At 39.7% G+C, this 60,948-nt stretch overlaps 2 protein-coding genes across 3 annotated transcripts; one reads left to right on the plus strand and one right to left on the minus strand.

Moving 5' to 3' along the window:
* The first annotated feature begins 7,466 nt into the window (after nucleotides 1-7,466).
* KCNV2 (potassium voltage-gated channel modifier subfamily V member 2) lies at nucleotides 7,467-18,166 on the plus strand. The gene is made up of 2 exons (XM_074856179.1): nucleotides 7,467-9,083; nucleotides 13,498-18,166. The coding sequence occupies exons 1-2, from the start codon at nucleotides 7,644-7,646 to the stop codon at nucleotides 13,771-13,773; spliced, it is 1,716 nt and encodes a 571-aa protein (XP_074712280.1). The 5' UTR covers nucleotides 7,467-7,643; the 3' UTR covers nucleotides 13,774-18,166.
* A 7,972-nt stretch (nucleotides 18,167-26,138) lies between these two features.
* Nucleotides 26,139-52,445, minus strand: PUM3 (pumilio RNA binding family member 3). 2 transcript variants are annotated; one of them, XM_074856873.1, is made up of 18 exons: nucleotides 52,363-52,445; nucleotides 51,722-51,828; nucleotides 49,650-49,826; nucleotides 47,758-47,893; nucleotides 46,940-47,015; nucleotides 46,051-46,144; nucleotides 45,766-45,832; nucleotides 45,040-45,214; nucleotides 43,183-43,286; nucleotides 42,614-42,692; nucleotides 40,943-41,041; nucleotides 39,788-39,841; nucleotides 38,138-38,218; nucleotides 35,107-35,249; nucleotides 34,117-34,339; nucleotides 32,973-33,060; nucleotides 30,948-31,038; nucleotides 26,139-26,391 (listed from the first exon to the last, which is right to left on the minus strand). In XM_074856873.1, exons 2-18 carry the CDS (start codon nucleotides 51,816-51,818, stop codon nucleotides 26,262-26,264), a joined length of 1,914 nt encoding a protein of 637 aa, XP_074712974.1. In that variant the 5' UTR covers nucleotides 51,819-51,828; nucleotides 52,363-52,445; the 3' UTR covers nucleotides 26,139-26,261. The 2 variants fall into 2 exon arrangements, with proteins under 2 accessions (XP_074712974.1, XP_074712973.1); XM_074856872.1 differs by lacking the exon at nucleotides 52,363-52,445 and adding an exon at nucleotides 52,234-52,310.
* Nucleotides 52,446-60,948: the final 8,503 nt, after the last annotated feature.

Below are 60,948 nucleotides of genomic sequence, written 5' to 3' on the forward strand. Positions count from 1 at the left end.
CATATACCTTAGTAACATTGGCTGTGTGTGCACCCTCAGGCTCATGTGCCTTCAGATCATAAAAAGTACATCCAAGACTGTTTGGAGAGTGTCTTTGCAATATGATTTCATCCTATTTAGTGTCTATGCTATCCTGTTTTCTATATTAGCTCTGACCTGTCCACTGTGGGGCTACCCAGCTCTTGCATGTGTTGGGAGATACCTGGTATGCAGAGAGGCAATTCCTGGTTTCTTTTCCTAAGTTTAAGCGTGCTTTATGCCCCTATGTCCTGTCACGGGCAGCCTCTGATTATGGTATCTCTCTCCTCATTGTGTTGGTGTCTGTATATGTGTGTGAGGTGACCCATTGCTTGCACAGATACTCATGATGCTCTCTTATTGCTGTCCATGCCTATGCAAAGGCTGGCTTGCTGCTTGCTGTGATTCCAGAGAAAAGCTAGTTTGCATGTGCATGTCTTCTTCTGAAGACCCTTCTCTTTCTTCTTTCATGTAGTGGCTGCTGTATAGCAATTGTCTGAAGCAGATCCAAATTAAGACAAAACAATCCAGAATCCTGGGTCTTGGTCCCTTTTCACCTCCCAGGGACTGTATGGGCTAAACTCCTTGGATTACACATAGAGTCAAAACACAGGGAAAACGGGCTTGCTTTCTCTGTCTGATTCTCCACATGTCTCCTATGCTTCACTTCATCTCTTGTTACAGCATGGCTTCTTCAAAATGGTGAATCAATATTTGTTGGCTTTTCCTCTCCCAGTTCATTGCAAGATCTCAGCCAAACCATACCCCTCAAACAACAAATGGTTGGGCTCAAGATTTTATGGAACAGGCATCAATCCATTACAGTATCATTTATTGTTTGCTGCCCAGAGATTTGGGCTCTTCCTAGCCCCTGCTAGTTACAATACTTCCCTATTTATCAAAAGAACTGTTTTATTCTGGTATTCTATAACACATCTGTATACTCCTTGCAGTCTTCTGATGTTTTCAGATGTGCAGTTTAGGGCAGAATTCCAAGAGTTTTCAGCTTTGTAGCCAGAATCATACCTTGAACATGACTAGTGCCTGGTAAGAGCTGGCACATACACAGATGCCAATGCACTTCACATGACGTAGGTTTAAGAGCTGGGATAAGATGCTCTGGACTTTGTCTGAATAGCCCCTGCTGTGTTCTTTGGGGGTAATTCGGTCTGTATATGCTTTTAGGTGACATCATGACAGGGATAAATATGCAAAAATGCAAAAACATCTAGGGACCAGCTACAGTAAACATTGTGGGTTTATCTGTTTAAAAAGGTGCAATTTACAACAATCAGTAGAAGTTCACTGGGAGAGGGAAGAGATAACATGGAGTGGCAGAGGTGGAAAGAGGTACTGACAAGGACATGCTGACACACAGTCAGCAAGGGTAGCTCATGTAGCTTGTCCTAGGTCCCTGGGCTCAGGTACATTGCTGCAGCCATCGGGTACACCCTTTGGACATACATCACTGCTGTTGCCCTGGTTGACACAGCCTAGCTGCTCAGGTACCAAGCTGCCAACTTAACCCCAGTCAGGTTTTGCAGCCTGTCCCTCTGCCTCTTGCCTACATCTGGAGTTGTTTCTCTCTGTGTTCTCTTTCCTTGTAGGTGCAGGCAAAACTGATGCATGGAGGCAGGGGATTGCACAGGCACATGAGCTCCACCACAACATGTGAATAGAAAGAGACATGAGTGGCTGAGTGATGCTGATTAGTCCACCCTTCAGCCATCCTCTCCTCCTACTGCTTGCCCTTTCTAAGCATCCTCTGGGTAGCTGCAGCAGCGGGATTTGCAGGTGGAAAAAAAAAAAAAAAACAAAACAGAAATAGAGAAAGCAACAAGCAGGGAAACATTTGTTCAGAAGCAGCATGGCACTCTGAGGGCTGAGAAAATCTGCCAGGGTGGTAGGTTACAAAGATGCCTGAAATCACAGAGCAGGAAGGATCCTCTTGATCACTGATGTTTGCATTTGAGTCTAACTGAGCTGGGTGAAGATGAAAGGTACAGTGAAGGTTGCTTCAGCTCTGAGCAGATCTGGTATTTTGGCAAAGCTCTAACTCTGGGGTGTTTGGGTTTGGGTTTTTTTTTTTTTCATTTTCTTTTTTTTTGATGGTCACTCTTTATAAAGAATTGATATGTACAGAGGCAGACAGAAGAGAATCCTAATTTTCCTACTCCCTGAGTCACCCCTCACAGTTTTAGCAGACACTGCAGCCAGTCAGTCTACCTTCAGCCCTATTATGCCTTTTGAGTGCCCTAATATGATAATCAGGTTATTAGTAATTATTATGTTATTAATGATCACCATTAGCAGTATTTTCCACATTGTCAACATAGGTTGAGAGGTCACTGGAAGTTAATGAAAGAGCCTGGCTGTATCCTTGAAACAAACCCCCATGTAATTTTTCGGTGCAATTCCCTATGGATCGCTAGGCATGTTATTTCAGGTCTCCAAGATGTTAAAACAGTTTAAGCCCCACTTTTTAGCACAATGGCAGAATTACTGAGCAAAGTTCTAGGGTCGTTTTTCAAGTAGGTCAGAATAGATGATCTTACAGGCCTTTCTTGACCTTAAAAAACTACTAATCTATGAACAGTTCCTCTAGTGAGGTGGGAACTAATCCCCTGAGGCCTTACAGAGCCATACAAATTCTTTAAGGTAGTTTTAATTAAAAAGCTCTCATTTTTTTAACCAAAACAAAACAAGCAAACTCAACTCTGAGGCTGATTTGCTCAGTGAAAAAGCATTGCAGTTATATGGTCCCCTATCCTGGGAAAAGGCAGCGCTCCTTAAGATGAAGACTTGCAAAGACTCATCTTCTCATAACCCTCTTCCATTTTAACTACAGTTTTCTCTTGTGAAAATACGGTTCTCGGGAAGCCGGTATCCAGAGCACTGTCTGATTGACTGGACAGCATTCTCCACTGTTACTGACTGCCAGGTTTTCATGTTTCTTATTCTACCCATAGAATCATAGAATATCTCAAGTTAGAAGGAGCCCATAAAGATCATCGAGTCCAACTCTCTGCTCTCTCAGGACTACCTAAAACTAAACTATATGACTAAGAGCATTGTGCAGATGATCCTTGAACTCTGACAGGCTTGCTGCCGTGACGACTTCCCTGGGGAACCTGTTTCAGTGACCAATCACCCTCTCAGTGAAGAACCTTTTCCTGATGTCCACTCTGAACTCCACCTGATGCAGCTTCATTCCATTTCCTTGTGTCCTATTGCTGGCCACCAGAGAGAGGAGAGCAACACCTCTCCCTCCACTGCCCCCCTTGAGGAACTTGTAGACTAAGATGAAGTCACCCCTCAGCCTTCTCCAAGCTGAGCAAACCAAGTGACCTCATCCACTCCTTATAAGTCTTGCCTTTGAGGTCTTTCACCATCTTGGTTACCCTCCTCTGGACACACTCTAACAGTTTGATGTCCTTCTTATATTGAGGCACCCACAACTGAATGCAGTACTTGAGGCTGGGCCTCACCAGTGCAGTGTAGAGGGGGACAGTCACCTCCCTTGACCAGCTGGCTATGCTGTGCTTAGTGCACCCCAGGACACCGTTGGCCCTTTTGGCTGCCAGGGCACACTGCTGACTCATATTCAACTTGCCATCAACCTAAAGCCCAGATCTGTTTCCATGGGGCTGCTCTCCAGCCTCTTGTCCCCAAGTTTGTACATACAACCAGGATTAATCCATCCCAGGAAAATCCTGAACTTGCTTTTGTTAAATTTCACATGGTTGGTGACTGCCCAGATTTCTGGTCTATTCAGATTTCTCTGTAAGGCTTCTCTACCCTTGAGGGATTCCACAGCTCTCCCTAGTTTCGCATCATCAGCAAACTTACTTAACATACATTTGATTCCTGTGTCCAGATCATTTATAAAAACATTAAAGAGCACTGACCCTAGAATCGAGTCCTGGAAAACCTCACTGGTGATTGGCCTCCAGGCTCATGTAACCCCATTTACTAAAATTCTTTGAGCTTGACCCATCAGCCAGTTGCTCACCCAATATATTATGGACTTGTCTAGCTGTGTGCTGGACATTTTGTCCAGAAAGATACTGTGGGAGACAGTATCAAAAGCTTTGCTAAAATAAAAAATCCCCACATCTACTTGCTTTCTTCAGTCAACTAGATGGGTGACCTTGTCATAAAAGGAAATTAATTTGGTTAAGCAGGACTTTCCCCTCATGAACCCATGCTGGCTGTGACCAGTGACTGCATGGTGTCTCAAGTGTTTTTCAGTAACTCCCAGAATAACCTTCTCCATAATTTTAACAGGCACTGAAATGAGACTGACAGGTCTGTAATTACCAGGGCCTTCCTTCTTCCCCTTCTTGAAAATTGGGACATTTGCCAGCTTCCAGTCAACTGGGACCTCTCCAGACTTCCAAGACCATTGAAAAATAATGGAAAGAGTTCCCACAATAGCATCAGCTAGCTCTTTCAGCACCCTGAGATGAATCCCATCAGGCTCCATAGACTTACGTGCATTCATCTGGAACAGCAAGCCTTGAACAAGTTCAGGGTCAACTGGCAGTTTATCACTCCCCAGTGATGATCTTCCAACACAGGGCTCCAGGGGTCCCTGGGCCCATCATCAATGTTGAAAACAGAGTCAAAGAAGGCATTAAACTTCTCTGCTTTTTCTATGTACCCATTTGTGAGGTGACCGACCTCATCAAGTAATGGACCAATGTTATCTCTGATCCTCCTTTTGCTGTTAACGAATTTTAAAAAGCCCTTTTTATTGTCCTTCACAGTGCTAGCCATCTTGAACTCTAACCGAGCTTTGGCCACACGAATTTTCTCCATACAGCAGTGAAAAACATCTCTGTTGTCCTCTCATGTCACCTGTCCTTGCTTCCAATATCCATACATTTTCATTTTCTGCCTGAGTTCTAGAAGAAGTCCCTGCTCAGCCAATATGGCCTTCTGCCCCACTTGCTTGACTTCTGACACTTTGGAATTGCCTGCTCCTGTACTCTTAAGAGATGGCTCTTAAAAGTGAGCATTCATGGACCCCAATACCTTCAAAAGCAGATTCCGAGGGGACCTTACTAACTAGCTCCTTCAGCAGCCTGAAATCTGCTCTTACCCATACAAGATGTTATGCAATTCTTATTAAAGACATTTATGAAGATAAGCAGCACACTTAATAAGGTAGCTAAGGAAAAAAAAAAAGACAGCGGGGAAAGTATTTTCTGGTCATTTCATTTTCTTATCTATCTAGGTTGAGAGTCTAGCAGCACAGAACCAATTCTCACAATGAAGAACATAAATAAAGCAATTTTATTTTACCTGTTTTGTCAGTTAGAGGCAAGTTTGAGCAGAGTATACCCGGTGCCTAAGAGTTATGTTCCCGAGAATATCTAGGTCAAAGAGATTAGTTTGAGCAGAAGTGAAGCTAACGATCTTTCTTGCTTTGCTTAGTAGTGATGTCCAAGACCTTAGTCCAGGTGCATGAGGTGCTGGCATCTGACAGTCATGAACTTCACCCTGTAGAAGCTCTTGTTACTGCAGTATGGTATGAGAAATGATCTTCTGAGTAGTGAGCAATATGCCTTACTGGATATTCCTCAAAAGTGAGACCAGGGAGCCTGACATAAAGCAAAATGAAATGCTACAGTGGAGGCTGACAAGAGGAATATGGTTATAGTCTAGCCTGAATCTTGATTAAGAAACATTCAAGAATTTTTAGTAAAATGATGGCATTGCAGACTTTTTTTATTATGTCTGAATTAGTTTGCTTAGAAGAAAGAAACAGCCTTGGACATTAATTTGCATTAAGGTTGCTAACAAAGGACTCACCATGGCATGGTTTGATGTTCAAAGTAAACTTCAAAGCAGATTGATATCTGTAGTAAGGCACGGATAATCCTTATTAATAGGGGCCTTGCCTTTTTTGCATCAAGAAAGAGAATGGGCAGTGGAGACAAATTCATGAAGCAAACCACTTTCAAGCACAGCTAGATACCTATTGCCAATAATCCAGGCCTGGTCACAGTGTGACCTGAAGAAACTTTGAGCTATTCAATGTGACACACCCATTAGGATGCAGCCTGAGAAAAAAAATATTGCAAAATGCTCAGCTATGATGTCTTCCTGTTTGTCAAGACCTAGTAAATATAAAAGCTGGGGATAGGGAAAAAAGGAAAAAGAAGGGTTATTCTCATAACAATGGCAATCGCTTCACATGGGACACCACCAAAACAAAAGTATTGGGGTCTGCAGATGCAAGACCATGAGATTAATGATAGAAGAACATTTCCTTTGTTGAGGACAAAAAAGGAAAAATACTGCTGCAGAGGATCTGGGATACACTGCCCGAACAGCTTGTCTGAAGGGGTAGGGAGCTGCAAGTGGAAGGCATGCTACAGGATTGCAGATGTAAAGTCCTCCAGACCAGCAAAAGCGTTGCCAAAGCTAGCACTTTTCTAGTGCCTTGTTCCTTCCTGCACCAGCCTGGATACAGGTGGAATAACAAGCTGGTGTTAAGAAGCTGTAACTCAGGGACTAAGAGCATGCCAAAGGAGCCATCCCTTTATTGTGTGTATCCTCTGCTTTACAGGAGCTCTAGCTCAGATGAAGTGTTCCCAGTGACAAAGGGAAGTAAGCCGGCTTTCAGGATGCTCATTGTTACTGGAGATGCTTGCACCACCTCAACCAAAGCTGAGGATGAAACCTCCATCAAAACAAAGAGAAAACATCTCTCCTGTCCTGCTAGGTGCCTTGTGTGGCTTTATGCTATTAAACATGCCCTGCAAGAGAAACAAGAGTGGCTTTATTCTGTTTCTCAGCAGTTAATGAAGAGTTTGAAGCTAAGTAGCATGCTGGAAACCCCTTCACAGCCCTGCCCTTCACTTCCACTGTGTCCAGAGAAGCATGAGACCTGTGCTTCTAGAGCACAGCCAAAGCTTCAGGCACAGACTGCTACTTTCCTCAGCCGTTAACCAGATAGAGGTATTCTAATTGGGAATAAAAAGGTACAATTTTTATTTGCTCGAACATTTTAAGAGCTCCTGTAGTGAATTCCTACCAATTATCTGTGTATAAATTATTCATTATTTTCACTAATGAAAACCAAGACATGCTATACTCACGTAGATGAAAAAAATCTGTAATGTTCTCTCTCTCTCCCCCTCTCTTTCGTCCCCTCTGCCCCTCATACATTTTCATTTTGAGATTATTCTTAATCCATGTATCTTTGAATTAGGAAAATGTAGATTTTTTTATTAGCAATAAAAATTTTTTTCCCCTACAGATTTTTTCATAGATTTATGGATCCATAATCATTCACGTCACAGCCTGAGGAACCTGAGGCTGGAACAGGATAATAGCCCCTAAATCCCCTTCTCTAAGCACTCAGATCTTCCCTGTCAGCAAGATTAAAACAGTCAACCAGCAGTCTTCATGTGTCTATATCCCACACGGAGCTTTCACAACCACAGGAGTGGTGACTGGCAGGGAGAAAAATGCAGAATCGCTATTGTGCATGATACTACTGAGATAAAGAGAGAAGAAAACAGGATTGTCAGACTTTGTAGTGTTGGAAAGGACTGCTGTTAATTCCTTGATTAGGTGAATGCAAAGAGGGGAGAGGAGTAAGGAAAAATAGTATGTTGCAGTTTAACATGCAGCGACAGTTTCCTTTCCTAAAACATAAAGACAAAGAGACAGAAACACCAAATGTCCTCCAGCAGCCTGACAAGGGGAAGGATAATGAAGGCATGCATGTAGACAAACAGAGTGACTTTTCTGCTACCGCTCCATTGAACTCCCAGCCTCTACTGCTCCTGGGACCTGAGGGGAATTACAACTATTATGTGGACGATGAAGATGAGGAAGAGGAAGAGAAAGAACAAGGAAAATGGCCAAGTGGAGACCCATTTGAGGGAGAAAACAAGCCCTCATCATCCATTCCTTGCTCCCCTGCCTTTTCCTCTGGAGCCCCGACCACAGCTTCCACTTCATCCGTGCTGAACATCAACGTCGGCGGCCAAAGCTACCGCCTCACCTACCAGGCAGTGGCCATCTATCCCAAGACCCGCCTGGGCCGCCTGGCTACCTCCACTGACCGTCGCTGCCAGCTGGGCCTGTGTGATGACTACACTGCCCAGGTAGATGAGTATTTCTTTGACAGGGACCCGGCTGTCTTCCAGCTGGTGTACAACTTCTATGCCTCAGGGGTGCTGCGTGTGCGGGACGAGCTGTGCCCCCGTAGCTTCTTGGAGGAGTTGAGCTACTGGGGTGTGCGGCTTAAATACACCCCTCGCTGTTGCCGCATCTGCTTTGAGGAGCGCCGTGACGAGCTGAGCGAGCAGCTGAAGGTCCAGCGTGAGCTGCGCTCCCAGGCAGAGGCTCAGGAAAATGAGCAGCTCTTCCACCACATGCGCTACTATGGTCCCCAGCGCTGGCGCCTCTGGAACCTTATGGAGAAGCCCTTCTCCTCTGTCACTGCCAAGGTGATGGCAGTTGCCTCCAGCTTCTTTGTGCTCATCTCCGTGGTGGCCCTGGCACTCAACACAGTGGAGGAGATGCAGCAGGTAGACCGGAAGAGTGGGGAGAGCCGACCTGTCTTGGAGCACCTTGAGACCCTGTGCATCGCATTCTTCACACTGGAGTACCTGCTGCGCTTGGTCTCTACCCCAGATCTGCGCCGCTTTGCCAGCAGCGTCCTCAATGCAGTAGACCTCATTGCCATCCTGCCCCTCTACCTGCAGCTGCTGCTCGAATGCTTTGCTGATGACGACCAGCCCCGAGGTCGGGGCTCTCAGCACGAACATGATATCGAGAAGGTGGGACGAGTGGGCAAGGTGGGACAAGTGCTTCGCATCATGCGCCTCATGCGCATCTTCCGCATACTCAAGCTGGCCCGCCATTCCACTGGGCTGCGTGCCTTCGGCTTTACGTTGCGCCAATGCTACCAGCAGGTGGGCTGCCTTTTGCTCTTCATTGCCATGGGCATCTTCGCCTTCTCTGCCATGGTCTACACAGTGGAGCACGATGTCTCCAGTACCAACTTCACCAGCATCCCCCATGCTTGGTGGTGGGCTGCCGTAAGTAAACACATCTCACCTTACTGAGTAGCCAGAGACCCTCCCTCCCCTCCCCTTCCTTACTAGAATTGCTGACAGTCTTGAAAATAGCAGGCTCAGATCAGTGAACATCTGCTCTGAATCCTGAGCTTACAGGACATATGCACTCACTCATGCACACACACACACACTCTCATTCACCTCTGTTGTAAGCTTGAATCAAGGCTTAATCAGGCAGTGCTGAAATTTCCATCCAATCAAATGCAGATAGTACTTGCACTTTTAAAGAAGAAGTGGGCAAAAAGACAGGAAGGAAAAATATTTCCCCATCTAATCCCATTATCAATGTTGCCAAAAAAAAAAAAAAAAACAAACAGTCAAAAACCCCACAGCTTTCATCAGACTAGCTGGTTGCAGGTGGACACAGGATTTTCATTTTTGTTCTTTTTGCAGATCTACTGTGACTCATCATACAACTGCAAGATGATAAAACATAGTTTATTAACTATAGTCTGGTCACTAAAACCTGCAAAGCTGAAGCTGTCCCAGAGCTCTGGCCATTAAAAATGAATTAGGACGAACAGTTGTTTTACACAAGAGATTGTGTAAAATCACAAAAAAATGTGCCTCTTAGGTGGCACATCTAAGGCACCATGTTTGCACACACACACAAAACATTGGCAGTTATTTATACTGTGACAGACTTGCAGAGGAATAAATACAAAAAGTAGAATGGCTCAAGGGGTTGATAAGGGGATAAACTGCCTTCTACATCTAGGTCACTGGTTTGAATCCCACATCAGTCAGTACTGAGAGCTGGTTCATGTCACCTTGAATCTTTTTTTGCAACCTCTGCCAGAAAGAGTGTGATTTTAGTCCCATCCCAAGCACTTGGAGTGAGGGTAACTGGCTGAGTTTCAGCTGACAAGCCTCAGAAATGAATAGAATGACCTAGTTTCTAGAGACTGCCACTGGATTAGTGCTCTAAGGCATTTGGGCTTGTCTCCTTGAGAGGTCTGAACTATCACTGACCTGTACTATACTGTGTTATGTGGAGGGAGGTTTTTGAGGCAGCGTTTTCCAGGATGTTGTGTTCATATCTTTGAGGGGCATGAAGATTTAGCTGGGAATACAATGTTGCGAGAGTTTAAAGTCCTCCACCTTGCTTAAATGCCTTCTGGCTCAGGCAATGTCCTGATAGAAATATCACATCAACCCAAACTCAGAATTCACATCTAAAGGGTTCGGGAAGCCATTCAACTCCAGACTTGAATTATATTAACACATGAGGTTGGACATACATTCACTTACAGGGTGCTAACCAATACTTCTCAAACTGTTGTGAGATCAAACTTATAGTTATATCCTTCAAGGTGAGCTGTGAAGACAAAAGAAACTCTTCTGGGTTTATCAAGACTAACATCAATGGAGAGGGAGGTGCAAGCTATAAGTAAATGCTTAACAGGTAATCTTCATGTGCAAGTATGGCAGTTTCAGAGTTATCATTTTTACAGCAATGTTTTGGCAGGGAGGAGGGTGATTTTATCAAGGGCTTTGGGGAGAGGGGGAAGTTGATCCCTGCCTGTGCTGCTGCCTGCAGCATTTCAGAGCCAGAAAACAACAGCTCTGTTATGCTGCAGAAGTTGTATGTATCTATAGCAGCTTGGACCAAATCAGAGGGTAGCTAGATGTTGCAGATGTTGAGAGAAGGGAAAGGGCCCATACCTTGGCTGCCCATAACTCTAAGGCTTGTTCTAATCTGGCATCAAGTACATTCCGTTTTGCAGCAGCTGATGCTGGCCTCCATAATCCGTTTTTATGGTAAGGCCCTGGGAACACTTCTGACTCCTGGTCCTGGCTATAGGGTTGGCTATGTCCCAGTAGCTTCCCTAAGGAAGGAAGCCCATGCAAATGGACTGGAAAGGAATCGGGAGATCTCACGCTGGTTGATCAGCATAGGCACTGAATGCACCCAGCTGCATATGGGGCCCACAGGACAGCAACCCCAACACATCCAAGGTTATTTCTCCTGGACAGCAGCCCTGGAAGCCCATGGCCTGCACTTCTAGTTCAGTGACAGCTGATGAGATGTGGTGTTTTCCCACACATACGTTTGTAGTGATTCAGTGCACGGCAGAAAAACAGGCCCTACAGACACACATAGACATTTATGTATGTACCTCCACATATCCTCTAAGCTGGGACATGGGAAGGAGGAAAAAATCAACGAATAAAGGAAAGGGTCCTGTAACATGACCTTCACAGGTAATCTTTAAGTGGTATACACAGATTATGAAAAAATTCAGGCTTCATACATTACTAGAATAAGGACATTACCCTTATATTCTGTTTTCTGAATGTGCAGGATATATGCAAAATCTTTAGAGCTCATTTTTGCAAGCTGGTGATACCATAATCATTTAGATACTGCTAAGAAACCTATATGACTATGAGTACATGAAAAAGGCCTATTTCGTTGAGCAAGTGTCTCCAAAAGAGAAGCTGTAGCATACATATTGCTATTCCAAGGCACAAAACTCTTTTAAAAGTCTATTCACTCTTTAAGAGTGAAAATTAAGATATCTGAATCACTCAGATTTCCTTAAAATCCAACAGCATTCACAGTCTCACACACACAGAAGTATCGCTCCCAAACTGTAACAGGCAATGTAAAAGACTATGCCAGTGGAACAGAACCTTATCACAGGATAATGGTTTTGTCCTGGCTGGTAGAGATAAACATCTTGCCTTCATCTCAGTATTTATTTTTAGAGATATTTATCCTGTATTATCATTCAAATCCAGTGACTTAATTTCCACTAAACCAAGTGGCTAATCCTTTTTATTCCACAGGAAACACCAGGTGCATCCTACAAACGTGCTTATGCAGTGCTGTCTCATGTACCCTAATGCTTTCTTCATTTGAAATAACATTTTATTTAGCATGTTAGGGGATGGCAGGTTGCACCCTGTGACCTTCCAAAGACTTATTTCTGTGCTAAAGCCACAAGGGCATTACATTGAAAGTCCTACTGCCTGTGGTTTATTTCTGACAAAGTTTTAGATTACTATTTCATAGATACACACAGTGTGTTGAGATACCGTGAAAAAAATTAAATAAAATTAATTGGCTGAAAAAGACCCCTTGCACAGACTAGGAAGTGCCAGAAGGCAGAAGCCTGCAAGTTTTACCTGCCAGAGAAAAATAAGTTATATTTACTAAATACAAAAATTATAAAAAATCAAGATGTGTGCAGTGCAAGCATATAAATTAGGACTTATGCTGACTGTTTGGGAGTACAACATTCATATGTAACATCCCCACAAGCAAACATACATGAATTTTTGAAACTAAATTTTACAAAAAAAATGTTGCAGTACTTGATATAATACCAGGTCCACATAAAACACAGTTCCTTAATACATTCATAGGCTAAAAAGAAGAAGTGCTGATGGCTGAGAATAAAAACGTCTGTGAAACTATGTAGACAGTGGTGGCAAAATATACCTATTCATATAAAGCGAATATACTAAATACTATCACTCCCACAAAAAAAAATCCAGAACAGTTTAACCAACCCCCGAACTCTTCTTCAAAGGGTATTCAGCAAAAATTTCCCACCTGTGTACCTGTCAGCTAAAACAAACAGGAATATTCCCTACTGAAGGCACACATAGACCTTACTTTTGTAATCTCTGACATACAGCTGAGCAAGAAGATCAAACAATTTAGCACTATAAATATAGATGTTGTGAGCATAGACTGTGAGCAAAAACTTTCAGGCAACAGAGAAAGATCTATGTTTTTCCCAGAGCTCCTTGTAGGTATGTAACCATTAAAGGGGATTTTATCTAGAAACTTCAAAGCCCTGGGTCACTTCCTCCTATAGTGCAACATTATAAAAATATATTTCACAATTAGCTGAAGCTTTTCATGTGTTTTTCATTAGTTCCTAAAATATATATGGTAAACAAAGGTAGTACTCAAAATGCAGCCCACAGAATAAGTCCCAAAATACTGGGCTTTATAAGCACACTGGATTTAGACATAGGGCATCTGTTCCAAGTGACACGATGAGGGAGCCGGGCTACAGTTAGCGCTGGATTTGTGTGGTCAGGGATTCATTTCTATCCGCTCACTGCAGCCTGCTGGACAGGCTGGTGTGAAAATTGTTTGGAAATTTCTTCTGAAGGACAAAGCTTTTAAAAACTCTCCTGAATGGTGACAAACTGCACTGTTGTCTTTCTTTACTGCATGAGAGGAATTTTTTTTTAATTAGGGATTTTTGCATAAAATGGAGGGTACAGAAAAAAAGGCATCAGATATATGATGCCAAGTGCAAAAACACCACCTTTAAAATTGTCCCTGATCCCTGAACATATCTGTTTGCATGTTTCTTCTCAGCTAATAAGCTGAATGTTGGTTTGCCTATAGGTCAGCATCTCTACAGTGGGATACGGAGACATGTATCCAGAAACTCACCTTGGCCGCCTGTTTGCTTTTCTTTGCATTGCGTTTGGAATAATTCTGAATGGCATGCCCATCTCCATTCTCTACAACAAATTCTCAGACTATTACAGCAAGCTGAAGGCCTATGAGTACACAGCTCTCAAGAAAGAAAGGGGGAAGGTGGACTTCACACGGAGGGCCATGAAGAAAATATCTGAATGCTGTGGAGAAGGTGCAACCCACCCTTTGTCACAGCACTGATACAGTTTGTGCTTTGGATCTTGGGAGGGAACAGAGAAGCTGAAGGAGAAAGAAGAAAAACAGATCAGCCAAGCTAACTGAAGATAAAGTGAAAAGGCCAAAAGTAACAAAAGTAGATGGTGAAATCAGTTTTGAAGGGGTTGTTTTGAAAAGAAAAAAGGTTCAGATTACAGCAACAGATTTTGGGGGGGGCTTTGGTAGGCTGTGAGCAGCACTTTTATGTGCTCATCAACTATCTTGAATGACATTCTTCAGATTAACCACCCAGAAATTCTGAATTAGACCCACATGAAGATGTAACGCCCTGCTACTGATTAGACCCACAATAAAGACCCATCATAATCAAACTAAAAGAAAACAAATTGCTGCCATTAAGGGTCAGCCACCACACTGTTGTCAAGGCAGTCTCAAAAATTAAACAAATAGAATGCCCAATATACTGACTGCATTGCTGAAATTGGTTTTGCACCAGCTTTCAAAACCAGGAAAACAGCCTAAAGTGGTTACCTGCATTTATACTGCTTAAGATTTCATCTGTTATTTCCACTGTCAGATAGCTATGCTTCATTGTTTCAATTTATTTTTCAAATGCAGTCCTGCACATGATTCCCATTTTCGTACCTAGGCAAGCAACACACTGCTTTTAGTATTCCTCACCACCACCACCTCCACATTAATCTTTCACTATGCCAAGAACTAGTGAAGAAGTCTGGAGTCTAAGTTGATAAATGTCATTGATCAATTTTGAAAACATTTCCAAACCAAAACCTTCTTTAGATATAGGATTAAGTGATAAACTAAATTTATTTCACAGGATTTAATGTATCTACTTATTGAATTGTTAGAATAATAGGCCTGTCACGGGACATAAGTGTTAAAGCAGCATTTTAAAAAATTATCAAATGAAACATGTAATGGATAATACCTCATAAAGACTTTTCATACAAAGGATCTTATCAACACTTATCTGTAACCAATTTTAAATTTAATTTAGCATCAAGATACTTTGGTACATACAGTCATTAAGGACACAATTCTGACACCTTAGCTCACCCCCAGTAGTACCTTGCTTCCTAAGATTACCAAGCCTTTTTGCACAGCTGGATGCAATTTTTCATGCATCAGAAACTCACCCCAAAACCTATGAAACAAATAACAACCACAACAACGGCAATTAAATGAAATCAGAGTTTCATGAATTAGTTCACAGCATATCAGAAGTATTCTTTTCAGGTAAGAGCAGTCATACCAGTTTAGAAATAGTAACCTGAAAAACAGATCTGAAAAAATAGTTACTTTATCGGTACCTAGATACAAAAACATTTTAAAAAAAGAAACAATAGTAACAGTCACTGATAGGGCCCATGGCTGTTATTTAGCAGCACTCTCACTGCAAACCAGCCTAATAGTAGAGGTGCATTTTAAAATTCTTGAACTCTCACGTTGTGTCTGTGTTACTCTGCTGAATACAAATGGCCGCATTCAAATCTCAGAGCCACACTTGAGACAATGATGTGAAGCTCACTCTTGGGACAGCTGAGGGTGAAAAAGTTCATTAATTTTGCCACATCCATGCAAATTGTGTCAAGCGTAGGGACATTTCTCCTTTCAATGGTGAGAAGGTAATTAGTAACCAAGTTGCTCTTCTCATTCTCTACCTCCAGACAAACGTATCATAGGCCCATCTGTCATTTTGTTCTTTAGGAATGACAGTCAGCACATTGTGTGCTGATCAGCTCTGTTAAAAGCTCAACCATGTCTTTAAGGCACAGCTGAGTCCTGGGAGATGAATGTGATAGATGTTTACTGTTCTGGACTGCACACAATGCAGCAGACACAATCCTGGCACTCACTGAGAAGAATAGCTGCTTTACTTTGGCTCTAGGGATGGCACAAATTTGCATGGTCCTTCTGCACAGCAACAGGATGAGGACCTTCCTGAAACCACAGGAAGCTTCTCTCTTAGAGCTCCATTACAGTTCAGTGAGGTGGCAGGTTACAAGCATGCAAAAACACAACTGGGCTTTCTTTTCAACATGCAGCTTGGGTTAGATCCATTAAAAGGACATCAATATTGGTGATTAGCCAATTTTCCAAGATATGGGAGACCCTAAATTAATTTCCTTGTCTGAGGGAATCAGTACTTGCACTTACCATGCAGATGTGATGCAGATGCCCAGGCTTGCATGGCAAGCTCAGCAGCTTCTTACCACCTAGAGAAATCCAGAGCCTGAGCACTTACTCTGCTGAGGCTGGACTTCCTCATAGTCTCAGACTTGGTACAAACCACCAGCCTCATTTTCCACCTCACTTGCCTCACCTCACCATCATTCAAGTAGATGTTCTTCAAGACATATAAGGGAATAGGCTTTCCACATAAAACATGGGCAGGAGAAAAAGGACTGTTTTCTGTTAATCAAGAGTCAGAATCGAATGTCCTCAGTGAGTGCTTTCTTATCTGTCCAACAAGATTTTAATACACAAGCCCCGTACTACTTCTCTAACAGCTTGGTGTGGGCGTCTCCCACCCCTCTAGCTGAAGCTGCTCCACTTTGCATCCACTGGGTGATAGTAAAAGTAAGACTGTACAGCTTGATGTTTGCAGCACTTGGCTGGGTGGAAAGGTGTGGGTCACAGGCCCTGCTTCAATAAAGAGCTGTGAAAGTACCCTGACCAAGCACTAAAATTCTCCCACTCACTCACTGTCCTCTGGTTCAAGAAATCTTTGGTTGAAGGATTTAGTCCGGAAGGACTCCAGAATCAGTTCCTGCACACTGCAGCCAGCCAAAAGTAAAACTCTTACTCAGACTACCCGACAAGCTACTGGCCATGGGTCAAAACACTTCTTGACATGGAGAAGATCAGTTTTTGTGCCCTCAGGAGAAGATGACATTAAAAGCAGTACCACCAAGTCCCATCTGGGTGCTCTGAACACCAAGGCCATCACACCTTGGGCAGCTCAGCTTACCTAGTGACTGCCTCACTCACTTCTCAATGCACTTTGCCCCCTCATCCCTCTGCCACCCCATCCCACCATCTCACTGATGGCAGCTTTGGCACTTTTTTGATTCCTCTATGCACTGACTCAGCACACAAATGTGACAGTCTGGGGGAGCAGGTTTAGATCCTTGATTGATTCATGACCTAGCTCAGTTTAGAGAGCTCTGACTAATGTTAGAGCCAACACAAGACATATGGTAGAATTGTGCAATCTGGAGGACAGACCTCTGGCAATTGCCACATGAATATTAAGTGGAAGAATACACAAAGTTTCTGTTTTTCTGTTTTGTAGTATCTGGCTCACATTCCCTGTTGCATCCAGCAGGTGAATGGGTTCTTAGTGGAGTAGGGCATTTTCCAGCAAACTGGAAGTTAGTGTTTAGGTTTTTTTTTTTTTTTTCAATTAAAGACCCATCATTTGCTTCTCTGGAATACATTATGCAGCTTTCTGCCTTGTGTCTTAACTAATCTTATTTTAGGGGTGAGAAGCATAGGTCTGTGCATTTCAATAGGAAAGTGTATGCCTAAAGTTGAGGCACCACTATACAGCCAGACACTGTCCTACATGCCCAAAGCTCTGCCAGTACCAGCATGTTCTGTGGATGGCTACTAGCAAGGTCCTCCCACAAGGTCCTCTCCCCCTGCAAGAGCCTGTCTGAGTCTCATACCATACAAAGAGGACCTCTACCCATCTCAGAGGAAGGAAAGAGTTCATATTCCCACAGAGCACACTTCTGACAACCTGCAGAAGGCTGGCCAAAACTGTATCAGCTGGTTTTGAAATAGGATGCAGCACTATTGACATTTCTTTGTTGACACAATGGTTCCTTCTGAGAAGGACTCTCAGTTGATTTATTTTGCCACATCCACTAAGACTTTTGGTGGTATCATCACTGTCCCTCGTTTACTCAAATGAAACAGTCAAATCGTACACATGATGAGATCTAAAAACAATGCGAGAGACATGATTGTCTTAGTTACTTGAATGCCATAGGGCTTCAACAATCAAAAGATTTCAGAATAACCACATCAAGGGAAAATATGCTTAAACACAAAGAAGATGGGCAATACTAATAAAGTTAAAGTAGATAGGGTTTGTTTCATGAGATGTAATTTTGGCACAGCTAAGGGTTTGGGGAAACAGGGTAAAGGATTCCAAACCACTGAGAAATTAGAAACCTCTCCAAATGTGGCCATGCTAAAGTCTTCTGTTTTAACTAATTGCAGATATCAATGAGCCCCAGAGCGAGAAGGAAAAAATGTTCTATCATTATGTTTCACTACAGATTTAGCAAACATGGTGTCTCTGGTACACAAAGAAACAGTCTGTTTATCTGGATGGCCTGGCTTCATTTTAGGACAACTAAGTGTTGCTTCTTCTATTCATTTTAGGCCTGGGAATTACTTTAGAAAAATGGGGGGGGGGGGGGGGGGGGGGGGAAGAAAAAAATAAAAGAAGAAAATAAAAAAGAAGGAAAAAAGGAAAAATAAAGGAAAAAACAAAAAGAAAACCAAGGGTGGGGGTGGTAGAAATCTAGAGTCTCCCTACATGAAACAGTGGAAAGAATTCCAATTAGAATATACTTTTGCACAAATCCTTGTCTTAGAAGAATGTAACATTTTTAATGCAATTCAGCAGCTGTTTGCTTTTCTCATTCAGAAAGATAGCACTTAAAGGGGTAGCTACAGTAAGTCACAGATTAATAGGCATCTGGTGCTATTCCCATGCTTCTAAGGCAAATAGTAATATTCAGTCTTTAAATATGTGTAATTTTAAAGATTATAAACTAGGCATACATCAAAGTTTTTGGAGAAAAATAATGGCTATCAATAAACCTAGGAAGGAGAAATTGCCACGTGGCTTAAAAAACAGCTTCAACTGTTTAGAACATTATGGTTTTATGTTATGTAAAAATATTTGATTCATGTATATCTGATATTTACAAAACCTTTATTAATGTCTTTATTCAGTAGTAGAGAAATTACATGGCATTTGACTGTAATCCAGCTCTTTATCTTGGATTAAAAAAGGGAAAGGTCAGAGGTACTAGCTTTTTATGTACTTAGGTAATTTAATGGAAATTTGCTGAGAAAAATTAAAGCATTCTACAGGTAGCTTCTGAGATAGAGATTATCAAGATTTTTAAATAAAACTTGTCAGAGCAATTCTACTCTATAAAATGACTCCGTACTGTCATTCTAACTTCTGAAGCAGATTTCCTCCATTTATAAGCAAAAGCATTTTCCCTCTATTAATAACCAGATAAACAAGTACCATACTTAAAGTCAGTCTTTCACTACTACTAATAACTGTTTGTCAGGCCACCATGTACCCATGCAACACTATCATCCCCTTCGCCAGTTCTGGCAGAGGAAACTGCCTGAAAAGCACTTCTACTACCAGCTGGCAAAGAGAAGGCAGAACCTGCTTCAGCTGCAGAGCTAACATAGCTCTACATGGCTAAAACCAGCTAGCACTGCCACTGAAAATGTCTGTCTGCAGAGGAACTTTTCAAAACCCATATAAGAACAGCCTTACTCAGTAGGACACTTTTTTTTTCCTTACCAAAAACTATGTATGGAGGCGAAGGCATGGACTGCAGATGAGTGCAACAGCCCACCCACAACAGAAAGGCTGGGCTCTGAGGTCGAGTCGTTGTGATCAAGTCCTGGCATAAATCGGATCCACACTGACATCAAAGGGAGGGACTTCATGCTTCTCAAGTCTGCTCCAGCCAAGTCTTGAGGGTCAGGCTGGTCTGACTTTCCAGTATATTAACATCCAAATACTTCGTTTGGGTAAACAAACAGGAAAAAAAAAAAAAACCACAAAAAAACCAAAAAAACCCAACAAACTGACAAGTTCCAGAAATTCAGAAAAATTCAGGAAATTACACACAGGTTGCGACAGCACGTCCGGCTGTGATGGGGGGCGCAACGCCCTCTAAGAATGAGGCCAAGGCAGCCCGGTCTCCCTGTGGAAAGTACAGTCCCTTGCACGGAAAATTCTTCACTGCTGCCGCCCAGAGGTTACAGGCTGCCAGATTCCCCTTTTCCTGAAAAATATCTAGTGCCTGCTACCCGCTATTTTAGCTATCTCTGCTGCATCTTCTTCGGGCAGAGTGTACCAAAAGCTTGCAGTCATGTCAGCAAGGGTGTTTACAATAACGTAAAATTTAATCTGACTGCAAAATCTGTATTATCATCACTTATGGACTAAATGAATATTCAATCTAATTCTGCATTAATTACACTGGCGATTAATTTCCCCATTCCTTTTGTTTCTAAAAGATGGCTCCAACGTCTAAAATGTTCCCCAAAAGTCATGACAAAAACGAAGAAGTGATTCCAGGCAGATATGAATGATGTCAGGGTATGTTTAATACTCAGTCTGCATATTTCTAGAACACTTTAAGCAAAAAAAAGTATCGTCACTTAACACCAGAAAATTAGTCAGGGAACATAAATGTTCAAGATAAAGTTACCTTAACTGTAGGTTGAATAGATTGGTTTAGATCAATAGGAAGTATTGTCCAGGCTTTTATTGACCGGATTTAACATAAGCAATCAAAACGCAGGTCTCAACCAATTGTCATTCCCCTTTGAGGCATGACGGCCTTAAAAATAATGCTGGTTTTCTGGGTGTATTTTTCCATGAAGTACAATGTTCTTCTGAAGTACATGTTCTTCTAAATCTCCATGCACTGAAGAGAGAATGGTGCCATTTTATACACAAACCTGAAGCACAAATTTGATCATGCAGTTTAGCCAACCTAAAAGATCTATTTGATCCCCTGCAAAGGGAAGGTCTGCTCCTCGATAATGTCAGACTTCTCACTGTCTTACCATGCAGTGCTGCTGCTTAGCTTGTGCTCTGGTGTACAAACACATTCCTCTTTGTTTAGTGAATCTTACCAGCTCACTAACAGAAAATAATTCACCACCACCACACACAAATCTCTTAATTGGTTTGTGAACTGAATCAGCTTAGTGAATAGCCTGACAAATGCCAGAGCTGCTGTAAGGAGAGGGATACGGCATCTTCTGTTCAAGGACAGATGAAAAAACACCACTGACTCACATTGCAGCAGGCAAGCTGCAGGATCCAAGATCACATTTATTAGATCAGCTGAGGGGCTGATCAACAGTAACTCTGCTCATCTCAAGGGCTGGTTCCAATGTGCACTTTGTAACGCCCAAGCAGCAAACTAAAGAGGTAAATGCCTAGAGAGTGCAAAGTTGAATCATCATCTGTGAAAGCAAAAGTCCTCCAACTTGCACATGCTGTTGTGTAAAATAGGAATTACAACATCATGTTTGGCATCTGTCATTGATGAGGACATTTTAAAGGGAAATCACTGGAGCTGCATGGAGGCTGCTGAGCAGCACCGATTCTAGAAGGCAGACCCCAGTAGCTCACTGTGCCTGGGCCTTGGCTGATAAAATACCATGAAATCTGACATGTTAAATTGAAAGTTCAATAATTTTTAATTCTTTTGAAGATAAATCATTCAGACATTTCTCAAACATGTCTTTAAATTGGTACTGCCTGTTCCTTTCACTGCCCACTATCAAAAGACTTGGAATTTGAAACAGGCTCTAAATATTTTACCTTTTCAGATAAACAGAGAAAAAACAGAAAAAAAATGCATCAGTTGAAAAACTGGTGAAACCGATTTGTAAAACAGCCTCTGAAAGCATTTCAATCACAAGAATGATTTTGACTGTCATGAAAACTGGTGCTATCAACACGTCATGTTGGGGCATCCAATCTTCATCTAACCACCCACTGGGAGCAGAAACTTTAACCAATGTAACATATTGAACCAATTCTCATATTCCTTTATTACCTTTTTCCACAAAAAATGTTTTATCAGGAATGCTTATAAATCAGTGCATCTTTAAAATTAAAACCCCTGGTATTTTTTTTTGTCCCATGAGTATCTTGTTTGCATCTGTTTTACAGAGAAAAACCTTCCGATAACTTCTTAGTTCAATGCTTCTAGCACCTGTTCATATATGCCTGTATATCCAGAGCTCCTGTCAGCTCCCTCCTGTATGCTTCTTATGACTGTCCCACTATTCTAATAAAAGACATAATCCATGTAGACACACTCTAGTTAGCACAGATCGACAGGCTATAGCAATGACAGGCAGAGGTAGCTGTAGGGAAGACGAAGCAAATTAGAGAAACTGTAAGATTCTTATATTTTGTAAAACGTAAGTGTAAGACACATTCTGATTGAAAAGAGCATAAAAATCCAACACTCAAAACCATCTTCCATGACAGCAGATGACAAGATGACTAAACTCACTTCAACTAGTATGGCCCTTGAAAAAACTTTAAATACATGGCTATTGCAAGAGAAAATCACAAAGATATATAATGTTAAATTGGGCACGTGTAAGGAATTACTGCTGAAAACTAAGATTGAGTTACCTGGCATATTTTCCATTTTTTCAGCCATCAGTGGCTTTCTCTTCTCTCAGTCCCTCCCCCTAGTACAGCTTGTGAATGATACTTGCTACTTTGGATGCTACAGCAAACTGGTTTAGGGCCTTTGCATACACTTAAAAGAAAAAATCATGTCAAGGAAAGCTAGTACTGCTGAAATTTGCAATGTGGATAAAAGGTGGAGAATAGGTTCATATTTCGTAAACAGCAACCCTTCTCAGTAATGCCTGTTTCTCTTTATTAGATGGTTAGTACAATGGTATCTACCATTAATGGAACTTGAAAAATGTTATATATCCTAAAAGTCCAGGGTCTCAAAGCAAGACACAGAAAACACAGCAAGGGGCTTTAAATAACAAGACTATTAACAGTGAAAAAAGTGCCACACAAGAGCTTTAAACCCCAAGCAGAAAACAGGGGAAAAGTGTTGAAATAATACAGTTAGAGTAAATGAACTTTTGTGTTTTCACAAAGTAGCTGAGGAATGCTGCACACTAGTGAGGCAAAAGGGATGGGTTTTGACAACAACCTTGAACTTGATAATGCAACCCATCTAATGGACACTACATGTTTCTTCCAAGAAGTCAGAAGGAAATGTGCCTTGATTAATGCAATGAACATTTACATTAGTGTGTTTTAAAGATGTAAGAAATGAAAAAAATTACTTTTAATATTTGATTAGTACCATTTTGAATTTTTTTAGACATACCACAGGAGCAGTGAGAACATTTATGTAGAAACCCTTAAGTACTAAGTGGTCTGCATATATGTGTGCATATGACCTTGTGTCCATTCTGACAAGTCTAAAATCCAGCTAGCCGAGATGGACAGGAGTAAGAAAGAAAATCTCACAGCTTATGGGTCACAGTCTGCCTGCAATGTGTGTATCATGCCTGAACACTCCCCCTTTTTTCCCAGCTACTTCAATCATTCTGCATTTTCTGTCAACCCCACTTTGTCCTCAGTTCTGCACTCAGAAACAAACTCAGTCACTGTGTACATTTTCTGCTTTTGAAGCAAAGGTAAGTTGGTGTAGAGTCAGTGGAAAAGTGAAACACTGCTTGTTCTTGGTAGATCCTGCTGTCAGCAGCAAAGGGGAAAGCCAGTCCTTTTGTACCTTAAACCAAGAGGTATTAAGATGCAACAGTAACTATCTGTATACCCCTATTTCCAAGGTAATGGGAAATACACTATTACATACTAATATACACCATTACTAAGGTAAGGGGTCCTCTGTCTGCTAAGAATCAAAATTAAAATAATCATTACCACCTTTCCTGTCCTAGACTGCCCTAGCATTTACAATGATTAAACATTGGCAGTTCACCCTCCAACTTCTGCTACATAAAGTGAAAGAGACAGGTGTGGGCTCTGGATGGCCAAGGAAACAGTCACTTCATGTCTGGACAATGGCTTTAAAACAAGAGCCCCATAATTCATGGGGTGAGTAGCACAGACACTTATTTGCTGCACATATACTTCCATTGTCTATTTGGCAATAAATACAGCTAGCTATATTAAGATGCTGGCAATAATTTGAGCAGTTTGGATAATCTAAAGTAGGCAGAATCCCTTGCCCAGTACATTTCAAACAAAATTAAAAGGACACACTGAAAAAAATACTTTTGCTTCAGAGTCTTCCAAACAATTTATCTCAGCCTTCACACAGTCACAGAGAGACCTGCAGTAGACTGGGACAGAAATGGCACTGCATCTGACCAGCTACTTCAGTGGGAAAAATGAGTCCACTCTGAAAGTACCTTAAGTCACTGAAACAGTTTTTAGTATCCCCGCATAACCTCCTTTTCCTCTCCTTCCATCAGGCTATTTTAGAACTTAGTTTCAACTGATACCTTGACAGTAAAGTTTATGTTCTATCCGTGGTAGGAAAATAGTGGCACCTTTCGTATAACCTTAACTGAAATTTACTTAATCAAGAGCGGCATTTCTCAAATTGTGGTAAGGAAAATCAGTAGTCTGTCACTCCAAATTACTACACATAATTTAAAGTAAATCCTATACACAGTCTCAAAAATGCAAACTGTCTGGTAGACATTCAGTTAAAGCAACTGGAATTAAAGCACACAATCAAAGCATCAAATCAGATTCATGTAAGCAGCTTTTTGCTATTCAGTTTAACAACATCTATCTTTAGCTATGACTTACTTTCACTGTCCTCTTTAATTCTCTTGATTGGAAATATGCCTGTGCCAGATTCTAAGCATTAGTTTATTCCCCTCAATAACCTGAAAATTGACAAGTGCCAGATTCTAAGCATTAGTTTATTCCCCTCAACAACCTGAAAATTTTTCCTCTACTGTTTTACTCTACCACTTACTATTCAGTCACAAATCTCTTGCATATTTCATTTAGGTTGGGATTTTTGGCAGTAACTGAGACTTGTTTAGAAACAGTTCACTAAAGTTCAAGTTCATTATCTGTTGCTAATTAAAATGATCTGTTTTATTGTTACAAAAGAAAATCCTGTTACAGAAAGTAATGAGCTGCAACCTTCAGTATCTGAGCGGATATGTTTGCAAGTGTGAACACTTAATGCCAGTGCCAATCAGGTCTGTTTGGGATTAACCTTTAAGTATTTACTACTACTCATAAACTTAAATGGAATTAGAGGGAAGCACAGTCAGCAAAGTATCAGTAAATCAACAGACACAAACAATGTTAAAAACACTTCCAACTATAACATTCATGTACTGCTTAAATTAACCTAAGTAATTACAATTAGGTTTAGGATTTTTTAAAAATTTGCCCATCCAGGTATCTTGTCATTTTTTTATACTAAAAAATGTTCCCCCTAGACAGGACCAGTGAGAAGCAAGAGATTACTTATTAAGATGAAAAAAGGTATTTCATCACTTTAGATAAACTGTTTATACTTAAACATACACATCTAGAAAATGTACTTAACAATTCCAGCACTTGTATACATACAGGTGCTCCCTGAAGAACCAGAGTATTTTACTTTTGATTCAAAGTATGTAAAATATGGAAACTTAAGTCAGTTTACTTAACTACTGGCAACTTCCAAACAGTTACATTGTACTTTATGTTGAAGCTGTATCTTAGGAGAAATAATGGCTGGCTAACTGCTATTAAAAACAGAGCCACATCCTATCAGGCTAAGTAAGAGTAAAAAGTGACTCATACAGATGAAGATTTAATTAAATTTGGTCATCTGGATCAGTCTATCAGCATGGCATTAAATACCACCAGTCTGTTGTATGAATGCCTTACCAAGAAAGTTTGGGGATTTTTTCTTCTTTGCTTAAGATGAGAAAATAAAATATTGGCTTGATTTTTCTATATCAAAATAGAGTACAGTAGAAATCAATAGGACACTTATTTGATATCATGCAGAAGTAAATTCATCCCTCCCCTATTACAAGGAAGACACCAAAGAAACCCCAAATCCCTCTCGTTTATTAGGGCTTAAAAGTCTGTACTTTTCGGAAGACTTAAAACAAAACCAAACTGTGGTCCATTGAAATAGTCAGCCTCTCCTTCAGAACCTTCTTTGAAAGAAGTTAGGCATTATTTTCGTTCTATTCTTATTAGTTCCTGAAGCCTTCATCACTCCTTCACAGGGTAAGAATGGGACTTGAATTGTTTTTCTGCTTTGTTTTTTGAGGAAACCAGGAGGCAATGGGATTAAGAACAAGTGTATTTGCCCAGTACACAGTATCTCCAGAACAGGTGCTTGTTTCTATGGTAACTATGAGAAAATGCACGCAAATTCTAACAGGACACAAAACATCTCTGTGGAAGTTATCAGGAAAGATTTAACTTCTTGATTACATGTTCAGAAGTTTCCATTAGCTCTTAAACCTTCTTGAGATTTAAATCTCTGAAAGAACTATTTACCGCACGCAACAGAATGAGTACAACAGACAAGTTGTTTTAGAAATCATTTAATTTACAATTGCATACACTGCTTCTTGAAACAATCATGGTGCAAAATCGTATCAACTCTCAGTTGGCTTCATTGATGTAAACTGTCTTTTTAGTTTCATTTACACTAAGAAGTCAATTTCTCCAGTAATGCTTCTATTCCTTTTACATTTTTATTCAGCTTCAACTTTGGGACAAGCTTTTTCAGTCCTTTTTTGACTGTATTTGCCACTTTTTGATCGGCACTCCGAAGAAGGCTACAAGAAACAGTGAACAAAACAAGGATGTCAAAGGTCAGCATGTAGGTCATAGGAAAAGAAGCTGTCCATGTAAAGAAACAATAACTATTTAGGAAGAATATAGTTCAGGGCAGATTCTGTCACCTCCTATTAGAAAAAGATGAAGAACTTTCCAGAAAGCATAACACACCAAGTGAGAACACAACCAACACAGGACAGATCAGACTGGAAGGAACTACAGATCCCTACTCAAAGCAGGTTCAAACATTAGGTCAGATCAGGCTGCTCAGAGCTTCACCCAGTCCGGGCTTGAAACCCCCCAATGCAGGAGACAGCCCAACCTCCCTGGGCCCCAGCCCCACCGCTGGGCTGTCCTCATGGGGAGAAGGCTTCTCCTTATCTCCAGCCTGAGCTTCTTGTTTCAGCTTGTGCTGCTGCCTCTCGCCCTCCAGCCATGCACGCACTGCTGTGAAGAGTCCAGCTCTCCTCCATTCCCTCCTGTTGATGCCAGGGATGACGCTGAATGCGCCCAAAGCCATTCCTTCTCCCAACTGACCAGCCCTGGTCCCACAGCCTCTCCTCCCAGGCCAAGGGATCCAGCCCACAACTATGTTGGTCAAACTTGCTCCAGTTGTTGATACCTGTCTTGTAACAGGGGTCCTAAAACTGGATACAATGAAGTACATCTAATACACATCAAGTACTTTCACTATTGTACTTCCATGCTTTGTTTAGTGCAAGACTACAGAGCCTTACCAGTTCTGTTCTGTTTCAGATACTACTTTTGAAAAACAAACCAGCTTCCCAGGTAACTTTTCTTCCTCAGAAACAAGGAAATTCATCATCAGCTTTAAATAATATAAGAAAACAAGAAGCTTCTGCACTATTCAGATTAACCTAGACAGTGATTGTCCTTCCCACCTTCTTTCAGGTAATAGTGAAATGTTCTTGAATTGTATTACAAAATCAGTAGAGGTAATGGCCCACCTAATTTGCTACTTCAAAACGATAAGTGAACACTGTCTAAAAAATTTAGTCTTCTATGACCAATGTGAGCAATACAGAACAGAATTACAAGTTGCACTAGCATACAAATAAACTAAGATTGGAAAGAAACTGTAACACCTATGTAATGGTACCCAACAGGCTGCATGATAATACAAGCCTTTACAATCCCTAGGATTCTTTCAAATGTCTCCCAAATTTGCAGATACCTAAAAGCCTGTTTCTTGCCTACTTTTTAAACAAGGACATGGCAAGCTAAACTGAGTAAAACACAGAAGTAATTAATGTAGCTTAAGGTAAGATTTAAATTTTGTCTCCTTAGGACTCTGAATTCTGTGCAGGATGGCAACACTATAGGTAGTAAAGCATGGGATGCCCATCTGACAACAACACTATTTTCATCTACTTTATTCCTAAGATTTATTTCTGTGACTATGACTAGCAAATTCTGTTACACTTTTAGCTATGACAGTACTAATTCATCAAGAGACCTTCTTTAAAACTGAACTCAGCCAGGTGAGGGTGATACTTTTTCAGCTTTTCTGTGAGTCATGTACCCCTGATAACAGCAAGAAAGTCAAGAGTACTGACAAAGGATGTGCTGAACACATTTGTACTTAAATTGACAGATTCACATGGTTCACCACCAGGAACAAAGAGCGTACAAGGCAGCAAATCACTCTGGACTGCATTTTATATATTGCTAAAAATGAACTTCATCCATCAACAGCTATACATGTAAAGCTGCTTTCAAATTCTTGGTATCCACAGATATTTCAAGACACCATATTTTTAATAAAGAACAATTGTATGTCTGATAATGCAGCCAAAACACCAACATAGTTGTTTGGGTTTTTTAAAAATTGTTATTCTGAAAGTATTCTAAGATCTGGTAAGCAGGCACCTATGTATTTTGTTGATATAAAATATAACTTTTACAGATTACAGAAATTACATGGAAATCAGTCAGTCATTTGGTGAAGAATGTTTTTATCCATTTTCGACGCTGATGTAACACATCACTGACAAATTAAAAAATACGGAGAGGTCAGATGTACAAACACAAACAGACCAGCATCCATGACATTCAAGTACTTACAGCACTTTTATTTACACTAAGCTGAATTGTAATGTCTGCAAAAAGCCCTCTCATTACCTGATGACTCTTCATGCTTGTACTAGATCAGAACCAGGCCCCAGATTTTTTTCTAAGAATCAAATTAAAAGCAAGTGGGGCAATGAAAGGAGAGGGTCGAGAGGATACCAGGTAACTAAGCCATCAAGCACATGCAGTGAACTGCTTGTAACTGGTGAAGGACTAGAAAGCCAAAAATCTTCAAGTGGACTGACTGGGTAACTCTGAGTTTCATATCTGCACATAAGTGACAGATGGCTTCCAAAAGCCAACAACAAAACAAAAATCTATTACAGCTTCAGGGACAACTGGCAGCACCTGAAAATTACCTCTGTCTGAGGGATCTGAGTTTCTTTATAACAAAAGAACTATCTGAATTTTATTTTTTTTAAATGAGAAGGCTTTTTAAAACTCAGCAATTGTTTTATCAAAAAAAATATTGCAGTTATTGTCTATACCAGACCAAATTTATCATTGTTCTATGATTTAGGTAACCTTTCCACTTCAATGCATACAGTTAAGACAAAGATGAGATTAATTACTATGTGTTAGCAAAGTAAACTGGTGTCACATGAAATGGAACAAAAACAGCTGGTTATGTTAGTGTGTTCTCAGTTGCCTAAACTAAAGGTCGTCATGCCTAAAGAGTCATCCAGGGAAGTTCAAACTACAGAGGATTCAGATTTAATTAAAATTAAAAAAAAAACCTAAAAACAAAATTCCAGCAAGCAAACACACACTCCTCCACCGTACTTTTGTCTTTCCTGTTATATGAGTTTCAGTATTGGTAAAAAATGTTTGTCTGCCAATCTGGAAGATAAGCTCCCCTGTACACTCGATGAAGCCCCACCCTGTAGTGCCATGAGTAATAGCAGAGAAAGGGAAAGACTGACATTCCTCACAGACTTTTCCATAAAATACACCACTCCTGTGCTGTTTTTTGCTAATAAGCAATTACTAGTTTCCTGGTTTTTTTGTAAGTCTTCAAAACCTATTAAGAGACTGTTGTCATGACTACAGCCAAATAGTTATTAAAGTGTTACACATGGAAAAAATTCCACTAATAGCTTAGTACATAAACCAGCAACACCACATCTTAAATGAAACTCCTCAGGCTTGAGTTAGTTAGGGGAAAACAGTCAAAGCATTAATACACTGTCAGTGAACAAGACTTTCTAATAAATCTCTACTGAACATCTGTGTACAAGATCAGATAACTTAGACGCATTAGATGCATTTACTGAATTCTAAAGGGCTGTTATGAGAGGCAAAGAAAAGGTATTACCATTTTAGCAGCTGAACAATCTTAACAGCCAGATCCATATGACTATTATCATGTTGTGTAAACTGGTTTTGTACTGGATTGAAACTACTGTTCTAGTACCAATTCTTCTCACTAGTGATCTGAATGATAATGACTAAACAAAGTTAGAATTACACTTGGATTAACTAACTGAAGTCCTATTAGGGAAAACAGCTTTTCATTCACCTTGCAAAAGAGCATGAACGTCAAAATAGTCTCACTCTAGTCATAGAAAGCAGAGATGGAAAGCAAAGAGCAAGGAGTCAAAAGTAACTTTAAGAGAGGGAGAAGTGGGGTGGAAAAAAGGTTTTTACTTTTCAAACTCATATTGTCCGTTTGAATTGTTTGTTGATTTTGGCTCAGCAGCAATGCAATGCTGACCCAGCAGTTCCAGAACACAGACCACACACTTTGGGCTAAAGACAAAACCTTGGGTTTCTATGACCTGACACTGACAGATTGTTACAAAGTGAAAACAATGATGATTAGCACAGCTGTTCGCATTTGTTAAAACAAAATGTTAATCTTAGTCTGATTCCTGTGGGGTCTTTATCTCACTAGTTGCATGGGTCATTGCTTTGAAGTTGCGAGCCAGTTAGCTCATCATAAGCCTCTGCATCGTCTATTCTTTTGCATGGTCTATTTGAAACACTTTTCTGCTTTAGTATGAGACACACTTAGGCTCCATAATTAAGATATCAACACAAAGCAGTAAATTACAAAAAAAAAAAAAATCTGGATTCTTCTATGCTGTCGCCAGTCACAGGTATTTCAGAGCTAATTATTTTAATGTAGGTATTTGCGGACTGCTCTTTTGAGAATATTGTGCTTGTAAAGCAAGATATGGTAGGCACAATTTTTAAAATAAATTTAATTTTTAATCTTAAGATTTTCCAAGACTGAGCTACTTCCTAGTACTTCAAAAGCCTGATCTCAAGGAACAATCTATGGAAACTCTGGTTAGAATTTTTCCAGTACCCTGTTCCCTTGCAGACTTATCACTGGCATGAAAGTCCACACACATTGTGCAAAAGGGTCATTTTGCTGGTAGAAATTTCAACTGATGTTCTCTTAGCTGTTGAAGAAATTAACACTGGAATCTAATCAGAAATAGTCATATGCCTTACATACCAACAAAGAATAATGGCACCTCGATTTACTTCTGCCCAGGTCTTCATATTCTCAATACCAACACGTTCCACCAATGTTCTTCCAAAGCAAACTGTAAAATGTCAGAAAGGGGTGGGGAGAAGAAAAAAAAAAAATAGTATCTTTATACAAAGAAGCCTGTTAAAAGTTCTCTGCAGCTGTATTTTAATTAAATAGTTTTTAGCCACCAAGTAGTCACAAAGTTTTGCTCTCTCAACATAATTGATTATTCAGTGCAATGAATACCTTTACAGATGTTTGACTACTTCCATTGCTTGAAATTATTTAGACAGTATCAGCACTGTGTGACTAGTATTAAAAAGGCAAACTTGCTGTTTCTTTTTTAAAAAGGGTGTCAAAGACTATTCATGTCTTGAAGAAGGCACCCACTCCAAAGAAAGAACTTGGTAAGAATGACACCAACACAAGAGATAATTATATCCAATATACTAATACATACACATCTCTGCTGAAAAATATTAGTTTTTAAGCATCTGACTCTACAACTGAAGAAACAGAATTTGCACAGATGAAGTTACTTAAAACTTTAGAGCTAATCCTTTATTGATGCATGAAAACCACTAGGAACCTTGTCTGTTTCAGCTGTACTGATTCTATAGGGCTCTCTTTCCTCAGTAGCTTTGAAAGCCCAAGTTGACTTGCAGGTTCATTATTCTAATGACATATGCAAAAGAAAGAACCTAAGCTGACCTCAAGTCCCCAGCTGAATGTGAAGAACTGAACTTCAGGAAAGCTGCTCTTACAACTTGTATGCTGAGCAAACTTACCAGTAAGCAACCTAAAAAAACCCACCCAAAGCCTACAAACTCCAACCTCCAAACAAACACTGAAGCTATTTTTCACTGTCACTTCAGATCAGAATTCCATCTGAAGAACAGCTTTTATTCAACTTGTTCCCTATAAGATAACGATTTGGTTGTTTTTTTAATGCCAATTCCATAAATTCAGAGCAACAATTCTGAACGGCGCACTCTTTGGAGGAAAACGAAGAAATCAAAAGGAACAACTTGTGTTTAAAATGGAAATTGCACAATGTTAGCAGAAATAAATCCAAATAACTATCATCATCTCAGTTAGGCTAGTCTCTGAAAGACACTCATATAAAACTTTCCCATCGAACATTTTTAATCATCTACTTGAGAAGTAGCAAAACAGCCTCCTTTCAGAAACATTTAATAAAGCCCAACTAACTCTTATTTTAAAAGTAAACAGTGGATACCTGAACGTAGTAAGAAGAAAAGAAAGAAAAAGAAAAAAAAAGTTTAACAAGGTCTGATAATTCTACAAAGAAAAAAGCCCCCTATACATAGAAAAGTTCCCTCCAGATTGTACTATGCCACGCCCATCTCCTTTCATTTTTTGCCTTTTTTTTAATGAGAAAAAGGTAGCATCTATTAGGATATAGTGAGTCACACAACAATATTTTACAGTTATGTAATAAAGTAAGTTTAAAATCAAAATTAAGATGAGAACTTCTGTGTCCAACCTCTGCCTTCTGGGATATAAACTAGCAAAGATATTTTTGTGCATAAATTGTTGTAATAACAGTTATAAAGCACTAACCCAGCAGCACTACTGAAGACATTAAAGATTACAGTTTGGCTCACAAGCACCAATGAAACAAGTCTCCCTGTTAGAAAGACTTTACTTTTTCTATTATTATCCTTTAAATTGCTGTGTAATTTAGCAAAGCTATCAAGACATTTTAAGCACAGAAATGAACCCTGTCTCAAAACCACAGTAAATCCCTGAGAAAAAAACCAGACCTGTACTTGCTTTGCAGAAAAAGCAAACACATCCTTCACATTCTGTTCATACAACAGGTCACAACAGCAAAAAGACAGAAGCAATAATCTTAGAGGGTATGTTAAATTTTCCATATATTACTACATTTAAAGAAATAAATGCAGCAATCCTATTTTAGGTCAGATAACTGATTACTCTGAAGTCATAATTTGATCAAACAAAGCTGAATTTCCAACATACCTTCTTTTCCACTCTCTCTCATTTTTTCATCTTGCTCTATTAACCACTTCAAAACTAGATGGCCTGCTGGATGCTCTGCAATGTGAAGCTTTAATGGGAAAAAACAAACCAAACCAAAACCAAATTATTTAATGATGATGTTTCAAAATGCAGTAACATATCTGTCCATAAATATTCCTTGCTTTATCCACTCTGCTCTCAGACACCACATCACACAGATCCATTTAGTCATCACCTATGCAAATATCAACAAGTTTGATGCAAGTATCTGAATACTCACTTAAATTGAACAGTTTATTTTTTACCACCTTCCCTGCAACATCTGACTTTCAGTAATATAAACTGTATCAACCAGTGTTTCATCCATCCCTCCAAGGAATTCATGCTTACTGAGCGGAATCTCTTGGTCTGGCTGCCTCTACAAGAACTTCCAGACTTCCCACACTTTCAGACTTGAAAATTCACTATAGTATGGTTCACAGAAAACGGCACAAAACACGAGTAGTTCATGTAAAATTCTGTAAAATGCTTTTCTTCAAGAAGGGGAAAGAAAGCAAATTCAGCACAACTATGAAGATCTGGAGGGCATCTATCTTAAATACGGTGTCTATGGACACATGTGACTGAACTTAACTCAACAAAATAAGGGAGGGGCACACTTTGAAGAGAAGGTCATACTATAAAGACAAGCAGCTATTATCTAAGATCTTTCCTTGCATGGAGATATGCATACCTGAAAGTTAAGAGACCCTATCATTCTCAGTGTAAACAGTCAAAGGAACTATAAAAATTTACTTACTGCTTGATTGCAGAGTGCTAACATTAAAAGAGGGACTGTGTAACATGATTGTCAGCTATCTTCCCACAAAGTGTTTAAAGCAGTTCTGAAGATTCAAGATCATGAAGTATTTTGCTCTACAACTCAGATGAAATGCTGGCTCAAACCTTCATCACTCCAGTTGCAATAATAATAAAATATGAAAGGAAGGTGTCAGAAAGCAGAGTTCACGTCTAATGTACAAGTGCTACCAGGGCAGTACACTGATGTCTTACATAAAGGAAAAAGTAGGCAGGCTTCATTTTAGTAATACAAAATAAGCAAACGCTCTGCAAGATCTCAGCACTTTGTCCTCTGTTACATTACCTGCCCATCACGGCCACCTGGAACCAACTCTTCTGCTGCTAAGTTAGCAATTGCATCTAGTGCAGGCTGGATGTCACCAAGAGCTGTTCTTAAGATGTCAGCAACCAAGACAAAGGTAGCTTTGTCTATCACTACTTCTTGGGTATGTTCTTGCAAATATTCTAGCAAAGGTGAGGAAATGGCTTCCAGAAGTTCACGGCGTCGGAGTTCAGTATTCTTCTTACTGATGAAAGAGACAACACATTACTGTAGAAGACTTGATCTGTGTGCACATCAAGCAACAAAAAATTCAGAACATGTATGCTATTTGAGACAGCTATAAATTATTGGAAGATCAAAATAAAGCATTACTCTTCCCTCTGTTTCACTTACAATTAAACACATGCTGCACACACATTTTAAGAACATAGAGAGTGAGAAAGTTTATAGTGTTTAAAGCTTACTGCCAGTAAACCTCACAGTTTTTTAACAATAATGTAACCTGTTTATTTTCTATTCATTTTGTTATCTCAACTACTGACATGTATTTTAAACAACTCACTAATCTAATATTGCTCCTTCTTCAAAAGCTGATAAGCATCAATGTCAATACCAGAGACTGAATTCAAATTTACAATTTCCAATTTTATTGTTAGATTTTGAGATACAATTTTACGCAATTCAAAACACCATTAATGCATATTAAAAAATTTCTGCTACACCAAATGTGAGACATGAGTTTAAACAAAGAACACATCATAATTTTTGCCCTTTACGAAGCTGGTAAACTGCTGATCATCAATACTGCTGGTCACCAATCATCATATACGAACTTTAAACCAAAAATGCAAAAATAAGGACTACAGATTAACATATCTAATAATATGTATTATTTATATATATTTACACTACTTAGATATATTACGACAAAAAGTTAAATTTAATCAATTATGACAAAGTTGTATGAACTCTTCTGGACTCTAGGGAAAACAGTCTTCATATCAGAGTTACCTATAGGCATTTCCATCTCCCTGTTGCAGAAGTGTGATGATTTCTGGAACAAAATGTGCAGGGTCTCTAGGACTTAGCAAGTACAACAAGACCTTCTTTCCATATTTGTTGTTTATTATATCAGGCAAAGAAGCATTTATTTCCTGTAAAAGTAAAGAAACAGCAACAAAACATTAACGAAATAATAGTTTTGAGGCATCAGTAATTACTGATTACCTTTCAAATGCAAAGCTTAGGAAAGGAAAACTGCATACAGCAACGACAGTCCATGTGAAGGAAAAGTCCATCTTAAACTGATCACAGAACATTCACCAAGAAAAATTAAATTTCAGTAATAGAAAAACCAAAACCACATTCTGTCTTCTTGGCATGTGGATTCAGATTCAGACGTATGTGAAGTTCATTTATCAATTAAATGGATGACAAAGGTGCTGAAATATTTCAAAACTTAAAACAGGTAAAGAATATACTTAGTTTAGGAGAAAACCACAAAAATCATCTGCACTTCAAAATCAACCTCTAACATAGCCATTTTGCATACAGGATAATAAACACATTTTTCTGTAAACCCTCCAAAAGTTTATTTCCCCCACTGATTCCAATGAATTACAGAATTTGGTCACTTTCAGTGACAGAACCGTGAAAAACTACCAGAAGAAACTCAAAATGACACAGGCATGCTGTCTCTTGTTGGTAATGTCTCCCTAGCACTGCCTGCTTGGAATCCTCATGAAAGAGATGGATTTCCCACTAAAATCTGCCTGAATCTTGACACATGCCAAGCTCACAATGTACAGTTCCAATCACATACGAAGGTTTAAAGCAGCACACATGTTCTTTGGTCCTGAATTAAGACTCCACGGAGCTGAGAGATGATGAGAAGGGGAGACTTTCCTCAAAGGATTTAGAGTTTAAAACAAATTCCCAGCCATTCTGCCTATGCACATAAGTGATAAGTTTTATAATACTTGGGAAAAAAAAAAAAAAAAAAAAGAGACTTGCACAAACACTGCTTTTTCTTCCACCCAATCTTTATTACTTTCCTGACATTCCTTAAGCTAAATTTTAGTATGGACAGAATGATAATTGGCATAAGGTGTTTTAGAAGTCTAACTACTCTTTAAGATAATTTTAAGGGTTGGATTCTTCTATTAGAATATGCTTCAATGCTTGATTTCTAGATGCTTCCACATCATCCTCTGTTACTAGTTTTCATTTACCATCTGAAGAACTGGTTTAGATCTTATCTAATTTTTTTTTTTCCTTTTCCCTGACATCCTTTCCCTGTTTCTGACCTCATATAAACCCAGATGGGCCAATTCTGTATGTGTAAAGGCCACTCCTCATTATTCTCCTTTACTCTTCCGTCCAGATTGATGTGATAGGATGACCAAACAGTAAACACTCCATTATCTTTGATCTCAGATGGTGGAAAAACACAATGATTCAGGAATTAGATGACACCTTGGAAGCTCAGTTAAAGCCAAACACAGTATCTGAACTAAGAAATCCTCCAGAAAGCACAGCGCTTGTAACATACTACAGGAACGCCTCAGTGATCTCATAACAAGTCAGCTCTGATCTGTCAGGGCTTATTTGCTTGGAACTTGCCCAGAAGTTGTTACATTGCAGACTGGACTCTGGAAACAAAACCCAGCTGTGATTACAGCTAATATACCTGAGAAACAAAAGCCATCTCCACGCTGGGATGCTTTCATCTCTCCACACCCATCAGAGAGGCACAGACTTAGGGCCAAATCTCCATGCTAGGGTACAGAAAACCAATTCTTTCCTATACAAAGTTGCTCAATGGAAGAACTGCTCATATTTTTTAAAGCAAGCCTCATCATAACCACTTTCTCCTCATATTCCTCCTCCACATGCAGCGTATTTGCCTCATCTTTACCTCCCTGCCACTGCCTCTCTACCTGTCAGTCCTAAAAGCTGAGCTCTGCTATAAGCACATTACAACCTGCACGTTAATAATCCTGCCTGCATGAAAACTAGTTGTGCACTATGAAGTCTCTTTTGTTGGTGTGAAAACATAACTTCATGGTAATTTACAGATTAAAATATCTTAAAAGTGATAAAATTTGCATGTAAACATAATCTTAAGTATAAATACTTTATGAAACCCTATTAAGTAATTTCTGGTAGAAAGGTGGGGAAATGAGGCATTCCAAGAGGAAGCAGATGCAGACTAGATCATACTATCCTTACTGTTCATTCTGCAATTCCATGTAGGTGAAGCAGAACAGTTAGAGTGCTCTCATGCTTCCAAAATGGATACAGACAAATGTCTGAAACAAGATAAAAATATTACATGGATTTTATCCAGAATGTTAGTTGTCACTTAACTATCAACATGTTAATTAAAAATTCAAGTTTTGATAATTAATGTGAGTTAATGGTTTCAGCATCCAGCCAAAAGTACGCAAGTACTTTTTCTTGTTTGAAGTCATGGTATACTATATTCAGGCCTGTTGCTATGTTCCTGAAAGTTTACTACAGTTTCTCTTGAAGTATCACTTTCCAAGACACTACTTCTGTGAAAGAAAAGAGCTAAATGTGCTGAACAACCTTTTTTACAAGTTTGCACAGTAAGTACAATCTAGGCACAGACATTCTTGACATTTTAGGCTTGCCTGTAAAATGGATAAGGTAACATCCTCATTCTAAAGTTTTCCACCAAGATAATCTCCTGAAACACTATATCACAAAGGCACTGACTTCAAAGAGATTCCAGTCATCCACTTGCCAGAATGAACATGTACAAAAAGGGTAATTTTCAGCAAGCACTGAATCCAGCTTAAAAACTAATTCCAATAAATAACTAAAGAGAACATATGAAAGTACTGAGGTCTTCTATGAAAAGAAAAAAATAATCATGACACATAACAAAACAGAAAGGGTGGAAAGAAATTAAGTCGTTTGAAAAAAGCACATGGATTCCTACTCTCATCCTCTTATACACTGACAAACACACTGACACAATTTAGCATACTATTTTAGGAAAAATCCCATTACTTACTGATATAATTAACTGTTTCACAAGTTTAGTGTCATCGATGCAATCAAATGCTGCCAGCAAGACCAGATGAGAAAATTCACCCTGTAAAGATGAGACATCCCAAACCACATGCAGTCAAGTTCTATGAATATACTAGTTGACTTAGAATCAACATTTCTGAGTTTTCTCAAACATGACACAACATGAACCACAAGCAAATTCTGCCCACTGTCATAGAATGAGAGAAGCCCAACATTTAGGCTCTCTCTGAAAGCAAGGCTTGTTAAAAGAAATAGGTTGTTAAAACAAAGTTAGATTAAATTGATCAGCCATTATAAGTTGATACATGGCTTTATCACATCCAAGCTATTAACCTAATCCTATTGTATAATCATCATTTGAAATTGTAGGATTTGCCTTGCAGGAACATTACATACAGACTTTATTTCTATGGTGGATCTGCTTAAAGCTGAGATAAATCACAAACAGTGTTTTCGGAGATCACGTCTCTGCAATGAGCCATGCAGTCTCTACTGCACTGTTGGAGAGCAAGTCTCTAGCATACTCACATGGCACAACCCAATTCATGTCAACGAGACTCTATGTTAAAGTTAGACCTTCAGTGCTCCAGTGTTGTTTTAGCTATTATTTACCCACTGTCTCACATTTCTATATAATATGTATTTTATAAAATATAACAACTTATTCTGGTACTAGAAAATTATGGAAAGAAACATAAGACCAGTGGCCTCCAAAATGGGATTCTCAAGACAGTCCATTGTGGTGTATGAAGAAAATTTTTTTTGTAACATTAATAAATATATAATTACTGGTTACCTTCATCTCATCCTCTTTCAACTTCTATTTATGTGTTTGTTTTATATACTAGCACAGTAGTACATGTACATAATTTGTACATAAATATACGTATATTAGGGATGCACACTCATGATTGTGTGATCAAAAACTTTTGGAGACCACTGATTGAGACCACTCAACTATTAGTAAACAGAACACTACAGCAACCAGGAAGGGAAGAAGTTTAAAAAGCTCTTCTTCACAGTTGCAGTTTTGCCCAGCACTACGAAATCTGGTTGCAACTGTTACTCTATTGGTGCTGCAGCCTCCAAACATATATGTTACTTGGAAAAAAGTTAAATACAGACTTCTTACATTGTATGTCACTTCAGCATTAATTTGTCTTGAAGCTTCCTGATTTAAAATTTATTAAGCATCTTCTAAGAAATATGCACATTCCAATGGCCTTTCCAATGACATCCTCAACACATCTTAATTTTTGTTCCTCTTCTGTATACATGTTATTTTGCTCCCAACCAAGGAGAATTAAACAATGAGCCATATGAAGATGCAATATAAAGTCAGGCTCAAAAAAAAAAATTGTAGACATAAAATTTAGGACTTATAATTAACTCAGCTACTTTAAAGGAGGATAGTACTACATGTAGTGCCTACAATGAAGCTTCTCAGTATGCCTCTAAATATTCCATAAAGTTCAATACATTTCGTATTATCTAATGCATCACCACTATTCTAAACCTCGTTTCATTAAGATCTTGCAGTTGTTTCCTGTACCAAAGCACATTCAAATTAGCCACTATCAAATCACTTGTGTTTCAGAGACTATGAAATAAATGGTTAATGAACACTCACCGTTGCTATTTTTTCAATATATGTCTTCATAGTTTTCACAATGACTTTTCTGTCCTATCCAAAAAGAAACAAGAAACTTGAATGAGCCTATAACGCCAATGACTCTTAATAACTAAATTGTTACTTACATCTTAAAAAATATAACCTTCAATTTGCTTACTAAAGCAAAGGCTATTTACCAACATCTCACATTCGCACTATTAGTCAACCCCTAGAAACAGTGTGAAGAATTAAACCTGAACTCTGAAAGAATCCCAGGGAGGTTCTGTGATATGTCTTCAAGTCCAGCCCACCAACAGTAGATGCCAAAAAGGGCAACTTGAAAAAAACCAACCAAACCACCCACACATCTTCACCTATATCTTGTTTATTACTTACAGAAGAATGTTCTCCATTTGGAAAGAAACGTATTCGACAGGACTTGAAACTTTAAAGTAGCAAGGACTCTAGTCTGCTGCAAAACCTCTTTACTAGCAGGATTTTTTTGGCAAAACATTTCCTCAGTGCTTGCACTTTTGGCTCTTGCAATCACTGCTCAGTCTTCTTTAGACCCATTACTGCCCCTAGATCCCAGCAACTTCATATTTTTTCTGCACTCTTTAAGAAGCAGATTATTTTTCAAAGTCGTCTTTTTTTGTAATACAGAAAACAATAGGAGGCATTATAATATTTCTGAGAGGTGATGGCACATGCTACACTTCAAGTATTTCAGGATACTGTATCAGCAGAAGAAACTAAAACACAGCTCCTATAACATTTTCTACGTTTTGGTATTCCAAAGCCAAACATCATTCCACATTATGACTTTTTTACTGTCCTCTCCCTACCGCCAATTTCACCTGCATTAACATATCTAGAGGATGAATGAATGGCCAATAATCTTAAAATAGAAAACCTTTATGTGTCATCTCCAAGAACTCTGCTAAAAATAAAAGGAGATGCTTTCACTATAAAAGTTCTAGTGAAAGCATTTGATCCATGAAAAACTTCTGCTTATATTTGCCAACAGGTAAAGTGGGACCTTTTTAACCTTGCTCTCAAGTAATTAACTGCATCAAAAGGTGCACTGGCAGAAGGACCCATATGAGCAATCACACTCAGTCTCAGATCAGACTATTATTAAAGATAACTGGGTAGACAGAAACCAAACAATACCTTGGGAGTACCATGCCATAAGCAGTGCATTGCTACTCGGGCTCCATCATGAGTGTGTGCCAGATAGATGACAGCCTCTCTGATAGCTTCTATCATTTCCTGGGGAAGAAAAGGTGATAAAACAAAAAGGTGAAAGGCCTGAGATATCTCAAGGCGGGTGAGCAAGGGCATGAAAGGATTTTTTGTCTGCCCGCAACACTATAGAGAGCATCACTGGCTCTACAGAACCCCCTCTCGTTACCGTGATCTATGAAACAAAGGCCTCAAAAGGAGTCCAAAAGACTGTAAATTACATAAGCTTTCTCCCTTCAAAACGACACTGTTCATCACAATCATCCTATGAAAACAGAACTGTACTGAAGTTGTCCGATTACAGAAAATTCAGGGAAGGGTACTCAGAACTAAGACAGGCATTAGAGGAGACAAGGACAACCATTCGTTTAGGAAGAAAATCTCTGAAGGCGATGCAATTTATTTATACATACAGGCAAGAACTAAAAGGTCATTTAAGCACCAGGTGATGTTATAAATCAGGTACGAGAACACTGAGCCAAAAGTTAGTCTTCATATGAAAAGAATGAGGTTCTGAAGCCATCTGACAAATAATACCATCAGCCAAAAAATAAAAATAAAACCAAACCAAAAAACCTCCTCCCATGTTACTAGATACCACTTCTGTAGTCACTAGCTATATGCACAGGCAGGAACAGATCTACAACTGCAGCTTCCAAACCCCGAAGAGTATATCCATATGCTACCATGTCTGCAGAAAAAGCCAGTCAAGGAGGAAAAGATATGCCTTCATTCCCCTGATTCACACAAGACTCTGAATCTACAAGCACTCCCTGACAAAGCATTACATGAAACCATGCACAGAAACATTTAATTAGGTAAGATCTGGACTCAGAATAGGCCACAAATAGCCTACCTCACTACCCTTAGCGCTGGGTTTGTTAACAGTAACAAAGAAAAGAGTTCAGGAGTTCAGTCCAGCAGAAGTAGGTAAGACACAGCAAGTCTAGAAGGCTCCACTTGGCATGGAGCGAGATGGTGCTGAACTGCAGAACCTGGGTGAGGCTGATGGACACAGCTTGAAGACAGGTGAAGTCAACCAGGACACCAGCTTATACAATGTCACATCACACAGATGGATGTAGGCCTAGTTTTTGCAAGAATGGCTGAGGTATGCTTAAAACTGGAATTTAATACAGACATGGTGTAAAAGCCATATGCTTGGTCAGGAGGAGGCAGAATACAAAGTTCTGATTGTATTTTGGTCAATAATTTTTTGGACAATGGCTACAAGTGGTTAAGAAACTACACACTGGAAAACTAAACTACTGGAAGCAACACCCCTGGCTTTAACTATTCCACAACTATTAGGAAGGACCATTTAGCAGGGAGAGACAAAATACCAAAGTCATTCCATCAGATTTTTTTTTTTAATTCAAATATCACACACTACTGCTTTAATGAGAAAGTTCACTATTACTGTAAATCTCCATACAACAGTACTTCCCAATCATCCATCTGGAATCGTTAGATGTGTATAACTTTATAAATGTAAGATGTGTATTTGTGTCTAGTTACCTTACAACACTTTCATGACAAGATTAAAAACATTCCCACCGAAAGGAAAAAGAAGACAAAAAACAAACAAAACATACTTACGGATCTTTGTTTCGGAAGAGAGTAAGTGAAAAAGTCCAAAAATACTTTATGTACCAGTGAGTGCTTTATCACAGCCTCTCTGTATTTGGGAAGAGGAAAATAAGCAAGAAGTCCCCCACAAGTAATGGTAAACAAGCAATATTTCATTTGTATTTAAAAAAGTTAGGCAGTGTGGTGTGCAGAAAACACGTAAGTCATTCTGGATTAGATGTTTAGCATTTACAATAAGTGGAAGATTCTACCAAAACTCACAAATTCTGAAACCTAGCAAAATGTTTTCTCCTAAAGACCACTGGAGAAGCTTATCTAATAATGCATTCTGGAAGCACACCACACTGTGGTATTTCGAACAATTGTTTGACTGGGTCAGGAACACTTTCATTTATCAAAGTGGAGTTCAAAATTAAGAGAAGATATGCATTATGACACTTTGGACAAAACCAGTTACTTACTATAGAACACAGCAATATTACAGCTTAAAGGAGTATCGATATCACTGTCTGTTTGTATGTCAGAAACAAACCGGTTCACGCCATACTGTCACACCTTAAATCAATTTTTGTCCTTACTTTTGTGCCATTGGTGTAAGAATCTGTTTCATTTCATCCAAGATGGCCTCTCTCTTTTCAGGCTGAGCTTCTAACACTTTATCCAATGTTGGGGAAACTGGTGTCTGAAATGAATGCACAGAGGTTCAGCTGTTCCCAGTAAGTGTAAGAGTTCACAGAAAATTACAATCTTTAGTCCCTTTTCAATCAAAATTCATGAATAATATCACAAACTAAATTAATTTTCTGCAAAACTAACAGTTTTTACAGTTTTAAAAATAAAAAGTTTATCTACTTTGAGTATGTCAGAAGCTGTATACTTAAGTTTCTACAAACTGAATATTCATCATTAGCAAACAAAAGCTACTTTTGTGGTCGGAACTGTTTTTTGCCAATTATGGTCAGTTCTTCATGAAACTGTCAGATACAAGGTAAAATACAACAAAATGACATCGTCTTAAGAGATTCCTGAGCTAAGAAGGGACTCCTGAGCTAAGCAAAAAGCTTGCATGACAGTATGCATATGTTAGAGGGCAACACAGCAATAAGTGGACTGAGAAGTAAACCAAGGCCCAGGAAATTCCAGTTCAAGAACAGCAGAGAGGAAGAATATATACCATGTAACCTAAATACAGAAGTACTTCCTGGTATCTCATCTAAACAATGACACTGGTAACTCTTGTAAAAGAATCTGTTGTTAGAAGAACAGTCTGACTAGATAGAAAATTAGAAGAAATGTATTTCTAACCATCCTTGTTGGGCTGGTGGGGGGAGAGGAGGGTGGAGAGTTGGAGGCGGGGGGGGGGGGGAAGCAAACCACACATTTCAAAACTCCAAGAAATTCCAGGTCTTGTTAAGGATTACATCGTAGTTTCTTACAAACTCACATGTTGAGTCTCAGGTTTGCATTGCAATGGAAGACTACTTGAAGCACTCATGCCAAGAATACTAGAATGATGGACGTTAACACTGCACTAGATGTCAGAGGCGGTTTTACTCCCAGTACAAATCATAGCCCATAAATACAGCAAACATGCCTTTCTACTGCATTGCAAAATGCTTTACTAAAACTTATAATAACCTGTAATGATAAATTAGCAATATGGTTCAGAAATGAGCTGTTAATTTCTTATAGAACTTTAACAGAGAACTTGGGTAAAAGTATGTTATGTTGTACACCGGGATGCAAAAGTCACCTTAGTGTATTTAGTAATTGCATAAAACAGTTTTGTACTTTGTAGCAAATAAACTATCTGTGCCTCAATGGCAACCAGCATTCCAAGTTAGCAAGAAAGAAAAAATGGAAGGAGGTTGTACTTTTTTAAAACGTTCCCACTGCCTGGTGAGGATCTACACCTAAATGGTTTCAAGAGAGTTTGGACTCAAGTCCTATAGTCTCCATGGGAAAAGAAAACAAAGCCAGAAATTAAGCCGAAATTACACACTGTATATAGATACAGACATGTTCTGCTCACACCCAGTTCTTGCAGACATAAGGCAGTTCCGACACAAAAGCCATCTACAGCATTAATGGGGAATTAAGCCTAAATCTTATCTCAGCAAGGATGAGCACTTCAGGCTAGACACTATGGCACTACGATAACTGCAACTATATGATATGAGACTGACTTTGATGAGCAGAGCAAGCTCATACATGAACACAACACTTCACATAGTTCAAACTGAAGAAATGCAACAATTTAACCTAGAATAGAAACGTGCAAGTAAACATAACATTTAAACAGGCTAAACTAGACTACATTTGGACAGCTACCAGAAAAAAATGTAATCAAAAGAAATAGTAAGATAGATAAGGTGTTACTAACGTAATACCTTAGATGCTAAACCACCTTAGACTAGGAAGTACTGAAACGTCACCTTGTAAACCTGGAAAGTGTTCCCATACAGTTCTTCTGTCAGCATATTCCTCTGCTCCAGAATGGCTTTGTCATTATACGCATATTCCACTACAGCAGATGCTTCAGCATGACGGAGCATTTTTTTCACATGGCCTTTAAAACTTTTTATTATTTCTGCAACTTGTGGTTTTGTCCTGTTTCACAGGAAAAGATAGATAGCAAGAGTTAAAGCTTTAGGGATAAACTGACCTACGAATAGTTTTATTTTTGGAAGCACATTTAGGTGATAAGTTTTAGCACAGAAACCAGGAAATATATACATCTGGATCAGCCTCATGGCATTTATGGAAATATGGCGAGAATAACAGGAATTTGGAGAAATCATGAGGCATTTTGAGGGAAAGACATCAGCGGATAAATTCTACAGAATAAATGATGCCTTCCTGAGACACTAAGCAGAGAAAATTTTTAAAAGCCAGTTTTTTGTATAAGGCAAAGATCAACTTTGAGCATATATTTGAGCTTTTTTAGGTGTGTGTTCTCCTCAATGCGTACAGCTTTAGCTTTATTTTTTGCAAAAGGAAAACTTGTTAGCAATACCAGACACTCCTGTCTTGTCAGTATTATAAAGATGTTTCCAGAGATATATTTTTTATTCATAATCAATGCACTATAGAAGAAGAGCAACATTCACACTGGTAATGAAACAATGCAACACAGCTAAACAAATTCACTTCAAACTCACCCATACATAAGAAACTTCTTCACAATATTTCTGGAATATTTTGACTTGCTCAACTCTACTAGGCTATCTAGAAGGGAAAAACATTCAGCCAGTTTGATTTTTCACTCCATTAACTCTACAAAACAAGATGCCATTATTTAAATAAGTGTTAAGAGCTCAATAAGAATGATGCATCAGTTCAGCAGAAAGTTAAAAAAATTCCAGAGAAAACAATATGGCTTGTTTTAATGCATCCTAACAACAATACAGAAGCACATAGTTGAAACATAAATGGGAAGAAAATACCTTTCAGTTCTTCAAATGTCTCCTGCCTTTGCTTCTCACTGCCATACTGAATAAAGCACTGGATCACTCGGGTTGAATCATGTGCAAATGCCAGCTACATGACAGACACATTTCATTATTCTAGACCATTCAAACAACATTATACACCAAATTTATTTTAATGCACTTGCCCTCTGATATAGTTTTATGCCATATGCAGTATGTAATGGCAACTTTAAAAGTAGTTACCTGTTTATAACAAATTAAGTTTTAAGGTTTTTTTACTGCTCTATAAGTACTTCATTGAACAAAATATAGACAACACTTGCAGTTGCTGACAATTAAGACAATGCATCAGGGTTTTAATACTGGAAGAGAATTATTAAATGGTATCTCATTTTCTCTCATTCTTTGTAATTTCAGAGAGAGAGCGATATAGTTCCACTTTGGCACGGAATACCAAGAATCACTTTAAAATGCAACATGTATTTCACTGTAAATTTATATATTTCAAGAATTAAGCGGAAAGACTGTTTAGTATCATTAAGTATCAGGACATTATCAGGACTCCTCTAAAAGAATGTGGCAAAGCAACAATTGTAATTAATCAAAACTCTAAATGGCTGTTTTTGAACTTCAGATAACACAGAATTTCACTGGACTGAAGCTGCTTGGCAAAACAGACAGCCTTATAATAGCCAGCTGATAGACAAAGCTCTCCCCTGAAATCTAGGTACCAAACACAGTCTTTCAACCCTGCTTTTGTTCTTTTTTACTCACAGTTTAAAAAAATTCCCTATAGCTTTTGGAAGAACAGGTTAATAGTATATTATTAAAAGTTCATTTATATTTCACCACTCCTTAAAGAAGTTTTTGTGAATTTGTGAACTATGGCATTAGTTTTTCTTACACTTTTAATTTTTCCATGAAGAAGCTTCTGTAGTTCATTCATTAGCTTTTCTCGCTTCTCTTTATCGCATTTCTTCCTACAAGCGAAAACCAGTAAAACAGTATTAACAGAGGAAGCAGCCTTTTGTAGTATATTTCATTTATCTCTATAAATTAAGAAGCAAGACAGTACAAAATAAAGTTAGCTTACGCTAACCCAAATTTGCATTGTCATTTATTAAAACTGTATAGATGAAATTAAGCAGTTTCAATTCCTAGAAACAAAACCAGATTTCCACACTCGAAAATTATTTTTTTCTGAGTAACAATTACTATTAAAAATAACATAAACTCAAATCTGCAGCCAGAGTTGCTTACAGATCCAAAGATCAGGAAGCATCTTACAGTCAAAACTGCAAAGGACAGACACTTAGAGCAAGTAAAATTAACTCCTGAAGTGGTGCCCCGGTCCTGGAATTACTGCTGTCCAGAGAGAGCATACAAGCCTCCACAAAAAACTCATGCAGTGATCCCACTGCAAGATCAGGCCAAATCAGTACATGCTCTGTGCTTCATGATTCAAAAAAGAAGACAACTCCTTAAGCATTTATTCATAAATGTTAGCCTAAAATACAAGTAAACTCAATCCAGACATTTCTAGCACCATGGGTCACCACACTCTGTCTGAACCATCTACAGAATTGCCTATAATGTTATCAATCACCCATGGAGTTTCACTGTGGAAATATAGTTTCATAGATTTACAAGAGGAGAAAGAAGGTCTTCTTGCAACTTATGACTGAAAGTCAAATGAACGAAAAAAAAAAAAATTATTATTACCTTCTCATACTTTCCCATATTTGCTTTGATTTTACAATTATGTCATAATTACTTTTATCATTAAGTTGTCTGGTTTGCTTTAACTCCTTCCTTTTCTTTTTGAAGTCATTCCACTTTGGCTTCTTAGACTCTGACCCTGAAGACAAAAGTAAAGACATTTTCTAGAGTCAATAAAAGAGGAGCAATGGAATACTTTATCAGTATAAATTGTGGCAGCTCTGTGACTTGAATCACTTCAGGAGCTTTGCCTGCAGTTACCCAGCTAGCTAATATGAAAGTGAAATATTTAATAAGCATGCTAAGATAGTAATTTTCACTTCTAGAATACTGGAAGAACAAGGCAAAGCTCTGTCAAAGGATGCATCACAAACCTTATAATAGCTTGAAAACTGATTTAAAATGCACCTAGCAGCCTATGACTGCCTCAGGTAATTCTCCCTTTTTAGTTCATTCTGTACTCACACTTTTCCCCCCCACAGAAGAAGAATACTAACTCAAAGATACATATCTGAAATCTCAGAGAAATGAAAAATTAAAGCCTTTTTACATGCTTAATCTTTTTATTCAGTCAAATTCCTTAAGCACGAGACAACAGCTATACACTGCCACACAACAAACTCAGTTAAGGTAATTATAGAAACAGCCACAAATGAGTTTTGGAAAAACTTCAAGTATACGATTTTAGTTTTAGTCACATATTGACGAAGATCATCATCTTGTATTACATGGTTTCACAGAAGCAAGTCATGCTATTACTGCTAGATGAAACATTAAAGACCCAGCTTTAAATTTGAAGACCTTAAAGCACCACTTGTTGGTATTTAGCAGCATGCACTTAACTGTCTTATCCATATAAAAACCATGTTCTCTTTTCACGAAACATATTATCAACTTTTTCTATCATTCTGCTAAAGTAATAGCGACAAGCAAAAATGGTAACACTTCTCTTTGAGAGCAGTGCCACTGTGCAATACACAACAGATTTCAGTTATTCTTAAAAACAATTTTTAAAGGTTTGTTTGTGGTTGTGGGGTTTTTTTGAAAGCAACTTAATATGAACGTTCTGTTGCTATTAGTTTTCACACATCTAGTGCATATTCCATGTGAAGCCATTCTGCAAACATGCAACAACAGCAACAATAAAATACTCAACACCTCCTACTGTCCTTCAAACAACTAACATTTTTCTGCAGAACTTCAGAATCCCTCACATAAAATTCCACTTCTCATTTTACAGTGCTGTTTAATTGTCCCAGTAGAGCTTTGCTTCACAGGAAAGGAAGAAACAACATGAAGTTCTCATGACCAGAAACAAAGTTAAAAAAGAAATCCATTTAAACAGTGATAAAACCAGACATTTATTTAGCTTCTCTGTATAAACATAAGCTGTAAATTGTAAAAAGCAGTGATAACACCAATGATGTCTTTTTTTTTTTAAAGAAGTGACAAGATAGTTTGGACCACAGAAAAAAATAATATAAGGGATAATCAACTTTGTTTCATGAATTTTTGTGTTCCAAATTCTATAGTCGATGCCTTTAGAACAGAGAATTAAATTTCTAAAATGGTCTACGAAAAAATCTGTTTTCTGAATTTGTGTGAAAACATCTAGTTTCAAGCTATCCACTTAATACCGTTATTAAAATAATCACAACTTTATGATGGCACACCAATTATTTAAATTTGCTACTGCATCTTTATTTTTGACTTCCAAGAAAATTCCTAACTGTTGATTCTCATGACTTTGGTCTCAAGCTTAGTTAGGTGAAGTAATTGTTTCCACAGCAAAAATTAAACATGAAGTAAACTTGGGGAAAGAGGAAGACCTAGGTGAACAAAGTGTTTCCCAAAACCTAGTTTCCATTGATATCCAGGCTTAAAAATCTGCTCACCTCCCTCTTCACCATCCTGGAGCTTCCTCTTGTTTGCAAGCTTTCCTGATTGTTGTTTATTCTTGAATTGTTTGACACTAGCTCTTCCAGGTCTTAACTGTCCTTTCACAAATTTCTTGGAAACGGATTTAGGCTTTCCCTCCTCATCTCCTTTGTTAGTAAGTTTCTTTGGTGGACCTGAATGTATTAAGCAACAAAACAGAAACTAAAATGTTATCCTAGAGATAAATGCTGATGTTGCTTCAAAACAGATTTACACTGTAAGAAGAATTAAACTACTTTGAAGTAAAAATTATATACATAACAGTAATTCTTACTTGCTTCTCAAAGCTGATGTTTTCACTGCAGTCCCTGGGTGTCCCAGTCTTCCCTAGGGAAGTTTTGCCCAGGCATTATTTTCCAGGCAGCAGTATAATAGCCCAGGCATAAAAAGGATTATTCTAAATCAAGAATTTCACCACCCTTGACATCAGTCATCAATCCCCAAATCATTATCACTTCACAGTTCATTGTCAGAGCTGTTTCGACATCATCTGTTTTAAGCAGAAGCAGGCAAACACTGAAAGGTATGTTCTCAATCCTAACCCACAGCACTCACACACCCTAGCTTCAACTCTCAAATAAAACTTTTTCTTCATGTGAGAAAGAAAAGTCTAGAATCAATGTTATCATCTTCAAATCTTTAATTAAAGAGTACTTTAGGTTGATCAAATAGAGTTGAAGGGCTTGCAATGCAATCTAAAGCATTTCAGGTTTACTTTTTCCAGGTTATTTCATCATACAGTCAGTATAGTTTTGAATGCAAGATAGAATCATAAACTGACTGAGGTTGGAAGGGACTTCTGGAGGTCATCTGGTCCAACCCTCCTGCTCCCGCAGGGCCATCCAAAGCTGGTTGCCCAGGACGGTGTTCGGGCAGCTTTTGACTATCTCCAAGGTGGGAGACTCCACCATCTCCCTGGGCAACCTGTGCCAGTGCTCAGTCACCCTCACAGTAAAGATATCTTTCCTGGTGTTCAGAGGGCACCTCCCGTGTTTCAGTTTGTGCCCATCGCCTCTGGTCCTGTCACTGGGCATTACTGGAAACAGTCTGGCTCTGTCTTTGCAACTCCCTCTTCAGCTATTTGTATACATTGACAAGACCCACCTTGGCCCTCTCTATTCCAGGCCGAACTGTCCCAGCTCTCTTGGTCTTTTGTCACAGGAGAGATGCTCCAGACCCTTCATCATTTTTGACCCTTTGCTGGGCTCTCTCCAGTATGGCCATGTCTCTCTTGTACTGGGGAGCCCAGAACTGGTCACAGCACTCCAACTGCGCTCTCACCAGTGCCGAGAAGAGCGTAAGGATCATCTCCCTCAACCTGCTGGCAGCACTCCTAATACAGACCAGGATCCAATTAGCTGCCTTTGCCACAAGGGCACATTGCTGGCTCATGTTCCATTTTGTGATCACTAGGAGCCCCAGGGCCTTTTCTGCAAAGCTGCTTTCCCCCAGCATGTACTGGTGCATGGGGTTGTTCCCTGCCAGGGGCAGGACTCTGCACTTCACTCCTCGCTCTACTTCATAAGGTTCCTATCAGTCCATTTCTTCAGCAAGCTGAGATCCCTCTGGAGAGCAGCACAACCTCTGACGCATCAGCCAATTCTCCCAGTTCTATGTCACTGGTAAACATGCTGATGTACACTCTGCCCCATCATCCCAATCATTAATGAAGCTGCTAAACAGGACTGGGCACAGTATTGACTCCTGGGGTACACTGCTAGTTACCGATCTCCAACTAGATTTTGTGTCACTTATTAACACACTGGGCCCAGCCATTCTGCCAGTTTTCAAACTATTTTACCATCTGCTCATCCAGCCTGTAATTCATCAGCACCTCTGCCAGAATCTTATGGGAGACACTGTCAAAAGCCTTACTGAAGTCCAGGCAGACAACATCCACCTCTTCACTCATCTACCAAGCTAGTCATTTCATAACATAAGTTTGCCAAGATAGTGAAGTTCAAGCATGCCTGTGCACAAAAATAATCACTCAGCCAGGGCTCCTATTAGGGAGCCTTTGTCTTCTTACCATTATCTTTTTTAAACTTCCTTTTCCCGTGTGGTACTTTTCCTCGAGGTGCTTTTCCACTCTTCCCCATGAACTTCTTTTTACCCTTAGTTTCCATTGTGACAACACTGCAAAGGGAGCAAGAGACAGCATTACCGGACCACCGTGGCTCCCTCGCCAACGATGTGAGGAAAAGACAGCCTGCGCTTCCCTCAGCACCGGCTAACACACTTGACGGAGTTAAACCCTTCCCAGCGGCGGTCGCCCGTCCCTAGATGGGCAATGCAGGACCAGAAGAGGTCGCCCACAGGCCGGTCAGCACGAAGGCTCAGCTAGGAAAGACCGCATTTCACCGGACCTGGGCGGCCGCGGCCCCAGCCCCGCTCCCCAGGGATTATTCCCAGACCAGGCCCAGTGACCGCGCCCGGGAGGACGCAGCACGCTGCCGGCCCGCAGCGGGGGGCCGTGAGGCAGGAGTGCTCCGCGGGAAAGCCCCCCCTCCCCTGCTGCCACCGCCGCCCTGCGACTCCCACCTCGCGCCGCCGGCCCTGCCGCTCGCCTCACACGTGCCGCCCCGCCCGCGCCTTGCGGCCCCCTCCGCCGGCGCGGCTCCCCATTGGTCCGCCTGGCCGCTGCCGCGCGACAATGCCGAAACAGCGTACCGTAAAGCGCTACGCGCTTTTATCGCAGCGTCCTGTCGCCGGCCCTTGGCGGCGTGTGATGTGGCGTGGCGTGTCGAAGCCGCCTCTATCCACCTCGGCATTCTCAGTAGCAGTTTCCGTTTGTGTAGACTCACCCTGGAGAGGGTGGGCCGCTGTGAGGAAAGGCCCTGTCCCCTTCCCCGCGCTCTTGTCTTTGTCTTCTGCCTGGCCTTCCGTCGGCCCTGCAGCTAGGCCAGCGGGCGTGCCGCCATCTTCTGGGGCAGAGCTTGCCCAGTGCCCGGCATAGATAAGATCCTGATTTAAAAATTAGGTCATGTTGCCACAGTACAGATTAAGTAGCGATGATGTTGGAGAACACGAGGTGGAGCTGTTACTTCAAAACGATGCAGATGTGACTAGGCGCGTGAAACGTCACTGTGTTTTTTTTTTATATTCGGGTGTTCAGTAAAGTCATCGCTTCCGAATGGAAAGGGGATCTGTATACATAAATGAGGTAACTATTACACTTGCGTGATTACGATAGCTATGACAGGAAGTCAGAGCATAGTAAATACTTCTGTAATACCACCCATAGTACATTTGACTAAAGAAGTGATGTAGAGAGAAATTATTTTGTGGTGTAAAGCCTCTTCAGTACAGTTGGTGGTAGTACTATTTTTCTTTTATTTGTCTCCTGGGAAGCACTTGGCAGTGGCTTGCAAAATGAAATGGGCATAGGCAGGATTATGGTGTTTAATTTTCCCACTCCTTGAATTGTTAACATAATGCCTGTGTGTTTTAAAGGGGGCAGGGGGGAAAGAGTGTGTTTTGAAGCTTGGCTTAAGTCAAGGGGCATACGATCACAAGTTTGCAGGCTCCCACAGCCCAGATGCTTTGCTTCAGTGTTTGGAACAACCTCTGTAGATATTTGAGGTAAGTCTCTTCTCCACACTAATTACATTTTCCAGTTTTTTAGTAGTTTCTTTTCAAGAATTAAGATCATGATCAATTAAGACATTAGAAAACATATTGCTATAATACAAACATCTCCCAGAGAATAAACCAATGAAATTTTTGAATGTCAGCCAGAGATTTCAAGTCAACCAGCTTACAGGTTCAAGCATCTGTCTTTCATAAAAAATAATTAAGGGTTCCTTAAAGATCTTCAGGTACCTTAACACAGGCTGTAATTGTAGAAGATAGCTCTTGACTTAATCATGGATATTCCCAAGTGTGGTCAGAGTCATGTATCAGCACAGTTGTTTTAATGTCTGTATTTTATGTCTATTTTATCTCTTCTGGACGCTGTTTTGATTCTCTTGATTTCTTTAATAATTTTCATCTCCAAAGATAAAAATTAAGAAAAGTGAATCTGTAGCTTGTGAGCAGGATCTGTAATGTTGAAATTTGGTATTACCAGTCTGTCTCTCTATCGAAAGCCTCATCTCAAGATCCAGGTTTACATTCAGATTCTTCTAAAATTGTGTTTAACGCACATAATTGTGCGTTACTACTTCCTCATGAGGTTTCCAACTTGATATCCCAAGCATGTTTTTGGATACCCTTGAAAATGTGGTTCTGACAACAGGCTTTTTAAACAGAAAGAAGGATCATGCTCTTTGGACAGCAAAAATGAGCAGTAATAATTCCAAGAACAAGAAGTATGTTTCACTGAATAGTCATAGGCTGGATAAGATCATCATGAAGTGTCTACAGCCTTTTGTTCTTTCACACAGTGCATCCACATCCATTCTGATTTGTCTGTGAAGTAGATTTGTTACAGAAGTACCAGAAGCAGTGCTAGCATACTTGCATTTAGGGCCAGTCCCGCATGAGGCACTTTTCTGGCACTGACTTCCAGCTCAAGGAGAGCTATGGTGAATTCAGTAGTGTTCATTTCTTAGCAGACTTTGAAGAAATAAGAGCTGTGGTAAATAAAACAGGAAGTTTAAAAATGGCATGTCCCACATTTTACATAGAGATTCACAAAAGTGTGACAGTATGTCTGCTTATTTGTGCTAGCCAAAACAAGAATCCTTGTAGTGTCTGTAGTAGTCAATGAAATTTCTTTTTTAAAAAAAGGCTGGTTTTTATTTGTGCATTTAATAGCACATTTATCTGACCCTTTTCACATCTAAAAAAATATTTTAGCTCTGTGAGACAATATCTGGACTTTGTATTAAGGCAATTGTAGTGAAGACTGCAACAATGGAGTGCTGTCTACTGCCTGCTCGCTTCAGTGAGCCTCCTTCGACAAAACATCTCAAAATGCAAACCTGTAAGAAAATGGAGTGTAACCACAGCCATAACCTGACTGTTCCCACTACCAAGGTAGCAGGAGAATAACTACCACAGAAGTCAGGTAAAACTGCAGATACTTTCTTGGTTTCTGAAGACAGCTACATGCACCTTGTCTAAGACATTATTTGTGGGGAAGCAGACAGTTCTGCTGTCATTGTAAAGGGATTGATGACCATGCCTTTCAGCTGGTATCCTCTCTGGAGAAAGCACCATTCTTGCACAGCCTTTCAAGTCAGTATCTCCCTCTACAGTTCCTAGTAGAATAGAAAACTTAATTTTTTAATCTTTCTTGTCATCACAGTGCAGACCTCTGACCTACAGACACAGCCCAAACCATTTGTGTCTCTGCTGCTCCAGTTGCAGTGTGCCAAAAACCTCTTCTCTGTATCACTTTTCAGGTAGTGCAGGAAAGATGGTCATTAAGTTAGCCAGCCACACTGGGTATACTTTGCTCTGACTAAGTATATCCAACCCTTTCATAATGCAAAAAAAAAAAAAAAATCCTTTTTTTACCATCAGTTGATACGTAGACATAACTGAACTTTGCTGCCCGAAAGGATCCCCAAAGATCCAGATCTAAAGACAGCCTTGGAACTGGTCACTCCTGAGTGATGAGCAGAGGAGAGGACAGTTAGTCCTGATGCCATGCTGAAGTTGGAAAGGGTAGTGACAGCATGCAATGTTTTTATGAGTGACCATCCATTTCCTGGACTACACCATAGCCAAGGAGGCAGCAGAGCCACAGGTGTTTCACTTTCCCCTACTGTCTATTCCCCATTTGTTTTTGCTTATAGCTGCCTGTAAGCTTCTTGGATCATGATGTTTAACCTTATGAGTGACTTAGAGTTCAGTGCAATGTTTGTTAAAAGGCAGCTGAGTTGGAAAAGGTGAGATACAACTGTAAAGAAATGGTGAATTCACTGCAGCATCTTACTGTGAGATACCTGGTTACATTGAGAATCACAAATGAATTTGCAGTTTCCTTGTTTCATTTCCTCACTTAGACTGTGTGAGAGAGGACTCAACTTTTGATCATTTCCCAGACTATGGAGACCTGGTAGAAGTGAAATTGATTTAGTCACCTATTCAGAACAGTAGAGGGCAGGCTTCCTGCACGTCCTGCGCATCTTGAGCACTTGCTGTTTCTAATTAAATATACCAGCTAAGAGTTTCATCCACATGACAACTTAAGTGAATTATATTTCCCTTTTCCCCCAAGTTCGCTCAGTACACTCAGCTGCAGAGTCATTTGTTCTTATTTCTCAGCTCACTATTTCGAGCCAGATGGCAAGTGGCAAAGAACAAGATTCTTAATATGCATGTCCTGGCATCAGTGTTCCTGGGAGAATTTCTGAGATCCTCTGAAATCAGCATTATAGTTGAATGTTCCAAGTGTTTTCCATGTAAAGACCATGAATGCTCTTTAATCTGCAAGGTTTGCCAGACCAAGCCATGCATTCCTAACAGATCTTGGGAAGACACTATTCACTTCAGATTCTTTGAATGTTCCACCTGAATTCGAGCAAAACTGAATCCATGTTCCTGCTCTCAGTATGCACTTACCAATTATCTCATATATTGGAAAAGGAAAACTTGTTCTGTCGGGATTTTGGATGGTGGTGATTTATTTTAAAGGAAGTACCATGTTCAGTTCTGTGCTATTTCCTGAATTGTGCTATTTCCTGAACTCAAGTGTGTTTCATATTCTGTAGTACCATCCTCTTTTATTACTGCTTATATGAGTGTTACTGGATGTATATTTGAGGATCTCTGTCACGTTAGCTGTGGCACCTCAGCACAGAAAACCACCCATAAAACTGAAAACCAGTTTCTGCTTCCCCTTCCACCACTGAAGAAGTGTGTGTTAGTGAAGAAGTGCTAGAGTGAAGATTGCTTGGGATTTCTTCACAGATACTCAGAAATGTTTATTGTAAACCAAATTCAAATGAAAGGCAGTGAGTGATTCAGTGTTCAGTGAAAATTGAACACTGGCTGTTGTTCATAGGCCTTTAAGCATAAGAATTATTGTGGTAAGTTCCAGTACTGTTGAGCAATGCTTTGTTCACAGTAGTTTTGAATCATGATCCACTGGATATCTGATTACGGACTGACTGGTTAGCTAAGGGACATCTAAAGATTCCTGTAATTAGCCTGAAGTCCCAGCAAAATCAGACTGAAGTCTCAGTTCTGTGTTGCAAGATGTCATGCCTGATAACTGGCCAACCTAGGGAGGGGCAGCCACTTCAAGAAAGACATTTTTATACTTCCCACTCCTTTGTCTTTGGTCTTCTTTACTTTATGTTAGGTGTTTTTTTTTTTCTTCTGTAAATATGTGCATCTGAATATCACTAAAATCAGTGCAGGTCAAACCTGCTGAGCTGAACCTGAATAGTTAATGTCAGGTATTTGATACCCTCTTGGGTGCTTTCAGGAAGAAATTAATTTTTCTGCATGAAGTCTCCTGTTGAACTGCTGTCGTCCATTCTGCTGACTCTAGCTGCATCTTGACAGGGTATCTTTTCCCAGTTTTAGCTCTCAACTTGGATCAGTGCAGAGCAATAAGTATGTGTGTTGTCTAATCACGAAGAGTGAAAACCTGTATACCTCATGCCAGGACTTAAGGAAGAACAAAATGCATGCTGTCTGGAGATTTGTTTTCCAACCTCTAAATGCCTTCCTCCCACCCCTGACTCTTTTTTTCTTTTTTGCATCTTGAGAAAAAAGCACAACTCATAGAAACTTAGCTAAGCAAATTAACACCAGTTCCATTGTGTTTCACTGCACTTAGATCCAGATGCATCAAGATTGCTTTTGGACGTCATAGTTGTCATAATTATTATAAAGAATATTATCACAAAGACTTCTGTGGGTCTAGTGCACACAATATGCAGTAAATCACTACTTCTGTTAGCAACCTATAATAATGGTAACCACGTTGGATTCCTATACTATTCCTAAGGACAGAATATTCTAATAATCAGTTCAGATGAGACAACTCATATAGATAGACATTCAAAATGAAAGTCATGACTACTGAAAATGCAATTTATCATGAATTGCTATGTGTGTATGACTGTTTACAAAACTTTAAATGTATCTCTCTGGGCTGAAGGTAAGAGAAAATAACCATATGCAATTGTTGAAAAATAAGCTTTTAAAAGCACTTCTTACTGCTGTAATTTCTTGAAGATGAACCTTCTAGATGGTCATGGATCCAACAGCGCATGAAAATTTATAGCTCCTTAATATGATATTAGTGTCTTTCCTTTTGTGCTTTTTGAGTCTATGGGATGCAAGATAATACGTCATTTTTCAACAGGATTAATATAGACTGTTTCAATGAGGAAACACTGTATTTCACAATGTGGTCAAATCTGTTGTAGAACTACATCATCACTGTCTGCTTCAGTGTCCCCATAGTTCTGCTTTGGTTTCCCTACATTCTCTAGCATTCGTTAATGTTGCCTTTATAAATATCAAAACAGAACACCATAATTTGTATCAATGAAATGTTTTCATTAATGTGTTGCTTCAAAAATAGTTTACAAATATATTCTCATGTTTATACCCAGAAAGTCCTGTAAGGTGAAAACAGTACATTGTAGTCCTTGAAGGTAGGCTTCCATATACTTCAAAATCGCCAACACTTCAGAGCAGGAAGGAAGAAAATGTTAAATGATAAGGAAACAAAGACAGCCACAGGATGTTATTTCAAACTGCAAATGGTACAGTATCTGATGTCAATCTTATCTTCAGTTTTAGCATACAATCTGGAATAAAGTGAATTCATGAAGTAGAGAGAAATACAAACACCAGTCCTGGATTATCCAAATCACTTCAAAGTAGGAATCACTGTGAAATATTCTTTGTAATTGTTAAGTGTGTAAGCAAACAATATTTTCTCTACATATTGAAGATGCAGTTGTTAGATACATACACCTTTTGCTCTGAAATTAAATAAAGATACACTGCCTGACATTGCTGTCTGCTGCTGTTGCTTTTACTCCCCTTTATTTACTTTCTTCCTTAAAAAGAATTGAAGTCGCCACATGAAATTCACAATGTAAGGTTCTTCCCTATAGAAAATAGAAGTCTTTGATATACAGATACTTTTTAGAAGAGGTTTGAGACTGAAATGTGAGATCCAGACAGACATGCTGATCAATACGAGACATTACAAATCTGAATTCAGATTCAAATTTCACATATTCCTTTCATAATTGCTGAGGAAAAACTGCCATACTCTAGAAAACTGAACGACAGCTGCCTTGTATTTGGATTTGGACATTCCTGTATTTGTTTCCTTCTCTCGTATAAGCATAAAACCACCAACCACTGTACAGACTAAATTTAGGAAGGGTAGATACCCAGCCATCAGACATTGCATCAGAAATCTCATTACACTGCTTGTAACAGAAATTTTCTTTCTAACCTGTAGCATTCTGAGGCAGCAACCCACATTAAATACTATTTTTTAAAACATACGAAATATATTTGTGTAGCAGGAGAGTCTTTTATTGTGCAAACTACATTTTTGTACTAGAAGTCTCTCACTTGCTGTATTAAATGCTACTGGAAATAACAAGGCAATCATTTTCTGACACTAACTTCAATGGTTTTATGGCCTCAGCCATGAAGTTCATGTTACTTTCACAAGTTTCACAGTTCCAGGGACTACTTTCCATAATCTCATAAACTATCCTTAAATAGCTGCAAATGGCTGTTGATGTGGAGAAAAACCTCTGAAACTACAGCTGTTTCATAGTTACTCCCAGCAGGCGTCTTCAGCTGGTCTTTTGATCAAATGCGGCAGGTAACTTCCTGAGAGAAGGGTCAGTTTTTGTGAGTTTTTGTGGGCCTTTTCATTCAAACTAGCTTTCCAACAGTGCATGGAAGGCTAAAGGCTGATTGCATCTTGCTAGAGGTATCACTGCAGTTATGTTTTTGGTAGTAAAATAATATACACATTTCTGATTTGACTCCAGCTCATTAATTCTGCCTAAGGCATATACTTTGAACAACAGAAACACATTCTATAAAAGTCATTATGTGCTTTTTATGGATAACATTGTCTGGAGGGAGATATCATTAAAATCTGTATTATATAGTTCTCCTGGAATGTGTTGATGATAACTTCCTTCTCCAAGTCATAGAGGAGCCAATGAGGAGAGGTGCTATGCTGGACCTTGTTCTCACCAACAAGGAGGGGCTGGTGGGGAATGTGAAGCTCAAGGACAGCCTTGGCTGCAGTGACAATGAAATGGTGGAGTTCAGGATCCTTAGGGCAGTGAGGAGGGTGCACAGCAAGCTCACGACCCTGGACTTCAGGAGAGCAGGCTTTGACCTCTTCAGGGATCTGCTTGGCAGAGTAGCATGGGATAAAGTCCTGGAGGGAAGAGGGGCCCAAGAAAGCTGGTTAATATTCAAGGATCATCTCCTCCCAGCTCAGGAGTGATGCATCCTGACAAAGAGGAATTCAGGTAAGACTGCCAGGAGGCCTGCAGGGATGAACAAGGAGCTCCTGGATAAGCTAGACACAAAAAGGAAACCCACAGAGGGTGGAAGCAAGGACAGATAGCCTGGGAGGAGTACAGAGAAACTGTCTGAGCAGCCAGGGATCGGGTTAGGAAGACCAAAGCCCTGACAGAATTAAATCAGGCCAGGAACATCAAGGGCAACAAGAAAAGCTTCTATACATGCACTGGTGATAAAAGGAAGACTAGAGAGAATGTGGGCACTCTGGAAAGACATGGGAGACCTGGTTACCCAGGATACGGAGAAGGCTGAGGTACTCAATGACTTTTTTGCCTCAGTCTTCACCAGCAAGTGCTCTAGCCACACTGCCCAAGATGCAGAAGGCGAAGGTGGGGACTGGGAGAATGAAGAACCACCCACTAGGAGAAGATCAGGTTTGAGACCATGTAAAGAACCTGAAGGTGCGCAAGTCCATGGGACCTGATGAGATGCATCTGTGGGTCCTGAGGGAACAGGTGGATGAACTGGCTAAGCCACTATCTATCATATTTGAGAAGTTGTGGCAGTCCAGTGAAGTTCCCAGACTGCAAAAGGGAAAACAAGGACGACCCAGGGAACTACAGGCCAGTCAGTCTCACCTCTGTGCCTGGCAAGATCATGGAACAGATCCTCTTGGAGCTAGGGCACATGGAAAACAAGGAGGTGATTGGTGGCAGCCAAAATGGCTTCACTAAGGGCAAATCGTGCCTGACAAATTGGGTGGCTTTCTACAATGGGGTTACAGTGTTGGTGGGTGTCCTGGTTCAGCTAGGATAGGGTTAAGTTTCCTCA

This window comes from Strix uralensis, chromosome Z (genome assembly GCF_047716275.1).
Source record: "Strix uralensis isolate ZFMK-TIS-50842 chromosome Z, bStrUra1, whole genome shotgun sequence".
Classification (NCBI taxonomy): Eukaryota; Metazoa; Chordata; class Aves; order Strigiformes; family Strigidae; genus Strix; species Strix uralensis.

Coding starts and splice junctions, on each gene's coding strand:
- KCNV2 (XM_074856179.1), top strand. CDS start 7,644: ATGTTGCAGTTTAACATGCAGCGACAGTTTCCTTTCCTAAAACATAAA. Junction 9,084..13,497: donor ATGCTTGGTGGTGGGCTGCC/GTAAGTAAACAC, acceptor GTTTGCCTATAG/GTCAGCATCTCTACAGTGGG.
- PUM3 (XM_074856873.1), bottom strand. CDS start 51,818: ATGGAAACTAAGGGTAAAAAGAAGTTCATGGGGAAGAGTGGAAAAGCA. Junction 47,016..47,757: donor ATATGGGAAAGTATGAGAAG/GTAATAATAATT, acceptor TTTCGCTTGTAG/GAAGAAATGCGATAAAGAGA. Junction 38,219..39,787: donor ATATTGAAAAAATAGCAACG/GTGAGTGTTCAT, acceptor TCATCTTTACAG/GGTGAATTTTCTCATCTGGT.